Source organism: Engystomops pustulosus, chromosome 5 (assembly GCF_040894005.1).
Source record: "Engystomops pustulosus chromosome 5, aEngPut4.maternal, whole genome shotgun sequence".
Lineage (NCBI taxonomy): Eukaryota > Metazoa > Chordata > Amphibia > Anura > Leptodactylidae > Engystomops > Engystomops pustulosus.
The window spans coordinates 89,372,675-89,444,763 of NC_092415.1; the positions used below are offsets into that span (position 1 = coordinate 89,372,675).

At 41.2% G+C, this 72,089-nt stretch overlaps 1 protein-coding gene across 2 annotated transcripts; it reads right to left on the reverse strand.

Annotated features, from left to right (window-relative positions):
* Nucleotides 1-4,029: 4,029 nt before the first annotated feature.
* On the reverse strand, nucleotides 4,030-51,263 carry RNF182 (ring finger protein 182). Of its 2 annotated transcripts, none has more exons than XM_072152630.1 (2): nucleotides 51,082-51,263; nucleotides 4,030-8,746 (listed from the first exon to the last, which is right to left on the reverse strand). In XM_072152630.1, the coding sequence occupies exon 2, from the start codon at nucleotides 8,590-8,592 to the stop codon at nucleotides 7,852-7,854; it is 741 nt and encodes a 246-aa protein (XP_072008731.1). In that variant the 5' UTR covers nucleotides 8,593-8,746; nucleotides 51,082-51,263; the 3' UTR covers nucleotides 4,030-7,851. The 2 variants fall into 2 exon arrangements, with proteins under 2 accessions (XP_072008731.1, XP_072008732.1); XM_072152631.1 differs by lacking the exon at nucleotides 51,082-51,263 and adding an exon at nucleotides 34,495-34,631.
* Nucleotides 51,264-72,089: the final 20,826 nt, after the last annotated feature.

Sequence of the window (72,089 nt, forward strand, 5' to 3'; positions counted from 1 at the left end):
ATTTGTATTGTGAGAAGCCTGTGGTAACACTGAAAGAAGAGGGAAGTGACACCATGTTTGTGTGTACCTCTCTGCATCTCTCTTTCTCATTCACGTTGTCTTCATATTTTCATAAACTTCAGCACATGTAATTTTGATTTGTTTAGTGAGTTGTTATAGAAAACAGGTTCAAAAGATATTTCAGATTAAAAATTGTGAATATCAGATAAGGGGGATCAGTATTTTGATGCAAAAATCATGGTTAAATGGTTAAAAAGAATACAATAATTTTAAATCTTTCCTCTGCATTTAGGTTCCTCTTCTTGTTTTGGTTTACAGTATTGATGCAGTTGACTCTTTCCAGATGCAGAGTATATGAAAAATCAATGAGTTGAAACACTGATCTACTAAAAGTTGAGAATATGTTAGTAAAATTACATCCTCCGATACTGTATGAATCTTTCAAAATTAACCTCTGTATGTCATTTTGTTCCTATTTTTCTTTATTACTTCTGATACCAGACATTCAGGGTTCAGGGACAGTCATGCACAGCGGAATGGAAGACAATTCAGTGATAAAGAGGTTAAAGTTAAACTACCACCCACACAGGTAGGGTATTCTTTTTTGGCATGCCCTCTTTTAATTTAAAACTCACCCATTTACCAACAAAAAAACTCTACTTTATATTAATTTGCAGCTTCACTTCAGATGCATCTCTGTTGTTCTCTACAAATAGCGTCAAATAGTGTCAAGAGCATTTGCTTTTACATTGTGATTGCATTGGATTTACATGCGGTTTGCGTTGCATTTGTATTTACATTGTGTTTTCAGGATGTGGTGACAGAACAGACATTATAATGGTCAGATACTGGCACTTATATCCCTGTACCTGTGTAGAGTTCAAAGTGCAGCCCCTACAGAATGGTGTGCTGCACATGTGAGGTGGTAAAAGGTCCTCTTTAAGTGATGGCCCCCTTAAGCCTTTTAAAATTGATTGTTCTCAGCTGAGGTTCATATGGCTTTTTAAAGATAAATAGCAGGATTGAAAAAAGATGAAATACAGTGGAACCTCGGATTACTGCAAGCGTTGCGAGACGCCTAAGTGTAGAAAAAAATGTAGCTTGGTCAATGAGCATTGTTTCGCAATACGAGCACTCCCCTCCACTATGTTTCAATGCCAGGATTTTCTGTGAATAGTCACTAGTCCATCAATCCGTGTCAACACGCTTCACTTGATCTCCTTCACCCACTGTCTCCCTGCCACAACATGAGAAATACTGCATGACCTTGAATGATGTCAGAAGGGACTGGGTTTTAAGTGATTCTGTGTTTAATGCAGCAGAGCTGTGTCTCTAAGGGCACATTCACATGGCCGTCTGCGGGGACGTACATGCGGCCGCAAATTTGCGGCCGCATGTACGTCCCCATAGACGGCAATAGCGGCGCAGATACGGTGCCACACATGTGTGGCACTGATCTGGGCCGCACATCGCAAAAAGATAGAGCATGCTCTATCTTTCGGCGTGTGTGCGGCCGTGCGCCGCTATTGTCTATGGTGGGAGGAGGGACCGCCTCCTCCTCCTCTCCAGCACACCGCCGTGTGAATGTACCCGAATGCTGTGTGGTTGTGTATGTGTTGTAGCAGAACTGTGTGGCTGTGTGTGTGTTGTTGCATGGCTGTGTGGGGGCAGATGAGTATGTTGTATTGGTTAGTTATAATATTGCAATGCAGTGGCTTGAACAAGCGATCATGGGAACGTTTGTTCAAGTCCAAGTCTAAGGAAGTGAAAGAAAAGTTAAAAAAGTGTTTTAATAAAAATAAAGTAAAAGTCCCTAAAGCTCTTCATTCTAATGAAAATTTTTCTTTCATATATGAGTACTGCTGATTATGAGTACAAATTTTTCTTGTAATTCAAGATATTAATTTGCTGTGGAATACTAAGTCTGCGTTTCGATAATTTCTTATGAGAAATGATTGATATAGGAGCACTTTGACTGAATGAATTATGCTCGTAATCCAAGATTCCACTGTATTTGAAAATATATTTCATATTTAGTATTGTAAAAGGTGGGTAGTCATTTTAACTTGAATGCAGTTTCCTAACAAATTATATTTATACAATATCCACAGTATAGGGAACCTCATTGTACCTCAAGTATCCCATATAAATAAAGCAGTGGTGTGCAAGCAAGGTCATCGATATATTTACTTGCTGACAAAACCGCAAATTGTATTGACGGGATCAGGTTTCAGGCTTCTTGCTGGAAAACCACACCCAGAGCTGCCTGTGATTGACAGCTCCATTTCCGATCCTGGGAAAGCTGGGTGTGTCTTTGTAATCGTTTTGTCTGCAGCTGCGCTTTTAGGGATGGACGCAGGGTGAGTTCGCCAACACTTACCTAGTCTGACAGCTAGCACCAACCTGGTTGTGGTTGCGCGGTTTGCTGGACAGGTACCGACACTTGCCTTATGATTTCCTTATCATAGAAGTGAATGGAGTGACGGTGCATATGTGGGACCATCAGTCTATTTACCTCTTAAAGGACACCTGTCATCAGGTCTCTGCCACTAGTCCTGTCACCTCTACCTGTTGGAGCAGCTCACAAGGATCCCATCCCAGCCTTTATCTAGTTATTTCATACATTAATCATTGTAAAATCATCTATTCTTTATCATGTAAATGAGGCTGGTCACATGGTCAGAGGCAGTGATGTCATCCCTGTTACCCCTCCCCTCTCCTCCCCCTGCTCATGTCTGTGTGTAATGTATAGTAAAGCATGGCTAGTGTGTGTGCTGTATCTGCTGACATGCTGCATCCTCCTAATACACAGAGACACAGACACAGATCAGCTACACATGAATCTGACATGTTCTGCTGTAACATGGAGCTGCTGTATCTCTCCTATACACACACACACACACACACATGCACACACAGGCTGCAGGGGGTGTGGCCACCAGCACCAGGAAGCACATCATCATTATACAGCCTCACATCATTACACAGGCTGTCAGTCAAGCATTGGGGGTGTGGCTGTGCCTCCCACTCATGAATAGAGTGGACAGCTTGAATATGCTAATGCTTCATTGGACATTTCACAGGTCATTTGCATGCAGCTTTAGGACCTCATTGCTTAGGTTTACAGGCATGTAGAGGGACAATGAAGGGATAGAGGCAATGCTTTCTAATAGCAGAATATGAAAATATATTTAGTGTAGGGGGGTTATTTTGCATGACGGGTTCTCTTTAAAGAGGACCTGTCACTCGAAATAATCACTCTAGGAGCACTTACTAAAGTAAGCCCTACCTCTACCCCAGTAATACCGGTGTTAAATCACTAGCTTTATCAGAACATACCGATAAGCTAGCAAACACTGCAGTACATAGCCCTCCAAACGCCAGACCAAGCTTACATCGCTCTGCTGTATTCATGAGGGGGCGGTCTGCGGCGCTTCCCTCTCCTTAGCTTCTCTCCCGGACTGCCCCTCCCACACCATATGCCGTTGGTGACTACCAGGTTTCATGGGGCAGTCACCGCCTCCTCGGACCGACCTCTCATGACCCCTCAGGGCTACGTACTGCAGTGTTTGCTAGCTTATCGGTATGTTCCGATAAAGCTAGCGATTTAACACTGCTATTACTTGGGTAGGCTAGGGAGCTGCTTACTTTAGTAACTGCTCCTAGAGGGATTATTTCGGGTGACAGGTCCTCTTTAAGTGCTGCCTGCTACCCTCACTTATAATATATGTGAATCAACTTTTCTTTACCAAGCATGCCTGTGGTCATATCCCTAGAAATCATACACTTATCCCCTATTTATTTGGTAGTATCATTAGTAGGAATATACCTTTAACCTTTTATACGTCAAATGATGAATTTCTTTAATTTTGTACTTGCCATTTAAGGATAAACCTAGTACAATGTCTAGGGTAAACAACCATAAAGACATTCACCAGCTTCAACATATACAGCCATAAATCAAGCAAGCAAACCCGCAATAATCACAAAATAGTTAATCAATGAATAAATAAATATTTTATACACATATTCACAGTCTAATTTGAGCAATTGTTTTTTTTACATTTTTGTTTTTTTACAAATCACAAAGCAGATAAAAGCAGATAGAACCTACTACAATTGTGACAACTTGCAGACTATTAGACATCACATACAAAACTTTTATAACCACTGGACCATTCACATACTGCATATCACAGTTTCAATATTAGTCCCAAACACTTCGGCACAAGTCACACTAGTGTATACTAGCACAGTAAACTCTGCAATGCAATGTAGTAGTGATTGAAACTACACTGATGCCTAGAAAAAGCTTAATAGTGCTACTTTTAGGTGGAGGGAGATGAAGGTGCTACAGTCTGGCACATATTTCATCAGCTATTCTATCTTTTGCATCATATAAAATATATTTGCTTTTATGGTGTTGCTACATTTACTAGTAACAGCTTACTCTTTGCCCCATGCCTACACCCATTTGAAAGCAGTAAAGCTGACATTTACAATCCAGGTGTAAGGCTGTCAGAACAAGCTAAAATGTTCATTAGAGATTGATTGACTAAATTAGGTTTTCCACTGAAATAAAAAATATTTAAAATGACCCAGATGTGTAAAATTCAAAAAACCCATATCACATACTGGATCCCCTGTGGCTCCATTCCCAGTGCCAAACTACCCCACCCCCTCCATGCCCGCCTCCAAAAAACTATAAAATATTTATATTTCATTATTGCACAGATAGCTGATCAATTCAAATATGTATTTATTTCAGTGGATACAATCCTTAAATTCAACAAAACAGGACAAATTACAGTGTATAATAGAATTATGTGATTTTGCCACTAAATTGACAATAAAACTTGTTTTTTTCAATGAACCCAGTATTGTTCCAGAAATTTACAGTAACAGCTATGAATTATTGATATCTGATTATATTCCCAAGAGTGAAACACTGTACCATTATACTATGTGCAACTGGCTGGTAGTTCATCTTTATACTGGAAAGTGGGAGACAAAATAACTGTATATCTGGAGATCTTCACACTGACACAATGCCACCACTAGAATAAGTCCTCACAATGCAACTGACATATAAGGATGATTTTTAGATGATTTCTTGAAGTCTTTAAATAAAATCTACCATCTGGAAACTACTTAACACAGTATCTGCAGTGGCAGATATGCATTCGGTGTATATTTTGGACGTGCAAAGTGGTGTCACAGCAGTGCAGTGGGGGTAAAGAAGGTGTTGTAGCCTTAGCCCGGGAGCTCAGATGGGTTATGGTATGCCCAGTAGCACTTGCACTTAATTTGTAGATTTTTGAGACAGTTTTTTTGAGGACAAGAGAGGCCCTAAATTCATTAAGGAAGTACATTAATGGTATCCTGCTGCCCTGGGGAGTCCGCCACTGGAGCTACTTTGGTAAGAATTTTCTAGATGGTAAATTTTCTTTACAGGAAATTTAGTGATTTTTTATAGTTGTAGATTAATCTATAACGATGTTGGGTATATTCCAACAGCAGGTGTTTTACTTAAAAAAAGCATCTTTATTTTTATGTTAATGAGTTGTAAGGGCTCTGGCTATTGCACATGCTTGAAGCTCTCCTCCCTGCCTTCCTGCTCCCTCTGCTACCCCCCTCCCTATCTATCTGCCAGAAATATTGCGGCAGCAGTGGGTATCTTCAATGTGCTGCCACAATATTTCCAGGACAGAGCAGGTTAGGGGAGCGAGTGAAGCAGCAAAAGTGTTCTGAGGTGTGTAATAGCCAGAGCCCTTGTACCTCATTAATATTCCCTTGTTCTTCATTACCATAAAACAATGGAGCACAGCTCCTAATAAACATATCTTTAGAATCATGCTGCTGGGATCTACCCAGCAACGTTAAAGGTTAATTCACCACTAGTTAAGTGCTAGATTTCCTTAAATGTAAACTCTAGCCTCTTTTGCCCTTGTTTTTAAGAATAGATGGCTTTAAAATGATACAAATGAGCCTGTGGAGTCTGGAGCCCCTCATGTTCATTTGCATAATTTTACAATTCCTTTCTATTCATTTGAAAATTAAAAAAAAAACCCCAAAAAGAACAGGGAATAAGTAGCTAAAAGAAATGCAGATTCTGTCATAGGGGACACATCAGTATGTTAGTGTGCTTGGTTTACAATTCTTCATCCTGGTGGTAGATGTTCTTTTAGAAGGAAGGATAACAAATGGATAATAAATATAAGAAGATTACCACAGTTACTGTGCCTGGATCTATTAATAAGTTTCTCTGGTCAATCATGATTGATTTTGATTGTAGATTTTCTTTAAATATAGATATATATGAGCTGAGTGGACTGACTACACACCCTCACTTAAAACATTGTTTGAATGCTGTAACTTTATTTCTTTTAATTCCAATCCTATACTGTAAAATACTATAGGATACAGAAAATGATGGTGCAAATAGACAAAAAGTCTTAATATTTTTTTTATTATACAGTATAGATTCATTTATGAGAAATGTGTCCTAAGCTATATATTATATATACTGTTCCTGATAATTTCTGCTGATCAAATCCCTATATAACGCTAAACATGTAACATCTTATCTGTAACATTAATTTTACATACTTGTGTAGGACACAACCTATTTTGTACGATTGGAATTTTCCACTATATTATGGAACTGTATTCACTGTGACACTACAGAACAAAATTTGAAATACATCTATGGAATTAAGAATTGTCCCCTCCAGCAGCAGAAAATATTGAACTTTGAATGGAGTTTTACATTACATAATTATCGTCAAGTCAACAGGAAATGACAGTCACACAGCGTTCAATGAGAACATAATTCATTTGCATTCAGAATGCAGAGTGGCAAATATCACAGTGCAGAGATCTGCAGCCTGCATCTTCAGTGATCATTGCATTGGATTTCATCATGTCTGGCAATGGATTACTACCTTCACACTACTAAAGTCATAAATATTCTTTTCTATTGTGCATGTGTATTAAGGAAGTGGAAGGAATAACAGTTGGCTAAACAAGCACTTGGCCATCAGCTGTCTAAGGTGAAAGTTATGACCAACTTGAATCTATTTGTCGGGTAGTAGATAACGTTGCGTTTCATTTAAACAGGGACAGCAGATCCTTGTTGTGGAGCTTTTATAAGGATTACATTCTTAACACCACTGCACACTCTGCAAAAGTACAATCATCACTGTTCATAACATCTTGTTCACAAGGTATCTAAGATATCTAAGGTCCACTCAGCTCTATTAAACTAGAGCAAATAATATCCAATTTCCTAGGTTAGGAATAGACATTATTTTCCCTGAGTTATCATTGAGTAAAAACCATGTGTCAAAGGTATTGCTGTATTATGGACAAGTACCCTGACTACAAACTCAATATGACAATGCATAAATGAAATAAGGAATAAAAACTGAAAAATCCTTTCTTCTTTTGAAATGGCAGCAATCACTGAGAACATCTTATATTAAGTAAAAAGTAGCAAAACAACTGATCATGGTGGGGGGGGGATAAAAACGAATTTACATTAGAAATACAAAATGCAGTTCAAGTATTAAATAGCAAAGAACAAATAAGCAACAATGAAAGAAGCTTTTTTGACTAACAAACATATTTTAGCATAAGACAGTGTTTTTTTTAAGGTGTCAAATTTTATAAGTGCCAATTTCCTTCTACGTTACAGAAATAACTCATTCTTGTAAAGTCACTTGAGAAATAGAGGAACACAAATGCTCTTGCCATTTGGAAGTTATTGTGCTTCCTTACGAGGTGAACGTATAGTAATAGTATTTTTCCTCATAATGCACATAATGTATTAGTTTTCTGTTGTTACATTAATTACGAAGTGGACATACAATCCAGAAATTCATGGCAGACACACTGACAAAAGCCATATACCATTAGTATAACAAGACTGGAAGGGACAAGGCTGACAAAGACTACTCCAAGAGTTACCTTTTTTGAAACCAGCAGATAAATCCCTAGTGGCAAAGAACTAAAGTAGAGTAGACCTAGCAACCAAACAAAGACACGCACAGAGGTTTGGCAGATTAAAGATGTACAGTTCCACACTGTCCAGTTATGAGGCATTGAAACTGGGTCATATGTGGAAGGCCTGTAGAACTCTACCACAGGAGTAGCATTGAGAGCTGGAGAACTTTCTCTCTGGACTTCCATGATAGTGATCACCAGGCAGTTGGTAGAGCTGTGAGATGGTGTTACCAGAGTTGAAAGACGTTTTGGGGTTAGAAGTAACTCTGTTGGATTATCTCCAGTGCATTTTCCCCTCCCACCACATGCCAGGTTAAGTAAAATATTGTTGTCATCCGGAAGGCTACTGACTTCATCCTCAGGCAAACGTGTCTCAAACCTACAAAATGGACATACTATGACACACTGTGGTGACTCCACACAGTCCACGAGTTTATAAAGGCATTTGGCACATACTCTGTGACAACAGCCTAAAACTTTTGGTTTCCTTTGTCTTAAATTGTAACGGTTATAACATATTTTGCACTCCAGTTCATCTGAATTAAGGTTTGGAGACTCTGATGTATCTTCACTTAGTTGTCCAGTCATAGTGCTTTAGTTCGAGGTCCTTTCGACAAGTTGCAAAACACTATCAAAGCTAAAAATTTAGAGCCAGATGGAATCTTCATCACATTGCAGCACCTTTCTTGTTAGCATTTTCTTCATTCTGACCCATCTTTAGCTGTAGTCACATAGCTGGAATCTGCAACACAGGATTTCACATTGTTAGGTCTAGGTATAAAGTCAGGAAATTGAACTGCATGGAAATTCTGGACCTTTCTAGGCAACACAATGACAGTATGACAATTGCATTTGCTATTCAAAAGGACTGAATGACATTTGTGCCTCTGCCAGACACTTCAGTAATATATTAAAAGCAAACAGAATAAACCATTTTAACAGTTTAACTGACCAAGGATTTTAGATTTTATTTGCAAAAGTGAAATTCAAATGATTTCCTTGACAGTATGCAAGGTCAACAGCAAGTGTTAAGTTACTTGGTTATGAGAATATCATTTTTATATCCTCTGTGCAGATGCTCACGATCGTAGTACCGCATTCTGCAAACCCACTTGATCATAGCAGTGCCTCAAGTTCTATTACTTTCTAAAGGAACATTAACTATAAGGAGTATTTTCATTATTTTGTTCTTATACTTTTAAAGTGTAGGGTCTCCACAACCCACCATTTTTCTTCTTCATTTCCTGGCAGCTAGTGAATGATGTGCTGACATTTTATACAAGACATCAACAATAACTTTGTAGAAACTTTCAAGATTTGTGATGAACATGTTAGTATTTTAACATTATGATGACACTCTTTGGCATGACTACCCCAACAATAATTTTTGTGAAGATTACTGTAATAAGAGGATTTACAGATTTAACAGAAATGTAATGTGAGACTTAAATACATTAAGTACTTACTCTATATTCATTCTTCTTACATTTATTAATAATAATATTCGGAATAATATAATATTCATATAATGCAAACTTATATTATACAATTTTTAATATACTTTCTATATCAATTCTTCATGATTTTCTTGATCTGTGAATCTGTGGACTCCAGAACGTAGCGATAAAGGAGATGCTTTCTAATGGCAGTTTATTAAAATATACTTAGTTTTGGGTGGTTAATTCGCCTGACCGTTTTTTTTTTAACCAAAGTCACCATAGTGAAAATAAATGACTGTTCAGATACAACTTTATATGACCATGGAAAACATAAAAGGCCCAAAGATTCTATAATGGAAGGTCAAGTATGTTTGGAAAAACTAATGGGTTTTTCATAACATTACAAATGATCTGCACAGGAAAATAAATCAAATATAAGAATAAACCGACATAGCACAGCAAAGTAGTACTTTATTTTCCACTACTTTCCTCCCTCTGCAATATAGTCTAGCCACTGCCATCTCTGACTGTCAGCAGGTGTCAGACACATCTATGAAATAGAAAATCTGAAATATTTTATTGTCAGGCTAATTACACAAACGCTGAGAACAGTTAAAGCATCAAAATGTAGACACTGAGCTGTCAGTTTCAGTAGCAGACAGTGACTTTTCATTTATTTCCCTAATGTCCATTATGTGCAATTCACATAATAACATAACTGATGAAGTTTTTCATTTCACTAACATTTTTGAAGTCTATGATTATAGTCTGAAATGAATCATAGGAGTTACTGTTTTTAGAATATTCCCAGGTGTAAGTCAGATTCACTATTTGAGACATGACATTACTGTAATGTTTTTTCTGCTCAATGAAATTACATTTGGGAGCACCCCATTAGCAAAGCTTAGTGGTGGAGACCAGGGGAAAATACAAACAGTTGCTATAGGATTTAGTTTTCTTCTGATAATAATGCATTAAATGAGGTATCCAATACTTTAAGGATAACTTCTTACATCATGGGTCTCCTAAAGCTCTTTTGACCTTGCAACAATTTATCTACTGTGATAAATGTCACAAGTGGGACGGTAGTAGATGGCTAGGATGCAGAGATGCCAATCACAACAGAGAGGGCATAGTGTGGCAGAGAGCCTGACTTCAGCACTGATGTCAGTCACCTCTGTGACTTTATACAGCTCATTTGCTTAGTTCCTTAAAAGTTGGTTTTCTGGAAGATCCATGGGCCATAAAAGATACATTATCTAAAAAGTGTTAAACCGAGACTTAAAAATCTGTGCGATTATTAGGTTAATTTCTACTGAGATATTTCCATTAAGATGCCAGTACTATTGATTTTGATAGCAGCACAACATTTGATATTCTTTCCAGGTGCAAGCACATGATATCAAGGACCCTGGAGTGCTAGAAGGTAAGCAATTTTATAATTTAATATTAACCGCCATTTATTAAAATATATGTATGTTTTGCAGAGATATGCAATCCATATAATTAATTCAGAATAGAGCTCTGTATATAATATACCGTATATACTCGTGTATAGGCCGAGATTTTCAGCACAAAAAATGTGCTGAAAAACCTCACCTCGGCTTATACACGAGTCAACTAAGAAAAAAAAAAATAATACTCACCCTCCGGTGTCCGGATCCTCGGCGGCAGCTCCCGATTCTTGGCAGCGGCTCCGCTCCCCTCTTCTTTCTTCACTGGCGGCTCCCGGTCTCTTTTCTTTCTTCACTAGCCGGCAGTCGCGTCCATGCGCACACTATGATGCCGCGCTGTCGCATGGACGCGACTGCCGGCTAGTGAAGAAAGAAAAGAGACCGGGAACCGCCAGTGAAGAAAGAAGAGAGGAGCTGTCACCGAGGTTCGGAAGCCGCCGCCAGGACCGGGAGCCGTGCCGAGCATCAAAGGTGAGTATCGTCGGAGGATGAGTATTAAGTTTGTTTTTTTTATTCACTTGGCATACTGGGGGCAGGCTGTATACTACATGGGGGCAGGCTGTATACTACTATTGGGGCAGGCTGTATACTACTATTGGGGCAGGCTGTATACTACTATTGGGGCAGGCTGTATACTACTATTGGGGCAGGCTGTATACTACATGGGGGCAGGCTGTATACTACATGGGGGCAGGCTGTATACTACATGGGGCAGGCTGTATACTACATGGGGGCAGGCTGTATACTACATGGGGGCAGGCTGTATACTACATGAGGGCAGGCTGTATACTACTTGGGGGCAGGCTGTATACTACTTGGGGCAGGCTGTATACTACTTGGGGCAGGCTGTATGCTACAGGGGGCAGGCTGGCTGTATACTACAGGGGGCTGGCTGGCTGTATACTACACCCTCGGCTTATACTCGAGTCAATAGGTTTTTCCAGTTTTTGGTGGTAAAATTAGGGGTCTCGGCTTATACTCGAGTATATATATGGTAACTATTTCAGGGGGTCACTGTATATGAACTTATATAGTAAATGTCTTTCTGTTTATTCTAATGAAGTCAGGGAAACTGTAAATATTATAATTAATTAAAATGTATCTATTATTTATATAGTTAATTAGGTAGTAATAGTAACAATTAACCTTTATATAGCATCAACAACATCTGCAGATCAATTTATTTTTTATTTTGAAAGTTCTATATATTTTATACAAGGGATCCCTGTGACCACTCCATAGAATATATTTATTATTCATGAAGGGGGTCAATGTATTTTTATATATTTAAAAGCACAGGATGTTCAGTTGTGTTTTGTGGAGTTTATATTATTATTATTATTATTATTGTTATTATTATTATTTAGGAGCATAGTGTGGCATGTAATTGTAATCCCGGAGATACCACTTTTTTTACCACCACTTGTGTGAAAATATGTAGCCCTAGCAAGTGGTATCACTGCATTTTCATAGTAATGTAGTGATACATAGTAGCGATACAAGCGGATCAATAACATTTTGCATCAGTTGTTTACTGGTCGCAAATCCAGGGTTTTGCTTATTGATATATTAGAAACACCTTTAAAAGGGTCACCACACTTTTCACAAATAAAGGTAGTGACAGGTTCCCATAGAACCCTAGTAGCTAACTGACAGCTTTCTTTTACCTAAAAATTGTTCCCCTGTGTTTCCCACATTTTCAACTTTCTAGTTTTACCTGGTATCTAAGCATGGCTACAGCGAGTCTAGGTGGGTGTGGCCTCCTCGGGCTGAATCCTGCAGCTCCTCTCCATCCTATGTCTGGATGCAGCTGTAATGTCATGTGACCAGGGTGACATCATTGCAGGTCCTATAGCTTTTGTAGCATTAGAAAACTATACATCAAGCATATATCTCATGCAATAACAGCATATTATATCACATGGAATCACATCAGCCTGCATAGAGAGGAATAGGAGTCCATGCAGGCTGTTGTGATTGTTTTATGTGGTCAGATATGTACATGGGGTACAGTTTGCTTATGTTAAGTAGCTTAAGGAACTGTGATGATGTCACCCTGGTCCGATGACATTAGGCCACGTCCCCTTGACTCACTCCAAAGATGCATAGATACCAGACAAGATTAAAACTCAGATTTTATGGGGATCTGAGGGAAAGTATTTTAGCTAAAAGCAGATTAAAACTGCTATAGCTTTAACAAAGTGGCTTGAGAGTGATGATCAATCTTACCTAGTTTAAGACTGTGTAGTATTTAGGCTTCCTGAAAGTCATTGATGGTAAGGGAGCTTACTTACAAGGTAGCAAAGAAGGAGTGGTTTTCCTTGTTTCCATCCTGGAAAATGTATTTGCATATTTCCCAGAATCTCCTAGAGGAGCATCAATGGCTATGGCTAACTGCCAATGTTTCCCTGAACCTAGCTAAAGCCTCTCAATTGGTTAAGGCAGTTCACTACCCTCAGTGATGTCTACAGTTGGGAATCTGTTCCTTCTGGAGTAGATATACTGATTTGGCTTTAACCCACATCATGTCATTAGGCTTGCTGAAAGTCATGTGTGATGGTAAAGGGGGCTGCCTTACAAAGTAGCAAAAGCTGTGTGGTTTTCCTTGTCTTCTAGTCTACTCTTTACTTCCCATTTATTGGATTAGTTAATACAAGAAAAATTTTAAAAATTTGTGGTGCAACTTAGACCACATACCTTCCCTCTTTAAGCCACACCCACTTTTAATGGGGAGGACATGACTCTTTTTTCATACAAGTTGTAAAATTGTCTTAAAACTGTCTAAAACCCTTGATGAATGTGGGCTTTACATAGAAAGTTCTGTAGAATCACAGACTGGGATGGAGGGACTGGTACTGCATAAGGCAGCCTCATCTGTACCTCAATATTCTGTGTAGAAGACTTCTGCATCCACAAAGCAACACACACTCAGCTCTACTATTTTTCTTAGCTATACACAGAGAGTATTGTTCCATGACCTCCCTCTTCCTGTGTGAGCATGAAGCAACAGCCCCTCCTCTTTGCTTGGGCAGAGCTAGGTTTAACTGAGGAGAATAGCAAAGAAACTGCTGCACATAGGTAATCAAGATAATAGGCAAAGTTCTTCTTCTATTGATGTGTAGGAAAAGGCAGATTTGTGTTTTAAAATGCAGCCTATTTGTCTCACCTACACACAGAGTGCACTGTCACATGACCTCCTCCTCATTCCTCCTGTTTGAGCATGGTGCAGCAGTACCTTCTCTGTAAGAGAAATCGGCAGAGCCAGGAGACAAAGAGAGGAGAGAACCAGGCTAAACTGAGGAGGAAAAGAAAGAAACTGCTACAAATAGGTAATCAAGATAATGGGCACAGTTGTTCTGCACCCCAAGAGCTATTGATTTGTGGAACAAAAAGGTGGAGTTGCGCTTTAAAAATGCAACCTAAATGCAACCTAAAAATGCCACTTCTCCCCTTTCTCTCCCTGTTTCCTTATAATAAAAAAATGCAACCTAAACATTTGGTGTTTAGCTCTAAATTGTAAAAAGATTTTTTTAAGTAGTAAAAGTCCTATTGTGAACAAGACTCAAGCACAGGTTGCAGTCATGAATAATTATATTACCTTTCACAGTGACCTCTTTTTTAACTATTTGAAACCAAGGTGGATTTTATTATGTTTTACAAGTAGTCTATATATACTGTAGTTCAGTTTCTATGCTTCAACATTAAAAAAAAAAAAAGTATATTTAAACATAGAATAAAGAATGTGTTAAATGTATTTGATATATCTATGTGGGTTGGTTTTTGCAGCATGTGTTCCTGTGAATCCACATAAATTCCTGCAACATATTGATGATCTTTTATTATACTATTGGAAAACTTTTTTTTATTATATATGACCACCACTGTAAATCATCAAAAGCCATTTTATTTTGTGGTTCTTTGATAATTTACCATAATGCCTTGTGCTGCCTAGTGCCTAATAATAATACTGATTTAATTATTCATTCACTCTTTACACTCTTTTTATTTTCTATTATTATTATTAATCTAAATATGGGGGCACATGTTCTTGAAACCTATTACAGTACAGTAAAACTGTGAAGAGTGGATATAGACACAGACTTTTGCCCCTATAGGGCCTTGTTTTCATGTTCAACTAGGGTTTAAATAGATGGTCTAATTACAGTGGAAAACTTTATAGAACTAAATTAAAATAATTTGAAAAACATGAAAATGCCCTCCAGGGGGGTCTTATAGGTCTTCATGTGGAAAATATTACATAAAAGAAACACTATATGTATAATATGACTGTTTTAGTGTCATTTTGTGCTATTTTGGTTGGTGGTGTGCCCCAAGATTTTCTAAGTATAAAAAGTGTGCCGCGGCTCAAAAAAGGTTGAAAATCACTGCCTTACACAATGGTAACCCAAATAAATAACTATATATCCATAAACTAAGCTAATGAGATAATAAAAGTCACGTTTAGATGTGCGCCAATGTATTAGCTGCACAATAAAAGAATCCTTCATGCTTCATAAGAATGAGAGTGAGAACGTCATAACATAGGTGTAAATAATGGAAGATGGTGTGAAATAAAAACTTTATTCCAGAACATGTGTGTGTTTTTGGTGTTATATATAGCCTTATGGACGTGTTCTGGTTGCGGTGTTAATATGTAGCCACATTAGGCGAAGAGGATCGAATGTTCATCGTATCAGTACATTTTCGCAAAAATAAAAGGCAATATAGTTCTGGATAGGAGAGGGTTAAAACATGAATATTAATTGATATTATTCCTTATCAAAATGTAGTAACATATAAAGTGAATATTTCCATTATCTGTGAGGTGCAGCAGCTCCTGTGTGCAGCAAGTTCTCCCTGTAGCCTGATGGCTAAAGATCTGGAGGGGGGTACATTTCAGGGGGCTGTATCTCTGGCTCTGTAACACATAGAACTTCACTTCTTTTTTCCAAGTGTAAGGAAAATGGAGATATTAACTGTTAAAATGCCATCGGGAGTGATTTTTATATATAAAAATGTCACCTGATATTCTCACTTTAAACCTGAATATCTCCGGATCCATGGCACCTTGAAACACAATTTTGCCCACTTTGCCTACCTATAGCGCCGGCCCTGAGGGTGGGGGAGGTGAGTATTGAGCATCTACCACCATTTAATCTGGTATTAGATGCTCTTTTAGTACATACAGCACCCACAGTAAACACATAGATGAAATAATGAACTGTCAGAAAAAAAGCAGTGTTTTCATATTTTAAACTGGTTGTGTAATGCTGAATACATGAAATTTCACTGAGTACTAGTGCAACAATATGACCTGGGATACTAACTAAAGTCTCACAATTGATGGCCATTACTTTTTTTTCATGACATATAGGACTAGTTAGTTAAAAAAAAATATTTTTTATTGATTCTTACAAATTTTCACTGTATATGGGCTCATTCACACTGCCGCCTGCGGGGTCGTATATGCGGCCGCATGTACGTCCCCATAGACGGCAATAGCAGCACGGCGGGGATCCGGTGCCACACATGTGGCATGTGGCATGATCCAGGCCGCACACCGCAAAAAGATAGAGCAAGCTCTATCTTTCGGCGGATGTGCCGCCGTGTGCCGCTATTTCCAATGGAGGGAGGAGGGGTCACCTTGTACCCTAATGTACCGTAAGGGGTATCTTTTAGAGCCCAAGTTACAGGAGATAATTACCACTGTGTCTGGGGCAGAGCTGGATTGGGTCTGATCAGACACAGTAGCTCTGCTTAAACCCTTGCAGACCTTACATCATCAGCGCTATGCAGAAAAAGGCAGAAACTGTTATAAATGACCAGGTCCTGCTTACCATGGGAGCAGGAGAAACTGCAGTGACTCTAAAAGACTGTCACTGCCACCATCCTGCACCGCCCACCATCAAAAGTATTAGTATCTACTACCAGTTGTATGAAAAGACATACTATACTACATCTTGAAATTTTCACACTGGCCTCTAAGCCTGATCAGTCACCTACTGTAATACTCTTTAGGGATCTGCACTATTGAAGGTAGCACTAGAGATGGGGAAAATGTATCAGAAGTGTCTGAGAGCAGAACTGTTCTAGTCGATCATGGCAACCTATCAGAGCTTAGCTTTCATTTTCCCATGGCTGTTAATAAAATAAAAGCAGAGCTCTGCTTGGTTGCCATTAGAAAATAGAACAGACTCTTCTAATAAATCTCCCTCTGAGTTTTTCTTTTCCCATCCAGAAAACTTATTTGCATATTCCTGCTTCATCATTGAACCATTTCAGTGGTAACTTCTTTGAAGCAATGAGATATAAACCTTCTTGTGGTAGACCCTGATGAAGAACGAAAGGTCCCCTCAGACTCTACGCTATCATTTTAGTTAGTGTAAGGTTTCACTTTTCAGGAGCTACTTCATCATTTAGGTTGGCACAGCAGTGCACATATAATAGTGCCAGGTAGCTAGGTAGTCTTTAGTATTTAACCTAATGGTCAGATTCAAAGGATTCAAAGAATCACCATCAGTGTTTCTCAAAAAAATCTACTTGAGTCTCTTCCACATTGCTGTATTAGGACAACCTATTTGTGTTATTGTTATTGTTTGGATGACGCCATGATTCCAGGTGATTTAATGCTTAGTGAACAGTAATATGGAAACTGATCATGACTAGAGATGAGCGAGCACTAAAATGCTCGGGTACTCGTTATTCGAGACGAACTTTTCCCAATGGGAAAAAGTCAATGGGAGACTCGAGCATTTTTCAAGGGGACCAAGGCTCTGCACAGGGAAGCTTGGCCAAACACCTGGGAACCTCAGAAAAGGATGGAAACACCACGGAAATGGACAGGAAACAGCAGGGGCAGCATGCATGGATGCCTCTGAGGCTGCTTAATCGCACCATTATGCCAAAATTATGGGCAACAGCATGGCCATGACAGAGTGACAGAATGAAGCTAGATAGCATCTAAAACATCCAATAATTGACCCTGACACTATAGGGGACTTCATGCAGAGGCAGCGGCAGCAGCGGCAGGCTAGAGAGTGGCATGGCGACATACCCTAAATGGACTCAGGCTTCAAACCAATGGGTGGCAGAGAGGAACCAAAGGAGGTGAGCAAGAAGCGCTCAAATAATATCGGTACATGATAAAAGTTTGCCAGTATATTTTGTGGATTACACAGCAGGGTGGCGACAAAGTTAACATGGAAGCCATGAAAACAACCCAAAATTCTGCCTGACACAGCTCGTTTGATAAGGGGACCATGTATGGAGGCAGTGAACTAGTAGTAGATTAAAGGAGCTGCAGTTAAAACTATGTTAGTTGGATCTTGGCATGGAGCTGGCGCTCCGCTGCCAGGCGAGCTTTCGCCAATCCAAGCCCCTGTCTCTAGGCTACTCCCCAAACAGCACTTCTAAGAACCTTTTGTATAAGATCAAGTGTAATAGCGTTCTTATAAGTTTAGGATATGGCGGGTGAGGGGAATGGAAACAGATGCGCAAGAAGCGCTGAAATAATATTGGTAAATGATAAAAGTTTGCCAGTATATTTTGTGGATTACACAGCAGGGTGGCGACAAAGTTAACAAGTTTGTTGTGGAAGCCATGAAAACAACCCAAAATTCTGCCTGACACAGCTCGTTTGATAAGGGGACCATGTATGCCTACAGTTCATGCCAGTCGCTGCTCTGGCTGCCAGTCTCCTTTCGAATACAGTTTAAAATAATAACCCTCATCCATAAAGCTCTGTATCATGCTGCACCCCCCTACCTCTCCTCTCTTATCTCAGTCTATCGCCCAACCCGTGCTCTTAGATCCGCCAGTGATCTTAGATCAACCTCTACCCTAGTGCGGACCTCCCACTCGCGTCTCCAAGACTTCTCTAGAGCTGCACCAATTCTATGGAATTCTCTGCCCCGGACTATCAGACTAATACCTAACCTCCAAAGTTTCAAACGTGCTCTTAAAACCCATTTCTTTAGGCAAGCCTATAACACTCATTAACTGCATGAAGTTTTAACTCTTCTACTAACCCGTCCTGTGTCGTCCTCCCATCTGTTATCCAGCAACCAACAGGCACCAGACTTCTATGCAGTCCCATTCACCCTGGACCTGGTGACGGCTGAGTGGTTCAAGCGACAGCAATTCCATTTATTATATTTTGTTCTATTCCCTAAGAAGAATGGCTTGACCATTAAAAATTCTTTTACCTCGTGTTACCCCATCATCTTCATAAACCGTAAGCTCTGGCGAGCAGGGACCTCACTCCTGTTGTTCCATACAAATGTTGTGCTCTGTTACATTACATTTGTATTTGTTTCCTATGATTTGTAAAGCGCTACGGAATATGATGGCGCTATATAAATAAAGATTATTATTATTATTATTATTATGGAGGCAGTGAACTAGTAGTAGATTAAAGGTGCTGCACTTAAAACTATGTTAGTTGTATCTTGGGATGGAGCTGGCGCTCCGCTTCCAGGCGAGCTTTCGCCAATCCAAGCCCCTGTCTCTAGGCTACTCCCCAAACAGCACTTCTAAGAACCTTTTGTATAAGATCAAGTGTAGTAGCGTTCTTATAAGTTTGGGATATGGCGAGAGAGGGGAATGTAAACAGATGCGCAAGAAGCGCTGAAATAATATCGGTAAATGATAAAAGTTTGCCAGTATCTTTTGTGGATTACACAGCAGGGTGGCGAGAAAGTTAACAAGTTTGATGTGGAATGCCCTGTAATAGCTCTTGGGCGTTGTGCCTTTTATCGGCTAGGCTCAGCAGTTTGAGCACCACCTGCTGTCGCTTAGCGACGGCACTGCTGCTGTGCCTAGAGCTACCGACTGATGGCGCCATGGCCACGGATGGTAATTCGGAGGAGGAGGAGGTGGAGGAGGGGTGGGAGGAGGAGGAGGTATAGTAGGCCTTTGAGACCTGGACCGAGGTAGGCCCCGCAATCCTCTGCGTCGGCAGTATATCACCAGCCCCAGGGTCAGACTCGGTCCCAGCGTGCACCAAGTTAAGTGTAGTAGCGTTCTTATAAGTTTGGGATATGGCGGGTGAGGGGAATGTAAACAGATGCGCAAGAAGCGCTGAAATAATATTGGTAAATGATAAAAGTTTGCCAGTATATTTTGTGGATAACACAGCAGGGTGGCGACAAAGTTAACAAGTTTGTTGTGGAAGCCATGAAAACAACCCAAAATTCTGCCTGACAAAGCTCGTTTGATAAGGGGACCATGTATGGAGGCAGTGAACTAGTAGTAGATTAAAGGTGCTGCAGTTAAAACTATGTTAGTTGGATCTTGGCATGGAGCTGGCGCTCCGCTGCCAGGCGAGCTTTCGCCAATCCAAGCCCGTGTCTCTAGGCTACTCCCCAAACAGCACTTCTAAGAACCTTTTGTATAAGATCAAGTGTAGTAGCGTTCTTATAATTTTAGGATATGGCGGGTGAGGGGAATGTAAACAGAAGCGCAAGAAGCGCTGAAATAATATTGGTAAATGATAAAAGTTTGCCAGTATATTTTGTGGATAACACAGCTGGGTGGCGACAAAGTTAACAACTTTGATGTGGAATCCATAAAAACAACCCAAATTTCTGCCTGACACACCTCGTTTGATAAAGGGACGATGTATGGAGGCAGCTATATGGACGACTTTTGGAGGTAGCAATGGAGACAACGTGTGGAGGCTGCTATGGAGACAATTTAATTTGGATAGTGCCTGTATGTGGCAGTCCAAAAAAGTTTTCAAACCAGAGGAGCAGGTAGGTGGCCCTCCAGAAAAATGGAATAGATTGAGTGCCTGTATGTGGCAGTCCAAAAAAGTTTTCAAACCAGAGGAGCAGGTAGGTGGCCCTCCAGAAAAATGGAATAGATTGAGTGCCTGTATGTGGCAGTCCAAAAAAGTTTTCAAACCAGAGGAGCAGGTAGGTGGCCCTCCAGAAAAATGGAATAGATTGAGTGCCTGTATGTGGCAGTCCAAAAACGTTTTCAAACCAGAGGAGCAGGTAGGTGGCCCTCCAGAAAAATGGAATAGATTGAGTGCCTGTATGTGGCAGTCCAAAAAAGTTTTCAAACCAGAGGAGCAGGTAGGTGGCCCTCCAGAAAAATGAAATAGATTGAGTGCCTGTATGTGGCAGTCCAAAAAAGTTTTCAAACCAGAGGAGCAGGTAGGTGGCCCTCCAGAAAAATTGAATAGATTGAGTGCCTGTATGTGGCACTCCCAAAAATTGTTTAAAACAGAGGACCGGGTCGGTGGCCCTCCAGAAAAATTAAATGCATAAAGTACTATAGCTAGAGCCAGTGGGCCCTGTCAAAAAATAGCCAGTTTCCTCTGCTTTACTGTACAAAGAGGAGGAGAAGGAGGAAAATGAGGAGGAGGAGGAGTGGATAAATTATTCAGGTTGAGCTTCCTTCACCTGGTGGAGATTGGAAATTATGAGAAATCCAGGCTTTATTCATCTTAATAAGCGTCAGCCTGTCAGCGCTGTCAGTCGACAGGCGTGTACGCTTATCGGTGATGATGCCACCAGCTGCACTGAAAACCCGCTCGGACAAGACGCTAGCGGCAGGGCAGGCAAGAACCTCCAAGGCGTACAGCGCCAGTTCGTGCCACATGTCCAGCTTTGAAACCTAGTAGTTGTAGGGAGCTGTGTGATCATTTAGGACGATGGTATGGTCAGCTACGTACTCCCTCACCATCTTTCTGTAAAGATCAGCCCTACTCTGCCGAGACTGGGGACAGGTGACAGTGTCTTGCTGGGGTGACATAAAGCTGGCAAAATCCTTGTAAAGTGTACCCTTGCCAGTGCTGGACAAGCTGCCTGCTCGCCTACTCTCCCTCGCTACTTGTCCCGCAGAACTACGCACTCTGCCGCTAGCGCTGTCAGAAGGGAAATACTGTTTCAGCTTGTGCACCAGGGCCTGCTGGTATTCATGCATTCTCACACTCCTTTCCTCTCCAGGGATGAGAGTGGAAAGATTTTGCTTGTACCGTGGGTCCAGGAGAGTGAACACCCAGTAATCGGTGCTGGAATAAATTCTTTGAACGCGAGGGTCACGGGATAGGCAGCCTAGCATGAAATCTGCCATATGCGCCAGAGTACCAACGCGTAAGAATTCACTCCCCTCACTGGCCTGACTGTCCATTTCCTCCTCCTCCAACTCCTCCAACTCCTCTTCTTCTGCCCATACACGCTGAACAGTGAAGGACTCAACAATGGTCCCCTCTTGTGTCTCGCCAACATTCTCCTCCTCTTCCTCCTCATCCTCCTCCACCTCCATCTCCTCCGATATGCGCTGAGAAACAGACCTAAGGGTGCTTTGGCTATCAACAAGGGAATCTTCTTCCCCCGTCTCTTGTGACGAGCGCAAAGCTTCCGACTTCATGCTGATCAGAGATTTTTTCAACAGGCCAAGCAGCGGGATGGTGAGGCTGATGATGGCGGCATCGCCACTGACCATCTGTGTTGACTCCTCAAAGTTACTCAGCACCTGACAGATATCAGACATCCACGTCCACTCCTCATTGTAGACTTGAGGAAGCTGACTGACCTGACTACCAGTTCTGGTGGAAGTTGACATCTGGCAGTCTACAATCGCTCGGCGCTGCTAGTAAACTCTGGATAACATGGTCAGTGTTGAATTCCACCTCGTGGGCACGTCGCACAACAGTCGGTGAGCGGGCAGTTGGAGGCGGCGCTGCGCTGCCCTGAGAGTGGCAGCATCTGTGCTGGACTTCCTGAAATGCGCACAGATGCGGCGCACCTTCGTGAGCAAATCAGACAGATTGGGGTATGTCTTGAGGAAACGCTGAACTATCAGATTTAACACATGGGCCAGGCATGGCACATGTGTCAGTCTGCCGAGTTGCAGAGCCGCCACCAGGTTACGGCCGTTGTCACACACAACCATGCCTGGCTTCAGGTTCAGCGGTGCCAGCCACAGATCAGTCTGCGCCGTGATGCCCTGTAATAGTTCTTGGGCGGTGTGCCTTTTATCGCCTAGGCTCAGCAGTTTGAGCACCGCCTGCTGTCGCTTAGCGACGGCACTGCTGCTGTGCCTAGAGCTACCGACTGATGGCGCCATGCCCACGGATGGTAGTTCGGAGGAGGAGGAGGCATAGTAGGCCTGAAACACCTGGACCGAGGTAGGCCCCGCAATCCTTGGCGTCGGCAGTATATGACCAGCCGCAGGGTCAGACTCGGTCCCAGCCTCCACCAAGTTAACCCAATGTGCCGTCAGCGATATATAGTGGCCCTGCCCGGCAGCACTCGTCCACGTGTCCGTGGTCAGGTGGACCTTGTCAGAAACGGCGTTGGTCAGGGCACGGATGATGTTGTCTGACACGTGCTGGTGCAGGGCTGGGACGGCACATCGGGAAAAGTAGTGGCGGCTGGGGACCGAATACCGAGGGGCGGCCGCCGCCATGAGGTTGCGAAAGGCCTCGGTCTCTACTAGCCTATAGGGCAGCATCTCCAGGCTGAGCAATCTGGAGATGTGGACATTAAGGGCTTGGGCGTGCGGGTGGGTTGCACTATATTTGCGTTTCCGCTCCAGCGTCTGGGGTATGGAGAGCTGAACGCTGGTGGATGCTGTGGAGAATCGTGGAGGCGACGATGGGGTTTTTGTGCCTGGGCAGGGGGCTGACTATCAGCTGACACAGGGGAAGGAGCAGTGGTGTGCACGGCCGGAGGTGAACGGGCTTGTTGCCACTGAGTGGGGTGTTTAGCATTCATATGCCTGCGCATACTGGTGGTAGTTAAGCTATTAGTGGTGGAACCCCTGCTGATCCTGGTTTGGCAAATGTTGCACACCACAGTCCGTCGGTCATCCGGTGTTTCCTTAAAGAACCTCCAGACTTCTGAAAATCTAGCCCTCGCCGCAGGAGCCCTCGCCACGGGAGCTTCACTAGTTGACACATTTGGCGCTGATGCACCAGCTCTGGCCCTGCCTCTCCGTCTGGCCCCACCACTGCCTCTTCCAACCTGTTCTGGTCGAGGACTCTCCTCCGTCTCAGAAGCACTGTGTTCACCCGGCCTATCAACCCAGCTTGGGTCTGTCACCTCATCATCCTCCGATCCCTCAGTCTGCTCCCCCCTCGGACTTCCTGCCCTTACAACAACTTCCCCACTGTCTGACAACCGTGTCTCCTCATCGTCGGACACCTCTTTACACACTTCTTCCACTACGTCAAGAAGGTCATCATCACCCACAGACTGCGACTGGTGGAAAACCTGGGCATCGGAAAATTGCTCAGCAGCAACCGGACAAGTGGTTTGTGACTGTGGGAAGGGTCCAGAAAACAGTTCCTCAGAGTATGCCGGTTCAAATGCCAAATTTTCCTGGGAGGGGGCAGACTGGGGGGGAGGAGGCTGAGGTGCAGGAGCTGGAGGAGTGCCGATTTCGGTGACATGGGTGGACTGCGTGGAAGACTGACTGGTGGACAAATTGCTCGAAGCATTGTTGGCAATCCACGACATCACCTGTTCGCACTGTTCTGGCCTCAACAGTGCTCTACCACGAGTCCCAGTAACTTCAGACATGAACCTAGGGAGTGTAGCTCTGCGGCGTTCCCCTGCTCCCTCATAAGCAGGTGGTGTCTCACCCCGCCCAGGACCACGGCCTCTGACCCCTGCAGTAGTTGGACGCCCACGTCCCCGCCCTCGTCCTCTACCCCTAGCCCTCGGGTTAAACATTTTGAAAATGAGAGTTATAACTTTAATTTTTTTTTAACTTTTTTTTGTGTTTTTTGTTTTTTTTGTGTTTTTTAGTGCCTAATTGAAATCAAACCCCTAATAAATTTTCCCACTTTGGTGTTTGAGGTGGATATGTGTGTCACTAAGAGCTAAACACAACGGTAGCAAGTCCCCCTGCAAATTCCTCACAATATGGTACTAGCTGCACTACTAGTGCCAGCAAGCCCAGCCACAAGCAAACAAAAAAAAAAAAGTATAACGTTATTGTAGCCCTAAGAAGGGCTGTTGGGTTCTTGTTGAATCACTCCTGCCTAACACTATTCTAATAGAACACCCTAACGCTTTCCCTGACCAGCAGCAGCTCTCTCCCTAGCGGCATCCAGACACAGAATGATCCGAGCAGCGCGGGCAGCGGCTAGTCTATCCCAGGGTCACCTGATCTGGCCAGCCAACCACTGCTATCGACGTGTAAGGGTACCACGTCATGCTGGGTGGAGTGCAGAGTCTCCTGGCTTGTGATTGGCTCTGTTTCTGGCCGCCAAAAAGCAAAACGGCGGGAGCTGCCATTTTCTCGAGCGGGCGAAGTATTCGTCCGAGCAACGAGCAGTTTCGAGTACGCTAATGCTCGAACGAGCATCAAGCTCGGACGAGTATGTTCGCTCATCTCTAATCATGACTAAGACGCACAACGCGTCGAAACGCGTCGATCTTTTAAGCTGTAACTGCATGTTGTTCCGGAGATGTGAATAAAGAGGAAGAAATTTATTTAAACCAAACCTGGTGGCTTCATGTGAGTGCCGAGATTCCTTGTATCTTTTGCTATTTGTGTTATTGTTACAGCTGGACCCTTCTAGTTTCTACTAAACCAAAAATGTTCATTAAAAAATCTTGGCATATTAGAACCCTGGACAGTTAAAATGTAGCAGGAGTAATATGGACTCTCATATAATTACCACCTGAAATGAATCTAGAGCAGACTATACCTTAAAGGGACACTGTCAGCATCTTTTACCCCCACTAAAATAGCCCCTTAGGTAGAGTATGAAATGTCTTTTCTACAATTTGTTTTACAATGTTTTATGTTAAATATTTCTTATTTACCTAAAAAAAATTACCTTTAAGGTAGAATGCAAATAGGCTGAAAAGTGTTTGAGATTGGTCACTGTAGAGGCTTTAGGAGGACAATCACTTAAGATACCTATATATTGGGCTCTATAATACTTGGTACTAACAACTTGTGGGTCTCTGAAATTGTAGTTTTATCTGCATCTCATATTCCCAATTATTTCTTTAACTACTAGTATCTCAGGTACATAACCTCACAGAACCACAATAAGGCAATCTGAAAAATGAGATTCCGGGAATATGAACGTCTGACACAAAAACCCTTGATGATATAAATAAATGAATACAACAATACTCAATGTCATTAGTCACAAAACGGAGCTAAAATAATATGATTTTATGATTTACAAAATTTATGGCCTCTCTAAAGTAGGTGGAGTTATCACTAAGATGGCTGCCACTGGAAACTACAAGTTCCATGATCCTTTAGTTCTCAGTAACTCCTCCTCCTCCCTCTTATGCTCTGCTAACAGTGATGATGTAACAGGTTTTCTTGCTCTGTTACCATAGTAATGATGTGTAACTGCCATCACAACAACACTGACCATACTGGATGCACTGCAACCAACCGACTACAGACAAACATAGTGGTGATCACATGACCTGCCCAGGCAGGTGGAGGACATGTGATGTGGACATGTGACCAGCGGCCATCTTCTTTTCTGCGACGGACCGCACGGAGGAAATTAACGGACTGATTAAAGGGCCAGTAGCATTTTAATTCTTCATTACAGGGTATGTCATCAGCATTTTCTGCTAAGGGGAGCAAAACTTTAAATAACAACTAATTACACATTAGCTTATATTTTGAGTTCCCACTTGTATATGAATTATGCTGATTCCTGGAATACCCCTTTAAACTGCACAATGTTAGCCGGTTATGACCGGTTATGGCCGGTTATGACAAGTATGGCAACCATGGGTTAATATAGATCAGGCCTAGCTCTGTATATACTGTTAACACCAAAACCTGTAAAATCAAAGGAGCTGCAACCAATGACATCTTTCTGTTCATGTTAAGGAAATATGACATTTACACTTATTTGAAAATTAATTTCCTGATCACTTTTACTGCTGTGAATTATGTGCCTTGTCCTAGATATTGGCAATAGTTAATGAAGCGTAGCACCAAGGACAAATTAGAGAAATCACTGACAATGACGTTGAGTTGTCCTAAGGACATACATCGCATCTGTTTTCTATAAATAGTCCCCACTTTCTAGTCACAATCTAAATATAAAGTCAATCCTGGAGAACCCATAAAACATGTATGATACCGGTGATATTTCTGGTTATAAAATAACGGTCGCATATGAATTATGCAGATATACATTTTAATATACATACGCAGATATATGCACATAAATATTTTAATAACACCACAAGCTTCTCCTTAACTTGCTTTTTGGTCTGGCAATACATCCTGTGCTCTGGCAAAGTTATTTTTGTTCCATCTCTTATTATAAATGTCCTCTGATCTAAGATGACCTTTAGATCTAAATATAGAATTTGGCTGGTTATGTGAATAAAAACTGCACATCCTATGTTACAGACGCTAGAATGACGTGATGAAGGATGTTCACACCTGATCAGTCATTGGATGTGATTTAAGTGCTCAATTCTTGTTGCTCAGGATTCCTTTTGAGCCAACCCCTTGCAAAAAGACAGGAACACACTATAGCAAAGGGTATATCACCTTTTAACAAAAGGTAAAAGCAATGCAATAAGCGGTTTTGCTCTAAAAATTTACTGCTTTCTGTATATTATACTGGTCAAGAAAGATGCCATATAGTTTTGCCCATTTTCAACTACAGATACAGTCATGGGGAAAGTAAAATGTATTATACTTGAATTCTGTTGTTCACATATCAGGAGGTACAGAAACCCACTTTGTTCTCAAAAAGTCTTAAAATGATGAAAACACAACATCACAACATTAAAAAATAATTTGTATACAAATGTATAGTGACAATAATTAGCAAAAACTAGGCCAAAATGCTGCAACATGATGTACATCTTTACTGCATCCAAAGGCATTAAGAGGGTACATAGTAGCCAGGTCCTTCTAATCAAATGCCCTATATTCAGTATTCATCAACATCATCACCAATTAAAATGCACAAGTTATGGTGTTTACTGGTGTGGGATATTAAACATGTAATAATATAATACCAAAGAGGGAAGAGGTCTGCAATTATCTCAGAGAAGCAAATGTTTAGTGGCACATTAGTTTGGGAAAGGTTATGTTAAATATTAAGGATTTACAATATTCTAAATTGGGTGTGAATATGTACTCAAGAGTTGATCAAGCACAACACGGTCAATGAGATACGAATGTGATACCATTAAGATACAAATGGAGAGTAAGTGTGTAATACTAATTAGTGTAATCAGGAGCAATATGGTAAGCACTTGTATGTCAATTTTTGACATATCTCAAAGATAAAGGAAGGAAATACCCCTTTCCACATCCATATAGTGAGAGCCTTTATAAGGGTCTCTTTGTGTTAGCAGGCCATAAAGGAATTTTCTTTTTTTTTTTTTTTTTCAACTTACATTTTATTGAATAGTTTTAAAGTTTCACAGAGGTTACAAATAATACAACAAAATCAATGTGGTCATAGAAAGTGGTAAGTAATAAGACCTTCACAGCGAGAGTTTGAGCATATACAGCAGGTAGACAACATATTGTTCCAACAAGCAAACAGTTGTTTCTGTCTAATTTCTATTTCCATGTTATTACCCTGCATAGAAACTTCACTTCTAAATAGCAACCAGCATTTGGAAATTTAAGAAAAAGAAACATAAACATTCCCGAAGGGAAAACAGTGTATTTATAAAAAACAAAAAGAAACAAGAAACAAGAAACTACCCATGTATCTCATACGTGTCTCCGCAATAAAGTGTGCAAATCACTGTAGAAAGCTATGGTCTATAGCATCCCAGGAGGCCCAGGTCGCACAGAACTGGTCTGTCTTTTCATGTAGAGAGGCCGTCATATATTCCATTGTCCGCATATGCCGTATACGTACACATAGATCTAATAAAGTGGGGGGGGTCAATTTCTTCCAAAATAATGGAACCAGAGTTTTTGCCGCGCTCAAAATGTGCAAAAAGAGTCTGGCCTGAGATTTCCCCAGTCCTACCGGAGGCAGTCCTAAGAGAAATGACACTGGGTCCTTATTCAGTGTAGTATCCAGGGTCTTCTGCAGTAGTGTGTGCACCTCGGCCCAGAAAGACTGAATAGACGGGCAATCCCAAAATATATGAAATAAAGATGCCCCAGGGTTATCACATCTCCAGCACACGTCAGGGATGGATGGATTAAGTCTATGGAGCAGCATCGGTGTATGGTACCATTGCATCAAAATTTTATACTGATTCTCTTTATAGAGTGCTGACAGAGCTCCTCTGGGTGCATTCTCCCAAATTATCTTCCATATTGACTCCGGTAACTCCCTACCCAACCACTCCTCCCATTTGAGCATATATGAATGTCTGCTAGGTTCTGGGTTTATTTGTGCTATAAGCAAGGCGTATAAGTCTGAAATCAGACCTTTCGAAGTGGAATTATTCAGACATATCCGCTCAAATGGTGTAAGGGATGGAATGGAGACAGATCCTAATATTTTAAGACAGAATTGGTAAATCTGGGGGTAAGTGTCAGATGCTGTTGCAAATTGATCTGATGCCGAGCAGAGATCAGTGAAAGTGAGCAGTTGTTTAGTTGTAGGGTGCGTCAGGTCTTTAATTCGGAAAGCGTTCATTGGCTTCCAGAAAGTAACGAAGTCTGCTCCAAGGCTTTGGGGTAAGTGTGGGGTATACAAAAAAGGAGTAAGTGGCGATCTGTGTGTCGCTAGAGAGTAGCGGATCCGACACCTATGCCATATGTCTCTAGTGAAGGCCATAGGGGCTAACAACGATGAATTAGGGATCTCCGTCGGGGGACCCCAGATTAATGAACTGGGGTGCACCGGGGCTAGCCATAATTTTTCAATTTCTGTCCACCTATTAAAGGCAGGCAAAGATGTCCAAGAGACTATATGTCGCAGGTGTGTTGCGTAGTAGTATAGAGTAATGTCTGGAAGGCCAAGACCCCCTTTTGATTTTGGTGCCACCAAGACTGTTTTCGGAATTCTGTGTCTCTTAGAGTTCCACAGAAAGTCTAAGAAAAGCGATTGTATCAGTCGTAAGGATGTTATTGGGACTCTAACCGGGAGTGTCTCGAATAGGTACAAAAATCTTGGAAGAATTGACATTTTGATCGCTGCGATTTTGCCCAATAGGGATAAGTATATAGGACGCCAAGTTTGCAGCTGTCTCCTCACATCTTGTATTAGGGGGGGGAAATTTTCTTTATATAGAGATGAAATAGTGGGGGTAAGCTTGACTCCCAGATACTTGAGGGAGGTTGAGTGCCAGGAGTACTGGAAACTACTCTTTAAAGAATTCAGTGTATGAGGGGATAGATTTAGTGGTAGGGCCTCCGTCTTAGTGTGATTAATTTTATATCCTGATACTAAGCTGTATTTCTCAATAGTGGCGTGGAGATTTGGTAGGGAAATAAGCGGCTCTTCAAGGGTAAGTAGAACGTCATCGGCGAACAGGGCTACTTTAAATTGTTTGTCTCTAACTTTAATACCCTTAATGCTTGGGTTATTTCGGATACTTACTGCCAATGGTTCGATACTTAGGACGTAAAGTAAAGGGGATAAGGGACACCCCTGACGGGTCCCATTATTTATAGTTAAAGGGGCAGAGTGAGCATGAGGGAGTCGTATTTGTGCCGTAGGGGTTGCATATAGACTCTTCAGGGCTTCCACAAAAGGTCCACGCAGTCCAAAGCGAGCAAGTGTTTTAAACATAAATTGCCAATTTAGGCGATCAAAAGCCTTCTCGGCGTCTAGACTCAGGAGCAAGGCTTCCGATTTAGCCTTTTGCGTTAAGCTTATTAAATCAATGGTACGTCGTGTATTATCTCCTGCTTGTCGGTACCTAACGAATCCCACCTGGTCCTTGTGTATCAATTGTGGAAGCCATTCACTTAGCCTGTTAGCTAAAAGCTTAGTAAATATTTTTAGGTCAGAATTTAGTAGGCTAATAGGTCTATAACTAGGACATTCTGAGGGGTCTTTGCCTGGCTTAGGGATAACTGTAATATAAGAGGAGAGCATTGTCTGAGGAATCGGCTCTCCCTGGAGGAATCTATTAAATAGTGTGACCATGTGGGGGCCTAGAAGGGCGAGAAAGATTTTATAGTAGAGATAAGTATAGCCGTCGGGCCCTGGAGCTTTACCCCCCGGTAGGCTTTTCACTATATCCTCAATCTCTTCAATCGTGACTTCTTGATTTAGGTGAGCTAGTGCCTCTGAGGGGAGTTGAGGCAAGGAGCATTGAGACAAGTATTGGTCTATTTTAATATTCCGTTCCTGGGAGGAATGTATAGGAGGAGCGAGGGAATAGAGGGACGAGTAGTAGGTATGAAAAAGTTCTGCTACCTTCGTAGGGTGATAGTGTAGAGTGCCCTGATTGTCTTTAATGGAGTATGGGTTTTGGCTGGAAGTCTTCTGTCTGAGTTGGTGCGCCAATAAGGAGTGTGCCTTGTTCCCAAACTCATAATATCTGCGTTTCGAGTATTTGATCATGCGTTCCAAATCTAGGTGATCTAACTCCCTGATTTTAGAACGGAGCATCTGTACCCGTCTAAGTAAGGAGGGGGTCGGGCGTGCAGCCAAGTCCCTTTCCGCTAGTCTGAGGTTTTGTTTATATCTAGAGTAGTTAAGTATTCTGTCCCTCTTTAACTTGGTGGCCAGAGAAATAGCTTCCCCCCTAAAGACTGTTTTATGGGCTTCCCATAGAATTGGGACAGAGGGTGCTGAGGGTGTATTTTCCTTGAAATAGTTAGTGAGGACCGTCCGTAGGGATTCCCTTGAAAGCGGGGAGGTGAGGAGTGTTTCATTTAAACGCCAATGGGGGGATCTAATCGGGTTATCTTCGATTTGCAGGTCTAAATGGACCGGTGCATGGTCCGACCATGTGATATGACCTATCGTTGCTTCCCCTAAGGCCCGCAAAGCTGGGTAATTCCCGAAAAAATAGTCAATTCGTGTATGTGTTTTGTGGAGGGAAGAGTAATATGTAAACTCTCTAGCTGTTGGATTATTTACCCGCCATAGGTCATATAATGAGTGTTTACGAATCAGGCGGCGGAGGCCCAGAGCTAGGGCTTTCGCTGTCTGGGGAGCAGGGCGAGACGGTAAGGGGAGGCGATCTACATGTTCTGAGAATGTGGCGTTAAAGTCTCCTCCCAATATCAGAAGTTCATTTTGGGATGAGGACAATTTTGAAAGGACCTTGTTGAGAAACGGGAGTTGGCGTGAATTGGGGGCATATATATTACATAGTATTATGTTAATACCCAGAATGGAGCCTTTGAGTATAATGTAACGGCCCTCTGGGTCAGCTTCCACCCCAGCTAGCTGGAATGGGCAGTGGCGAGATATGAGAATAGCTACTCCCGCTTTCTTAGTCGGGGCGTTAGCTAGAAAGGCTGTTGGGTACCAGTGTTTAGCAAAATGAAAAGACCCTGTAGTTGTGTAGTGTGTCTCCTGAAAAAATGCTATATCTGCCTTAGCTTGACGTATTGTCTTCAGTGCAAGTCTTCTTTTAACATCAGTGTTTAAACCTTTAGCGTTCAGTGAGAGCAGTCTAACCATAGTCAATGTGTATTAACCATTCGTGCATTGAGGAAATTTGTATGGCTGACAGAAACTCGGCCTGTGGGCCTCCCGGGGGAGCCCGGCCGTATACTGTTCCCGCCATAGATATTACACCTGCGGAGGACAACCTAAATAGAGATCCATGGGTTAATTTGTTAAACAATATAAAACATATAAACCAAAAAAACTGTAAGAAAAAGAAGACAATTTGAAATAGCGAGGATAGCCTATAGCTGGTCTCGCCGTAAATCTCCCAAGATATAGTCCATTTCTTCACAGAAGGTAACAGCTCCGTCAACAAGGAGCGAGAGCAATTAGGGAGATCTACTATGGGGGAAAGTAGATACATATCTACCATCATGACTTGAAAGTAAGACACAGGAGTCACTGCGTGTCCCAGAGCTGCGATGTAAGGTCCATGTAAATTAGTCATATGAGCTCGGTATTATACAGTGTGATGTCGACTAGGGCCAATATACTAGCTTATAACCAATCCAGAGCTCAACGGAGGCGAAAGGGGGAACAGGAGTAGAAAGTAGACAAGAAATGGGGAGGGTCACATGAGCAGCCCAATGGGGGTAAGGAGGAGCAGAAGGGGGCAATAGCAATACTCATCTTCTAGACGAAGGTCTGCGGTCGGGATCTGGGGCCCTTTGGCGCTTCTTCGGTGGGCGAACTGGCTGCCAGGTGGAGGGTAGGTCCACCGGGGCAGGTTGTTGGGGCCAATCAGGTAAGTCCGGAGGATTAAGCTGAAAAGTGTCACAGAAAACAGAAAGTTCCTCTGGAAAGCGTAGAGTAGCTGAGCGACCGTCCTTTCTTGCTGTTAAACTGAAGGGAAAACCCCAGCGGTAAGGAATGCCTTGGTCTCTCAGCAGATCAAGCAGGGGTCTTAGGGCTCGACGCTGTTGAAGGGTAATCCACGATAAATCTTGGTAAAGCTGGAGACGTGCACCCAAAAAGGTCACTGATTTCTGTAGTCGGGACCTCTTCATGATTTCCTCTTTGAGGCCGAAGTCGGTGATGTGGCATATAACATCGCGAGGAGGTCCAGAAGTTTTCGGGCGGAGGGCTCTATGAGCTCGATCCATCTTGATTATGGTATCCGCCGGTCTATCCAGGATTGTGTTAAATAGGTGTTGTAGGTATCCTTGTACGTCTTCTTCACCTTGTTGTTCTGGGATTCCTCGAACCCTAATGTTATGCCTCCGCCCTCTATTATCGAGGTCTTCAATGTGACGCCTCAAGTCTCTGATAGTAGAGGCCTGTGTTGACATCTGTTCTTGCAGAGTTGTCACTACTGTTCTGGCCATATTATGGTCATCTTCTAGCACATCTATTCTGTGTGCCACTTGTTGTACATCTCTATGTACTGCAGCAATTTCCTGCCGGCAGGTCTCTTTAATTTCGTCGATCAATTCTCTGAAATCTTGCTTGGTAGGTAGTTGTTGAATGTAAAGCCACAGTGGATCGTGAAGTGGTGGAGAGAGCTGTGGAGGAATTGAGGAGTAGGGATGTGGGGATATCGAAGGAGTGGCCAGTAGACGAGGGTCCCTCTGTTCTTCTTGAGTTAATGATGGTGAATTCAGCATCCCCCCATAGGCAGATATGAGGTTCTCTTTTAGTGCTGCTGCATATGACATATCTCCCTTGGGGAGTCCTTGGTCAGCTACAGGGTAGTCTAGCAGCTGTGCAATAGGGGATGGGGGGAGAGAAGGTGGGATGACTGAGGTTTCTATGTCCAAAGCAGGCATTAGCTCACTCAGGTCCTTTACATTCACCTCTTTCCCTGGCGTTGGAGGGGTTAATGAGGGAGCTGGAGACCCCTGCTGGCTCTGATATGTACTACAGGCAGCACCTCCACGTGTTCCCTGCTGCCTGCTTGCTTCCAGCAGCGTGGGACTCTGCAATTCAGGTGAGTCCCGGCATCCAGACTGGGAAATTTCCCCTTCCTTTAGATCTCCCAGCGTGTGGGAGTTAGGCAGGGGCTGCTGTTCATCTGACAGCTGTGGTGTGTGAGTCGGGTGCGGGTCACGCTGTGGCTGGGGGGAGAGAGGGGGAGGGATCTCACCTCCCTGTGCTGTGTGTGCCGGTGCCATCTTGGTTCTTTCAGCCGGAGGATCCACAGCCCGTTTTTTAAAGAAATCGGCTGCGGGTGGCAGTGGTGGTGGTCTCTCCTGACTCCTGGAGAGCCTGGCAGACGGTCCCCTCCGATTGCCCATCTGGTGGTAAGCTGGACCTGCAATTTTAAGGCTGAATGTGCTCTGGGTGAGCAGCGCTGTCTCCTTATGCGACTGTTCGCATCAGCTTCCGGTCACGCCCCCACCATAAAGGAATTTTCCTAAGGATGTTACCATATATGCATGTGAACAAGCCTAATGGATGAATTTGGCTTACAATGCATGTGGATGACTGGATGGAAGAAGAAAGGCCAACAGATGATGAAACCAGAACATAATTTCAAGGACTGACTGATTTTAACACATGACTAATAATCTGTACAAGTATTCTGTATTCTGCAACCTGGACAACAGCAATAAACTTAACTTTTTACAATAATTACCCTGAGTCCGTCTGATGTCAACCAAGTACGGTATTTTTGGAAGAACATATTAAAGGACACGGAAATGAATTAATATTCAATAAAAGATATTTAACAGGTTATGAGACCATTTGCAAACAATTTTAAGTTCATCAGTAAACATAAGAAAGTTTCTATAAAAGTAAAAATCAATACAGTGACAATCTTTCTATTAATAGAGCTTCCTGCATATTTACCCAAAATTTAGAGTGTAATGTTTATAAAAAGCAAGAAACTCAATAGCTACATTTAAGACTTTACAGGCCCTAGTAAATATGGCTTAAAGAGGCTTTCCAGTATCTGCAAATAAATGTTATTGCTAGTGTAAAGAAAAGGTATATAATTTTCCAATATACTTTCTATTCAGTTCCTGGTGGATTTCTCTGGTTGCTGATATTCTAAAAGTGGTCCCCAACCTTTTTGTCTTTATAAGAAGGGAGCTGCAGTAAAGGGAACACTATAATACACCTCTTTCTATAGCATCTCACATACATCTATAATGTCCCCTTGTCTTTGGCCTTTTCACTATGAGGGAAAAAAAATATACCTTCCATACATATTCAAGTATAATCCAAAGCACCTACCATATATACTCAAGTATAAGCCAAGTTTTTCAGCACAAAAAAAGTCATTTCTTACCTTTCCAATGCCCCCCTCAGGTCTTTTCTTTGTTCTGACAGTGACACGTGAGTATTAACTTTCTTTTTTGTGAATTGGACAAACTGGGGCTGGCTGGCTATCTATAGGAGCAAACTGGGGCTGGCTTGCTATCTATAGGAACAAATTGGGGCTGGCTATCTATAGGAACAAACTGGGGATGGCTGGCTATAAACTGGGGGAATACTGGCTTTATACTGGGGCAGGGGACTTGTTGGCTATATACCGGGGCAGGGAGCTGGCAGGCTATGTTCTTGGTCAGGGGGTTGGCTATATACTGGGGTAATGCTGGCTGGCTATGTACTGGGGCAGGGGGACAGCTATATACTGGCGAAGGGGACTGGCTCTATACTGGGGAACTGCTGGCTGGTTATATACTGGGGGCAGGGGCTGCTGGCTATATACTGAGGACATAGGCTGGATGGCTGTATACTAGGGAGGAAGGGGACTGACTAGCTATATACTGGCTGTTACCAATGCATTTTCCACCCTAGGATTATACTTTTCCCAGTTTTTTGTGGGTAAAATCAGCTTATATTTGGGTCGGCTTATACATGTATACATACTGTAATTTTTCAACAAGAAAACCCCTTGGAAAACTTATTGACCCACTTATAAGCCTACGCTGGGAAATGCAGTCGCAACTCTTTAATAAAATATTCACCAGCCCAGGGGCGTAACTAGGAGAGCTTGTGTCCCATAACAGATATCTGCATGGGGCACCCCTTCCCTATAAAAAAATGTATGTAGATTGGTACAGAAACGTTTATATTGATATAGACACATTTATATTATATACACACATAAAGTTTTAAACTCATACACTTATTTTTATATACTTGTATACACTTATACACACATTTTTGCACTCATATATACATTTATAAACAATACATACTGTCTATACAAACTCATACAGAATAAACACACATAGATTATTTACACATCCAAACATTTATACACACATACCATATATACACATCAAATTTGCACACCTACTGAATAGCACATACACATTGGGGCTTATTTACTAAGGGTCCGAAGCCGCACTTTCGTCGGATTTTCCTATGTTTTTGGGATTTGTGACACTGTGACAGGTATTTAACTGGGGATTGTGTTGCACGCAATCAGATTGTGGTTCAGCTGCGCTGCTTTCATGCGTCAGAAATCGGGGGGACGTGCCGTCGGATGATCTGACTGATTCGGATTCAAATTGTGTCGCAAGATCAAGCACTTACATGCACCACGAACAAGAAGGTGAACTCCTGCGAACCTGAGTGGGAAACGACGCATGCAGGATATCGGGCGCACGATCTTAGTGCGATCTTGTCCGGTCGGACAATGCACTTTTGTGGAACATTTCAAGATGGGTAAGTAAATGTGCCCCATTATATACATACATATAGTGTATATATACATCATATACTAATACATACAGTATGCACTCCTTATTTATACACATACATGCAGTATAAAACACACCATATACACATAGAGGGTCATTTATCTTATACCTGTGCTCGTGCTCCAGGGTATGACAGTCCCGCCGCTGCTCTGTCTCAGCCAGATACATCAGTTCATCCCGGGCCCATGTGTAGTACGTGCCCCGTAGCAGCCGCTACGGCTGTTGTTACGCCACTGCACCTGCCTCCACTAATCAATAAAATGACCAGCAGCAGATTCCCCTCATCAAAGAAATTTATAGCCGCCTTCCCTCACTCATAAAATGTACAGAAGCCTCCCCTCACTAATAAATTGCCCAGTAGCAGCTTCTCCACAATAGTAAAACGTCCACAGCAGCACCACCCTTGAATAATGAAATATCCACAGCAGAGCCCTACTTTAATAAAATGTCCACATCAGAGCCCTCCCTTTAATGAATTGCCCATAGCAGAGCCCTCCCTTTAATGAAATGTCCACATCAGAGCCCTCCTTTTAATGAAATGTCCACAACATAGCCCTCCCTTTTCATTTTTCAATCCCCACATTCAAAAAACTGTAACTTTTTTATTTTTCCATGTAGAGAGCTGTATGAGTGCTTTTTTTTTCTGCGTAATAAATTGCATTTCATTGTGACAGTATTTAATATTCCATGCCTGGAACTGGGAAGTGGGAAAAAATTCAAAATGCAGTGAAATTGGTAAAAAAAATGCATTTGCACAATTTTCTTGTGGTCTTGAAGTTTTCAGCTTTCACTGTGCGCCCCAAATTGCATGTCTACTTTATTCGGTTTGATCACAGTATTTAAGTTTTATAATGTTTTCATACATTTACAAAAATGAAAACCTCCTGTACAAAAATTCTTTTTTTTTTCATTTTGCCATCTCTGGCGCTAATAACTTTTTCATACTTAGGTATACAGAGCTGTGTGAGGCGTCATTTTTTGCGACTTCTGATGACATTTTTAATGCTACCATTTTAAGGACCGTTTGGCCTTTTGATCACTTTTTAAAAAAATTTTTAAATATTTTTCAAAATGGAAAAGGTGGCATTTTAAAATTTGGGCGCTATTTTTGGTTACAGGGTTACCACCTTTAAAAACATTATACGTCTATGCGCCCTGCCTGTGTACACACACTTTGACGTCTATTTCCCTTGAGGCCATGCCCCTTTTTGGAAGACTACATTTCAGCGTCAAATTGCTCCAGAATTCTGGCATAGACAGATTAATAAATCTCCCCCAATTAGTTACTTCCATCAGAGATGTAACATGCAGAGTTTTCAGTGTCTTCTGTATTTTTTCTTTAAGTGACAGGCATACTTAATAGTTATAGCAGTTTTAAAAGGTAGTGCCAACAAAATCACATTTCTAAGCTGACTACTTGAATTATAGACTTATAAGCAGGGGAGAAGTTTGATAACGGAATATTCATGTTTTGGCTTCAATGAATTTGAAATCTTTCTTACTAATTGCCAATGCCAATAATGTGTAAATAAATAAACTTTTCTCGTGAAGTGAGAAGCTTATGAAAATGAATGCAGTGCTAGGCTATGCATTTATAATGAATGTACCGCATTAAAGGATTAGGCAGATTATCCCGCTAGCAATCTTGTTTCTTGGCATATTGTAGTAAACATCCCAAGTTTTCACTTGAGCCACAATTTTATAATAGCTGCATTGGGAAGTTTTTATGGATAATTAATGTACAAACTGCAACTAAAAGCGTAACCGTCATTTCAGATGATTTTTGATATTGTGTAGGGGGGAATGTTGTAAACATTTTTCAAATATTCTTCATTTAGTTACAGCGTTACTTCTAAATTGCTGAGGAAAATCCAGCTGCAGGAATGAAGACAGGTCTCTATCTCCTCTCTTTTCCTGTGGTTTACACATCTGTCAATAAGTGTTAACCCTTCCTAATTCTTTCTTCCTCTCCTTCCTGGCTGTAGTATGTTGTTTTAAACACACACATTGGGAAATTAGATGTAGGCTCATCCAGCCTCCATAGACACATATTATACTTAGCAGAATTTGTAAAAAGAAGTATATTAGAAAAATGTTCATCAAATTTCCCCACACACAATGTTAAAAATAATCTCAAATGATGGTTATGGTTTAAAGCGAACCTGTCATTAGGATCACACCCAATGCCACCTAATGGTAGGTTCCCATAACCTCATTTGTTCTGAAGTTTATGTTTGCTGGGGAGAAGAGAAGTACTCTCATAGGATCATGCACCTGGAGTTTTGAGCAGGTTCATTTGGTGTGTATCCACACACAACAGTGACTTTACTTACAAGATAGGCCGACATGGGGAGAGAAAAAGAACTGGACCGCACATCCACACATCAATCAATGATCTAATGCCGCTAGTCTACATTATATAATGAACTTGAGATTCTTAGTTACATTTTGATCAAATTGTATAAGCCCACTAACCACTTAACAGTGACTTCATTGTAGTGGGTCCCTACGCTATTGTGTGCGACATCACATGGCATCCACCGCTGCAGCACATCATCGGCAGGGACCAAGACCCAGATTGCCCCCAGCACCCATACTGGCAGGCATAGCCCCCATGGCTACAGGCCCCCACCAGCAACGCACCATAGAAGCAGCTGACACCATGCAATACCACACCATGTGAACAGGAATAAGGCTCACCATGTCAGACGCTAGCTGAGAGGAAGTAGGCGGCCACTATATACAGTCTCCTGCTAATTTAAAAGTATCTGGGTGGAATGGGGCGGAGTGCTGGTACCAGGTAAAAAAACAAATTAAATAAATAAATAGGTAGGTTCCATATGTTACAAGATGGGTTCCATAAGTTTGTTCTTAAGTTGAATTTGTATGTAAGTTGAAACTGTATATGTTATAATTGTAGTTCCAGACAACATTTTTTTTTGCCCCAGTGACAATTGGAGTTTCAAAATTTTTTACTGTAATGGGACCACGGATTATCAATATAGACACTTTACAACTGATCATTGCAGTCTAGGACTATAGTAAAGCATCCAGAGAGCTTCACCAGAGGTCACAATAGGCAGAGGGGTCTGTCTTTAACTAGGGGTCGTCGGTAAGTCAGGTGTAAGTCAGGTGTCCTTAAGTAGGGGATAACCTGTATAGTACTTTTTAAGAAACCTAGATTTCACTTTTTCAAAAAAACTAAAAAAATATTCTTAAAACATATATTTCAGATAACAAGAAATAAGTTAAATATAATAAACAAATAAGTTACAGTATTTTCTGGTGAAGTTTTTCATTTATCGCCCTTTACTACACATTTAGAGGACATATGAGAAAGGGAAAATTAGAAAGCATTGAAGGGACTTTGATAAGTGTCAAACTGTAATGGGCACATCAGTATTTCTCTGTTTTTACAAAACAACGGATCTCAGGGGATGGTCAATTTGATTCCAGAACACAGTGCTAAACATCCAGGGTGATATTAGACTGCCTTTCCACCAACAACTTCCCATGATTAATTCTACAATGTGTACTTGAGAATAAGGAAAAGATCATGAAAGGAGACTACGGCCTACATATATCAAAAGTAGTGCAAACTGTACTTATGTGCAGGGTGCTCCAGATTATTGAATATTGGCGCACGATCTTCAATAATTTGGCGCACGCTGCACTGCTCAGTAAGTGTGCACCAACTTTTTTGGTGCACCTTAACAATGAGCATGTGACACAATTATTTTGAAATGCGGTACGGTGGAAACAGTTCAGCCACAACACAATACTATTGCATACACTTTATAAGTACATGTTCAAGCAGTTTGCACATTCAGTGAAAAGTCAAATGTAGGCCAATGTATGTTGGGCTTAAATGGATAAGAGATGGCACCATTATTCACTATGAAAAGAAGGCAAACCAGAAAGGTACCGTGGTTTTGCTGGAAAAAATGGCAGTCTTGGCATTCATGGTTGGTCATATTATGGAAAAAATCATTCATTATCTATGTGTATGGTAAAGGTGTTCAGAAAAGGGTCTTTCCAGTATAGTGATACTTTATCTGATTAGTCGGCTCTGTCACTTGGGACTTCCACCAATCAGCTTATTCTAATGCCGAAATATCAACAGAGAATGGAGCCAGAAGACCTAATCTTTTCTATGTAGTTGCGAATAACCACCATTTTGATATTGAGGACCTCTGGATAGGTCATCAATATGACTATCCTGGAAATATGACTATTAATGGCAATGTCCTCTTCCAGCAAGATGATGCATCCTCCCACTGATCATACTATACCATTGGCATAAACTTCAGTAGCATTTATGTTACTACATGTTATTACATTTTCATTACAAATGTGAATGTGACAGGCATACATGAACACATTTATTTGTATTCATTTTTGCTTATTAAACTCTTCAATTAAAGTCTGGAAATCAGGGATGAACATGGAGTCAATGATTAGGAAGACCATAATGTTTTCTTAATACTACATAGTGATAATTTAGGGATTCAAGCTGTTGTGAAATTGAAAGTAATAATGTTGAAGATAATTTAGTTTATTTTAAATGTTGGAGCTAGACCTTTTTTTTTAATATTGGAAATTGGAGTCGTCTCCTTTCTGTGCGGCCTATATAGAAGGTGCAGTGGTGTGCTGTATGGCAAAATTATTATTTTGGGTTAGAAAACCCAAACAGGTTGTGTATCGCTACCCAATCCCATTCACTTCAATTCTGCTGTTTTTTAGAAATTTAAAAAATCTAAAAATCTACAGTTCTCATTAACCCTGATTAGATGACAGCTGATGCTGTTACAGTAGTGGCACAACTTGAAGCTGGTGGGCCCCAGTGCAAAGTCTGTTTTAGACCCCTGACTATAATGTATGGTTTGTAGTACTAGTCTTCTCATATGGTAATGTGACAAATGATGGGCCCCCTAAGCCTCTTGGGCCCAAGTTCGAACGCACCCTCTGCAGCCCCTCAAGTTATGCCCCTAAGTTAGTCTATACAGTGAAGTATTTACAAACACATAGTCTATTTGTGTGCTTTAGTGCCCACTGTAAAAAGTATGTCGCATATTAATTTTACATATATGTCACATAGTTAAAAAAAATACACTTTTGATTAAATTATTGTTTCACAGTAGTGCTGTATTTGCTACATCTATCATATTATCTCATGCTAACTAACAGATGACTGAGGAATACTAGATTGAAAGCTTAAGTTCATGATATAAGCCCCTGAATATGACTATTGGGGCATTGTATTACATGGAATATAGGGCAACATTTATCAAAACTAGTGCAAACTGTGTGCAGAGTGTGCCAGATTCATGCATTGTGGCGAACGTTCTTTATGACTCTGGCGCACTCTGCACTGCTCCAACAGACTTTGGCGCCCCTATAACAACACAATTCTGTCAGACTTTGTAAGATAAATGTGGCGCACGGTTTGACTTTGCAGCGGAACGCCCCTTTCAGTGCAGAATTTTGCGTCATGTCGGGTATGTGCAGCCAGTTTGCACTGATAAGAACATGCAAAGTCAGACAGTTAAACTGGCGCAGGGCTTTAATAAATGAGGGCCATAATGTATAGTTATAGTTAAACATGTCTGTAGAGGTAAACTTGGCAGATCCATGGCCATATTTAGTCTATGATCAAGGTTAGCATTCTGTAGTTTTTATATTAACCTGATATGATTCAGAATTATATGATTACATCATGCACACTTGTGTAACCTTGTCACATGCCCCTAGAGGCTTACAAGCTCATTATGAGCAGTACACTAATAGGTGTTTGTGTCCCAATGGATCTAGTGAGTGAAGCAAAAAGATAGGGTGATGTGGAGACTAAGGCAGATGGGGAAATTAGAGTACAATTGCATGCAATCCGCTTTTATTACAAGGAGTTTCATACTCCCATCTGCTTTCGGTTTCCCATCTTTGTTGTGTGATTTCTTTGTGCGTACTTATTGAGATGAAATGTTTGCTCTGTTGGCACAACAAACCATGTGGAAATCCACATTGTATAAAAACATTAGTGTCAGGCTAGACAAAATACCCATAAACCTTGAATATATATCTCAAGGGCTTAGCCATCTCTAGAGATGGGAGACTGTTATAGGAGGTGACCATTCAAGCATTTTTAAAAATGTATTTTTAGAAATGAATAGTGTCAGCTATAATAGTAAACTTTGTAATAAAGCAGATTTTCTGTGCCTTTTTTCTGAACTGAGTAGTTTATCTGAAAGACTTCTGATGTCAGTCCACTTCAGACAGAGCAGGTGGCTAACCATTAACTATTTTCATACCTAGATAATATTTCCCTTCACGATTCAGCTAGATTATCCATGTACTGTCTGTAAAGAGTTAAGGCATTACATGTTATCTGGTTCCTTTATTTCTTAGCTGTTAGTAAAGTATGAAGCAGAAAGCTGATTCACACACACAGCTTAACCCCTTAGTGACCAAGCTCATTTGCAACTTGATGACCAAGGCCTATTTTTCAAAACCAGGATGCGTCACTTTATCCGGTTATAACTTTAGAAGGCTTGAACTTACCGAAATGTTTTTGTGTTTGTTTTTCCATTACATTTTGTACTTTTGTAATGTGAATTTGGTAAACATTTTGAAAAAAATGTGCTATTTTCTAACTTCAAAATGTTCTGTTTTTCAAACTGATAGTCTCGCTACCCAAATTAGTTACGCTATACATTTACCATATCTCAGCTTTGTGTTGGTGTAATTTTTTACTTGTCCATTTGTTTTATTACGACGCTAGTAAGGTCACAAATTGAACAGCATTCTTTTCAAGAAAATTTTAGAATCAATTATTTTAGGTACCATTTCATTTCTATAGGGGTTTTGGAAGTACTGTTAATAGAAAACACCCACATGTCACCCCGTTCTATTAACTTCCCCCCTCAAACTATTCAAAACAGCAGGTAGGAAGATTGTTAACCCTTTATGTATTTTACAGAAATTTAAACAAAATGAAGGTTTGATTTGGAATTCACCAATATGTATCATTAATACGTTCATTTAGCCACAAAATTTACCCACATAAACTGAATAAAAGCATCTATGAATATATTGTACAGTTGAGTAAGAGGGGAAGCCATACGTGGATGTAACCCAATGTCAGGGCACAGCGCAGGCGTGGAAGGGAAGGAGCGCCATTGAGCTTTTGTATGGCAAAATAGTTTTCAGGTGCCATGACGTGTTTGTAGAGCCCCTGAGGCCACAATAACATGTGGGATTTTGATTGCATTATGAAACCCAATCCCAAGGTTCCACCCGCGATCGCATGTTGAGGTAAAATTGCATTTACTTCACGTCTAGATAATGTGTTGGAAACACAATGGGGCATATTTATCAAGCTGTCTGAAAGTCAGAATATTTCTAGTTGCCCATGGCAACCAATCACAGCTGAGCTTTCATTTTACCAGTGCTCATGAATATTTTAAAGGGGAGCTGTGATTGGTTGCCATGGGCAACTAGAAAAATTCTGACTTTCAGACAGCTTGATAAATCTGCCCCAATGTTACTAATCCTTTGAGTGGCCTCAGCTACCACAAACCTTTATCCCAGAGAATTTGTAAACTTTTTATAATGTGGGGGCATATTAACCCCTTGCCACTGATGGGCTTTTTACATTTTACTTTATGTTTATTGCTCCCTACTTTCAAAAGTCAATAACTTTATTTTTCCATATACAAAAAGCTGTTTGAGGGCTTTTTTTCTGCGTAACAAATCGCATTTCCTAGTGATGGTATTTTATATTCCAAGCCGTGTACTGTGAAGTGGAAATATAATTCAAAATGCAGTAAAATTGACAAGAAACCGCATTTGCGTCATTTTCTTATGGGCTTTGTTTTTACGTCCTTCACTGTACAATTCCAAATGGCATTTCTAATGTATTCTTTCGTTCGGTAGATCACAGGGATACCAAATTAATATAGGCTTTATTAGGTCTTAATAGATTTTACCAAAAATTCTAACTTATGTACCCCCCAAAAATTATTACCTTTTCCATATTCTGACCCCTATAACTTTTTCGTACTTAAGAGTACAGAGTTGGTTAAGGTGTCATTTTTTCCAGGACAAGCTGATGTATTTATTGCTACCATTTTGGGGATAGTGTGATCTATAGATCACTTTTTATTATGTTTTATGTGTTGCAAAACAACAAAAAAGGGTCCATTTTTTGGGGTTCACCACTGGGAATAACCAGGGGCTGGACCGAACAGGGAGATGCCTATGGCAGACCTGGGGACCTTCATTAGGTCCCCGGCTGCATGACTAAGAAGACGTCACCCCGGGATCGCATTGGAGCTGTCGGGAGGAGAGAGGGGGGAGCCCCCTCCTTCTACAGGTACTGTACATCGATCCTGTGGCCTCAGCATTGACTGCGGGATTGAAGGGGTCCGTTCTGATCCGGACTGTTAGAGCAGGGTCCCGTTTGTTATAAGACAGCTGGGGCACTGCTCCTCTCTGCAGGGGGACCCATGCAGAACTAAGGTTAGGCCGACGGAAAAACCTGTTGGCTTAGCCTAAGGACCCTTAGAGACCGATGTGTATGGGTTAAAGGACTTCACCAGGATCCAGGATTGTAAACAGTTACATGCTGGTGTGTTTCCCCTCTGGCAGGATCTGCTCTTCTTTTAGCTTCTTATTCCTAGGTTTTTACAAAAAAAGGCTTTAACAATTATGCAAATGAGCCTGAGGGGCTCTGTGTTCCATAGGTGTTAATGGTGCCTGGAGCTCACATGCACAATTTTTAGAGTTTTGCTCTGAAAAACAAAGGAAGCTTGAAGAAGCTTGATTTCATGCATTAAGAACCTAAAATACCTTGAGAATGCCGTAGCTTCACTGATGCAGAAACATATATTGTTTAATCCCTGAGCTGAGTGGTTTTGCTGAAAAAAAAAACATTATAAAATTATGATAATGAAGCTCTGTCACCCCTGTGCTTGGCTCGGCGCTTTTACTCTTACATTAGTTATGCACTGCTCCAGAAAATGATGTAATCACTGTGTTGTGCCTGAAAGGCAGAAGTAATCAATCGTTGCACAATCCGCCAGCTGCTGTGTATGAGTGATCCAGCTCAGGTTGATTAGTCCTTTCTGGACAGTGCAGGCAGCTCTGTGTAATGTGTTTATGAACTGCAAGCAGCTTGCTATCCAGCTTTCCCAATGTCCTGAATGTTACAATTGTTTTTTCAGCAAAACCATGCAACTCAGGGATTAAAAAAATATGCTTCTGCATCAGTGTAGCTACAGCTAAAGAGGAGCAGATCCTGAGAATAGGGGCACACACCAGTATATCAGTGTGCTTGGTGTACAAACCTTGATCCTGGTGGTAGATGTCCTTTACTTAAGGGAAATCTACTATTTGGTTTTATACATTATGATTAGGATTAATCAACCTGAACTGGATGACTCATACACAGCTGTTGGGGGATGGCACTAATTACTTCTGCTTGTCAGAGACAACACAGTGATAACCTATTCTTGGCAGTACAAGGCTGAAGCAGTGCATAATTTGGTTGAGGAAAGCTTCTAGACAGCCACAGGATTGACAGAGCCTCATTATCATAATTTTATAATTGTTTTTTCAGCAAAACCACTGAGTTCAGGGATTAAACAAGATATGTTTATGTATCAGTGTAACTACAACAGGTATGTATGGTTCCTAATGCATAGAAACAAATGGTAGATTTCCTTTAGAAATACTCACCTCTCCTCCTTGTAATCTTGATCCCAGTGTTGACCGCTGCTAGTCTTGACATGCCAGGATCACCTAGAAAAGAAATAGAGCAAGGGGACAAGATGTCCAGCACTTTCGTGTCAATATCCCGGAGAGCGCCAGGATCAACATCAAGAGGAGCGGAGGTGAGTATTTCTAGTTTTTTGTGTTTTTTGAGTGGTTGATTTCCCTTGAATAAGGAACAAAGACTGATAGATAAAGAAAACCACAGCAAAAGATTTTGCATGAAAGTAAATGCTTCCATCTTTTGATAATTTTTTTCTGTCTTGATCATACCATGTGCAATGATAATAGTAACAATAGATACATTTAAAATCTCTAACCGTTTGCTACAGATGTAGCATACATTATAGTTGCAGACCATTTTGGATATACTTTGTACCTGATCTGACAGGTCATTTTCCCACTTCAAGATGCAGGATAATTCAGACAAAGACACCCAGGATTACAAGCAATGAAAGCCTTGGTTTTGTAGCTACACAGGCTCTTACACTGTGCAGGAGAACTTCTCCCTCCTGCCTGCTCCTTCAGCACTTTCCACCTCCCTCTGCCTACTGTAATTTCAGGGCAGAAAGGAGTTTTAGCACAGGGGGGAAGTACTCCTGCACAGTGTAAGGACATGTGAAGCTACTGCATGGAGGCCTCTGCGCAGTACCCCACTAGAATAATTTTGAGAGTTGATTTTAGAAGGAACCTGTATCCTGTGTCTTACTAAAATATATCATAATATATCCTTCATTGCAGAAAAGTGTATTCAGATGTTTCCACCATAAAATGGGCCCTTAAGTTCTTCCAATACTTGATTTTAATGATAGAATTTCTTTAAATTTTATTCTTATAGAGTTCATATCAGAGATTGTAGTGGAAACTTTGGACTTCACTACATTTGTAAGTGCTGCATACTTTATATTTTACATGTTCGTAATTCTGTAGTATTAAAACTTACACTTCAAGCTGTAAATGGCAAAAATGGAGAATTGATTTTACACTGCAGGATTAACACCTCACACTTTGAAGTGTTACGGTGCTGTGTATGTGCGTCTGTATCCAAGCAAAATTACAAGTGATCTATGGAGACTTTGCTGATATGGCAGGGGTTATGGGACCTGCAGTATATAGGGACTAACACAGATGTGATTGTTTTTTCACCTGCCAATTCCCACTACTCTACACCTGACTAACAGCAGAAAATATAATTATTATATATTATTATTACTGAAATGATAGATACATACATACAGTAGACAATAAAGATATGTATGTTTGCAAAATGATATTCAGATGTTTGTCATTCAGAAACAATTTGGCAGATATAGCAGAAAATAGTGGTTTCCATCATGAAGAGAAGCTGTAGAGCAGATATAGACTTAGATAGTTAAAAATTGCTAGGAGAGATGCCCCTTCCCAAATTTACATTTTTGATTCATCGAGCAATTCTGAATTAAAACTAAGTTTGGGATTGAGTTCACATTATTGGAGTAAATTGACTAAAATCATTCTAAAAATCCCTGCTGGCAATTCACTACACAGTTGACAGAGTTAGAAGTAGACAAAACCAAAAAGTGTTAAACAAGGGGTGTGGGCATAGATTATTGTTAAAACCCCCCGTTGTAATAAGCCATATCACCAAAATTTTTGAAAAACACTAAAGAATTATAAGTTCATAGCGTACTAGACAAAAAGTTCTTTTATTGAAGAATATAGACGGCAATGCAACAACAACAATACAAGTTAAAACCAGAGAGTGCCAATAAATTGTAGAGTCATAAATCAGTTGAAAAAGTAAAAACTGGTGTATGCCACATGGTATCAGACAAGAACCTGAATAAAAGTCACATAAACAGAGAGACTTTATACCTCATATGGAGCTAGTATAGTTACCTAAACCAGTAAAAAGGCACACGCTGTACACCCCGACACGTGTTTCGCAGTTAGCTTTCTCAAGCTTGAGCTAGTATAGTTACCTAAACTATATAGTTACCACGTGTTTCGCAGTTAGCTTTCTCAAGCTTGAGAAAGCTAACCGCGAAACACGTGTCGGGGTGTACAGCGTGTGCCTTTTTACTGGTTTAGGTAACTATACTTGCTCCATATGAGGTATAAAGTCTCTCTGTTTATGTGACTTTTATTCAGGTTCTTGTCTGATACCATGTGGCATACACCAGTTTTTACTTTTTCAACTGATTTATGACTCTACAATTTCTTGGCACTCTCTGGTTTTAACTTGTATTGTTGCATTGCCGTCTATTTTCTTCAATAAAAGAATTTTTTGTCTACAACGCTATGAACTTATAATTCTTTAGTGTTTTTCAAGAGTTATAAGTAGATCTCTCCAGCCACTAAATAGCAGTACAAGACAAAAGCTTCTGTTTACTCCGCTGTGTAATGAACATGTGCCATTGGGCTTTACAACGGGTTGAAAATCACTTTAAAAACTGTTGAATGTTGAATGATTCCATGAAAATAGAATCTGCACTGTCATTTGTACACTGCTTTGGACCCTAGTGATGTAATCTATGATAATGGTAATAATACTACAGAGCCTTAAAGGGGTTGTCCAGTCATAAACATTGCCCCTCATAATCTTTTTCTCCTCATTCAATACACTTCCATAATTTAATGAAATTTATAATAATGGTTTTATAGTTATCAAACTAGAAAATTTGTTTGCCCCCATCACCTCAGTAACAACCTGTAGTCCATCTGTTGTCTTCTATCACGCATGCGTGCAAATTTCTATGTGCTGCGGAGAGGCTTGTTCCCCTTCATCTCCTGGGAGCGCATGAAGGACAGAGCCATCAGGAGAATATAGATATGTATGATTATAGTCGTGCACGTACGTGGTTCGTGGCACGCAGCCTACCGCTTGGACACACACAAGCCACTTTGAAAAAGAGGATGATGAGACTTGAAGTTCCTTGGAAGCACAGGGCGGCCATCTTATTAAATCTGAGCAGTGCAACTTGTGCAAAAAGTAAGAACTGGGAAAGTTTGGAAAGGATGAAACGTGTTCATAACATGTAAAATTGTGCCATAGTGGTCTAAAAAAAAACACATAGTGGTTGGACAAAACCCCTTTAATGAGATTTATTACCATAATGTGAATAATAGTAGTTGTAACGATAATAATAACAATCTTCTTGGAGTTTTAATGCACTCTTAACAATTTGTGGCAAACACATAGTTTTTTTATGGTTGCATTTGGTTGAATTTATTTCACTAAATTTGTGTGTTATGTAATGATGTATATCGAGGAAGTTAAGGATATTTAGTGCTTAGTTTTACATTTTAGTAGTTCTTATACCAAAATATCAGAACAAATATCCTTAAAATATAGCCTTTATATTAAAATGTAAACAGTCCACAACAAATATATATTAGAATCACTAACAATAGGAGTACTGTGTGTTGTGGTAAGGTATTCATTCACAACCAGGCATATACCCAACAAAAAGTGAGCTATTATCTTGCAAATACTGTTAAAATTCCTGTAAAAATAATAGATATACCCAAACCAGTTCTTATACACAAGTCTTAGTATGCATACTGCAACAGGTGATAGTAATAAAAAAATACAAGCACTCGTCATACTACTATAAAAACTTGAAATCAATTCTCTTTATACATGATGTATAATCATTGTATTGATAGATGTTATCTATCCTTATCATAGCAGCCAGGAAAATCCTTGTGAATGGCAGACTACTGCATGACATACAGCCATAGCACTGGCTAATGGGAAAGAGCTATTGCACAGACATAGTAAAACATCATAAATCAGATAAAGCTCCCTCTGTGAGGAGCAACATGCACACAGTGAGTGTGGCAGCACAGAGCACACAGCTCCTTTGTTCATGGTAAGCGAGTATTCAGTGCGAATCTTGTGTGATAGACATTAGTCAAGGTGTACTACAAGTAATGACAGCACTCATTCCATCAGTGCACTGCAACATACAGTCTATTCCTTCAATGGGGACTTTATACAACTATATACATGGACAGTAATAGACAATCTCGAGAAACATTTACATAATCATTAATCTTAATAATAATTATAATCCCAATCCCTTCCTTAATAACCTTCCTGCCTGGGTGCATACACCTCTTGCTGCAGTATTGGCTGCCGGCACTGACAAAGCCTGGTTACACAAGGAGCCACTTAGTGCACAGTAGGCAGGGGTAATGAGGCACCAGCATCCATCGCCTTGTAATACAGCCTCAGGTAGGAAAATAAAAGAAGGTATTTGAATTACCTGGGGCTATGGCTGGATACATGTACACAGCTGCCTCTGCTCCTCCTCCTCTCTCTGTGTTGTCCCCATCAGCATCTGAGAAGTGAAGCTTTGTTACTACTACACAGTAGACTGGGCAGCTCTTGGAAGAAGTCACTATAGCAACAGACCGCCTAAAGACTCAGGCACTGTGCAGCAGCTCTACCCCCTCCTGAGTTCATTCAAGAATTCCCATTGAGTAAGAGAAGGAGGCTGCAGGAGGAGCCATCAGCCTGGCTACATTGCTGATTGGTTTTAAGCCACAGAGCTGCTGTGCGACGATGATGCTAGAAATAGGACTCAGGGGCACGTAACTGCGGCCAATAAATGGCAATTGGCAACGTACAGGCTAGGTGACATGTCACCTCATGGGATAGCGCATTGTCATTCCAAACATCACATCGATCATATCAGTAACAAGACAATAACAGGCATCCGACATCCAGAAAAAGATAACAAGACATCACATTTTGAGTGTGTGCCACCAATTGTAGTTATTTGCTTCATGTCTTTGTGTCAAAAATTATATAGAGGTTTATAGCATGTGCCCATATTATTAAAGCGATTGCCAAGTAATCCTGGAAAACACTAATAAGGCTAAGGCTCGGTAAGCAAAAAAATGCACTTACCCTGCTCCAGGACTTCCCTGGGACTGCTGCCTGGGACGATGGTGACAAGACCTGCCGCAGTCAATCAGTGCCCTCAGTGGGCTAAAGTCACATAGAATGATGTGCCAGGACAAGTGCCATTAGCACTGCCAAAACTTCTTTAAACTATAGTCCATGTCAGGTGCCAGGGGTAGTGGACCCACTGGACCACCGCGGACGATGACGTAAGCCGACAACTGGGAGTCTAAGTGGCACCCAGTTTTCATCAGAGTCCGCTGCAAAGTGGGTTTGTATCACCAGGTCGCTCCACAGGGGCCACTTTGTCCGGGGTGGTGGCCAAGGCGTAGTGCAAAGTAGTGCAGCACAGGTTCGGAGTCGGGGACGTAGTTGTAGGTCAGAACAGGCGGCACAGGAGTAAAGTCAGGAATGAAATCGAGGTCACAGTGGACAATCGCAAAGGGCTTGGAACACAGCTTTCTCTGAGGCATAGAAGCACAAAGCACAAAGATCAAGCAGGGAACACAGGAAGGGGTAGGGAATTCATCAGAATTGGCAGCTGGCCAGCGGCAATCATGAGAGCGCTGGCCCTTTAAATCTCAGAAGTCGGTGCTCGTGCACCCTAGGAGGCTGGGAAGTGCGCACCGTACCTTAAGAGTCAGTGCTAGACAGAGGTGCAAAGAAACAAATGACAAGCTATTAAACTATATTGGCTACAATGGGGAAACTTTTATTTTTCTGGCTACTGTGTGTTTACTGTTAGTATATTGGTACTATTGGGGACACCATTACTATATTGAATATAATGGGGGTTACCCCTATACGGCACATTATCCTGCAGAATACACATATACCATATGTACACTACACACATATATGCACACATACACTGTACATGCATAACATGCATAACAAACATATATAAACACAGCACCATATATACATTTCTGACTTACATACAATTCACCTTAAGTACAAACTGCCTGTATGTCACATTGCATTCCATACATGTGTAGTCATAAGTTTCAGGAGCCCCTCTTGTAACATACTGTCCAGGAGCCTTTTCCTCCCCCATGATATACTGTCCTGAAGCCTATACTCCCCTATAATATGCTGTTCATGAGCCCATATCCTCCTTATAATATAGGAGTGCCTTTCCAACCCCCTTAAAAATATTCTGTCCAGCAGCCATTACCAACCCCCCCCCCCCTCCCCAAATAAAATACAGTCATGGCCATACGTTTTGAGAATGACACAAATATTATATTATAACATGATCTGTTGCCCTCTGATCTTTATGTGTGTTTGTCAAATGTATATCAGCCCTTGATTCATGTGTGGTAACAGCACTCTAGACATGCTATGTGGATGGTTTGTATTACTTTATTGTTGGAAAATTTAATAAAAATACAATTAAAAAAAAAAAAGAATGAGTTAATACAAGTCAATATTTGCAGTGTTGACCCTTTTTCTTCAGGATCTCTGCAATTCTCCCTGGCATTCTCTCAATCAACTTCTGGACCAAATCCTGACTGATAGTAGTCCTTTCTTGCACAATCAATGCTTGCATTTTGTTACAATTTTGTTGGTTTTTGTTTGTCCACCCGTCTCTTGATGATTGACCACAAGTTCTCAGTGAGATTAAAATCTGGAGAGTTTTCAGGCCATGGACCCAAAATCTCCATGTTTTGTTCCATGAGCCATTTAGTATCACCTTTGCTTTATGGCAAGGTGCTCCATTATGAAAAGGCATTGTTGATCACCAAACTGCTCTTGGATGGTTGGGAGAAGTTGCTCTTGGAGGACATTCTGGTACCATTCTTTATTCATCGATGTGTTTTTAGGCAAGACTGTGAGAGAGCCGATTCACTTGGCTGAGAACCAACCTCACACATGAATGGTTGCAGGAGGCTTTACAGTTGGCATGAGACAAGACTGGTGGTATCGCTCACCTTGTCTTCTCCGAACAAGCTGTTTTCCAGATGTTCCAAACAATCGGAAAGGGGACTTTACCCCAGTCCTCAGCAGTCCACTCCCTGTACCTTTTGCAGAACATCAGTCTGTCCCTGATGTTTTTCTGGAGAGAAGTGGCTTTTTTGCTGCCCTCCTTGACACCAGGCCTTGCTCCAATAGTCTCCGCCTCACAGTGCATGCAGATGCACTCACACCTGCCTGCTGCCATTCCTGAGCAGGCTCTGCACTGCTGGTAGTCCGATCCTAAAGCTGAAACACTTTTAAGAGGCGGTCCTGGTGCTTGCTGGTCCTTCTTGGGCGCCCTGGAGCCTTTTTGGCAACAATGGAACCTCTCTCCTGGAATTCCTTGATGATGCAAAGGATTGTTGACTGAGGTGCAATCTTTCTAGCTGCGATATTCTTCCCTGTTAGGCCAGTTTTGTGCAGTGCAATGATGACTGCACATGTTTCTTTAGAGATAACCATGGTTAACAGAAGAGAAACAATGATGCCAAGCACCAGCCTCCTTTTAAAGTGTCCAGTGGTGTGATTCTTACTTAATCATGACAGATTGATCTCCAGCCCTGTTCTCATCAACATCCACACCTGTGTTAATGGAGCAATCACTGAAACGATGTTGGTTGCTCCTTTTAAGGCAGGCCTGCAATGAAGTTGAAATGTGTTTTGGGGGAAAAAGTTCATTTTCTAGGCAAATATTGACTTTGCAATTAATTGCTGTTCATGCTTTATAACATTCTGGAGTATATGCTAATTGCCATTATAAAACCTGATGCAGTAAACTTTGTAAAAATTTACATTTGTATCATTCTCAAAACTTATGGCCATGACTTTACTGTGCAGGAGTGCCTTTCCCAGGCCCCAATAATATACTGTCCAAGAGTGCCTATCCCACCCCGCCACCAAATAATATACTGCCTCGGAGTGCCTTTCCCACCCTCCCTAATAATATATTGTGCAGTGGTGCCTCAATGACACACATAGAATTGATTCTGTATCAGTTCTCTTTCCAGGGCCAGTCGTGAACATGGTTGCACACCCTGTGATTGCGGTCGTTACAACCCTAGGGCTACCCTTAATGTTTTGGCTACTGTGGGCGCACTGTTACTATAAATGCTACTGTTGGGGCACCATTAAGATAATGGCTACAGTGGGGGCATTGTTGCAGAGTTGGCTCCTGGGATGAAGTAAGGAACCATTTTTGTTTTGTTGAATCTGCAGAGATGAGATCTAGCTGGAAGAAGGTGACATGGTGGTCAGAAGTGATGTCACATCTCTATTCCTTTTCTGTGACTACATCTGATGAATGCATCTTCCTGTATAGTCTATGCACAGAAGGCATTTTATTCAGGCCCTTCTAGATTTTGTTCTTGGCTCGGCCTCTCAATTTAACTGGTTGGTGGATAAACCAACCCTATGTTTGCTGCCCGGGGCTTGCAACATTTATGTCACTTGTGTTGTCCTGACTTAGCTTGTTTCTGGCAATAGACAAATGAAAAAAACCCTCCATCTTTGAAACTGGATCGTAAATATACTAATCTTCTAGCTGTATTTTTCTTTTAAAACATACACATAATTGATTGCAAAGGATTAGGAGTAACAAGAGAGTGAGACTAAAGCTAGCCTACGCGCTTCAATATTATTCATGGCTTGATATACTCTGTGAGTCTTTAACCCCTTAAGGACGCAGGTTTTTTTCCCTCATTTTTCGCTCTCCACCTTCAAAAATCCATAATTTTTTCATTTTTACGTGTACAGACCTGTGTGAGGGCTTATTTTGTGCGTAACAAATTTTACTTTCCCGTAATGTTATTTATTTTAACATGCCGTGTACTGCAAAGCTGAAAAAAAATTCCAAATGTGGAAAAATTGAAAAAAAGTTCTTGTGGGCTCAGTTTTTACAACTTTGACTATGCGCTCCAAATAACACCTCAGTTTTATTCTTTGGTTCGGTGCCATCGCGGTGATACCAAATTTATATAGGTTTTATTGTGTTTTAATACATTTTCAAAAATGAAACGAATGTGTACAAAAAAGAAAAACATTTTTTTGCCATTTCTGAAGCTAATAACATTTTCATACTTTGGCGCACGAAGCTGTGTGAGGTGTCATTTTTTGCAAAATGAGCCGACGTTTGCATTGCTACTATTTTGAGGTCTGTGCGACATTTTGATAATTTTTATTCAATTTTTTATGTGATGTAAAAAGGTCTAAAAGTCACATTTCGGACATTTGGGCGCCATTTCCCGTCTCGGAGGTCACCGCCGGCTGTAACCATTTTTATATTTTGATCTTTCGATAGATCGGGCATTTTGGGACGCGGCGATACCTAATGTTTCTGTGATTTTTACTGTTTATTATGTTTTATATCAGTTCTAGCGAAAGGGGGGTCATTTGAATTACATTAACCCTAGATAGTCAGATCGTTTCTACCATATACTGCAATACTTCTGTATTGCAATATATGGCATTTTTGCACATGATTCATTACAATGAGCCACTGGCTCATTGTAACGAATCTGCAGAAGCCATTAAGCCTTGGGTCAAACGAAGACCCAAGGCTACCATGGCAACCAATCACCGCCCCCCGATGATGTTCGGGGGCGCGGCGATCGGAATAAAGATGGTGGTGCCCGCGCGTCTTTTAAATGCCGCCGGCGACTTTGCCGGCAGCAATCAAAAGGTTAATAGCCGCGATCGGTGCAAGCACCGACCGCGGTTATTAGCGGTGGGGGTTTGCTGCAATATGCAACAACACCCACCTTTGTATGAAGAAGACTCAGCCCGTGAGCCCTCTTCACACCGCATTAAGGGGTTAAATTACCCGTCCCTTAGGTCAAGTGACATACTCCATCACTCATGGAGCATCTGCTACAATCGCTATTTGGGAACGGTTCCTACAGGTCTCTATTCATACGTTTGCATTTCAGGTTTGTCTAACAGTACCATATATAAAAATAGTTCTAAGACATATTAATACTTGTGTATGACCCTAATAGGAAAAACACACATGGAAAGTTACTTCTATAATTAGTAGAAACAAATTAGGTCCTGTTTTTATTTAATCCTTGCAGGGTTCTTAATGTAAAAATCCAAAATGTTTTGGAACTGAGAAGTTTTCTTTTATGATCTCTTCCATGTTTAGGCTTAATTACTTTTTCTCTAGCAGAGTGATAATGAATTTGTGTCTCCTCAATGTATTTCTTTGAAATGTTTAGACACTACAGAAATGTTAACTGCATTTTTACTTGTAATGTCAGATAAGTGTTGTCTAAACCTTGTTTTTAAAGAAGTGATAGTACAGCCTACACATTGGGGCTTATTTACTTAAGGTCCGCAGAACGGACTATTGTCGGATTTTGGAAATTATCAGGATTTGCGCAACTGTGACAGCAATTTAGAAGGGGATTTGTCGCACGCAATCAGATTTTGGTGCATTTTGGCTTTCATGCGACAGAAATTGGGGACGGGCTGTTGGACGATCCGACTGATTCGGACTGAGTGCGGGATTTAATATTCAAATTGTGTCGCAACCAATGCACTTACATACACCGGGAAGAACAGACCTAAAAAAAAAAAAACACTTCATGCTAAAAAAGGTAGAGAAAATGATATATGTAACTGTATATATAAACTGTAATGCTACACATGTAGCCTATTTACTTTCCCGCATTACCAGTAAAACACAATATTTAGGTAGTACTATCACTTCTTTAAAAACAAGGATTAGACAACACTTATCTGACAATACAAATAAAAATGCAGTTAACCTTTCTGCAGTGGCTAAACATTTCAAAGAAATACATTGAGGAGACACAAATTCATTATCACTCTGCTAGAGAAAAAGTAATTAAACGTGGAGGAGATCATAAAAGAAAACTTCTCAGTAGGGAAAGATTTTGGATTTTTCCATTAAAAACTTGAACTCCGCAAGAATTACCGTATATACTTGAGTATAAGCCGACCCGAGTATAAGCCGAGGCCCCTAATTTTACCACCAAAAACTGGGAAAACTTATTGACTCGAGTATAAGCTGAGGGTGGGAAATGCATTGGTCACAGCCTCCCAGTATATAGCCAGCAAGTCTGATGTAGTATATAGCTTGCCAGCCCCCTGTAGTATACAGCCTTCCAGCCCCTGTAGTATATAGCCTGCCAGCGCCCTGTAGTATATAGCCTGCCAGCCCCCTGTAGTATATATCCAGCTGGCCCCCAGTAGTATATAGCCAGCCCTCAGCACTATATAGCCAGCCAGCCCTCAGTAGTATATAGCCAGCCCCCAGTAGTATATAGCCTGCAAGCCACCAGTAGTATATAGCCAGCCTGTCCTCTTAAGTTTACAGCCAGCCACCCAGCCCCCTTAAGTATACAGCCAGCCTGCCCCCTTAAGTATACAGCAAGCCCGCATAAAAAAATTATCTTACATACTCACCTTCCGGCGTCCCCGATGCTCGTCATGGGTTTTCTCCTGTCTTCTCCACTGTAACAGCAAGCAGAGACGCGTCCATGCGCAGCAGGCAGATCTCATGGACGCATCTCTGCCGGCTGTTACAGCGGAGAAGACAGAAGAGGACCCACGTCGAGCAACGGGAAGCCGCGACGAGCATCGGGGACGCCGGAAGGTGAGTATGTAAGTATTTTTTAATTGACTTGTATATAAGCTGAGGTGAGATTTTTCAACATTTTTTTTTGTGCTGAAAAACACGGCTTATACCCACGTATATACGGTAAATAAAAACAGGACATAATTTGTCTCTACTTATTTTAGAAGTAACTTTCCATGTGTGTTTTTCGTCTTAGGGTCATACACAAGTTTTAATATGTACCGTGTTAGAACTATTTTTATTTAATGTTAGACAAATGCAAATGTGTGAATGGAGACCTGTAGGAACCGTTCCCAAATAGTGAGTGTAGCAGAGGCTCTATGATTGGTAGAGTCACATGACCTAAGGGGCAGGTAATTTAAAGACTGGCGGGCAACAGAGTATACCAAGCCATGAATAAGATGTTTTATCAAAACGCAGTGTTAGTCTCAAGCTCTTGTTACTCCTAATCCTTCGGAATCAGGTATGTGTATGTTTTGCAAGAAAAATAAAGTTGGAAGACTAGTATTTTACAATCCCATTTCAAAGCTGGAGTCCTTTTTAGTTTGTCTATAGTGATTACCTGCAGCCCAGGTCCTCTTGTGCTAGTGAAATAGTATGGTAACAAATGGTAACAAAAACATGTTAGCTGACCTTCAGTGTGTATTGTGTGTTGTTTCTGGCAATGGTTCTATATAGATTTAGTGAGAAAGTTTCTGGCACTGTATTTACATAGTGAGCTTGGTTGTGCCATTTTTAGACACTTAAGCGCAATGACAAAAGGGGCTTTGCCTAAGTTGCGTCAAAAGTGCCCAAAATACTTGTTCCATAAATCCAGTCTGGCACTGGATTTATCACAGTGTCTGATACTGGATGATAAACCTGACAAAGTATAAGGCTGTCTTTCTCAGTCTGCACAGTCTGATGTTAGATGCTTCTGACAAATCTGCCTTAGGGTGATAAATACTGTACAAATGTAACACCCCTGCCAATGCAGTGGGTTACAAAACTCCTAATAGATATAATGCGGTAGATTTATCAAGCTGTCTGAAAGCCCGAATATTTCTAGTTGCCCATGGCAACCAATCACAGCTCCCCTTTAAAATATTCATGAGCACTGGTAAAATGAAAGCTGAGCTGTGATTGGTGAAATATTTAGACTTTCAGAAAGCTCGATAAATCTTCCCCAATGTATATCATAGAGACTGATTACCTCTGTGAGGTATCTAGTATCCATAAACGTTAATGCAGATGGTTAATATCTGCCTGAGAAGGAATGCTATAATTGTATTTGTTACAAAGATGGTTGGTTGGATGAGAAGCTTGCCACCTCATAAGGGTGTTTATTAATCCTCTGCAGGTTTCTACCTCCAAGAGTCTGCCTCAAACCCTGCTGCTGAAGCAGCCACTCATCTCCAGCGTGAAGCTACCTATACCAGGATGTGAGCAAACTTTGCCAAACACCATCCAACCAGCCACCTTGAACCAGTTTAATCTTTTATATACTGTTGCTCCTGTTGCCATGTTCTAGAATGAAGTGATCTTTTTTATCTCAGAGATTTAAAAAAGTACTATAAATATATACAAAAAAATCTAATTTTAATATTTCACAAATCTTTAACATATCATAAATATTTATAGAAATGGTCTATAAATGCCCAATACCCTCTAGTCATTATACCAAGATGGTGCCTGTACATTTTGCTCCAGTATCTCTGTGTATCCCATGCCATCTGATCAAACTCGATACACGTCTCTCACTGCAGTTTCTCCACACCAGCTGATGAAAATCGAGGTCCTGGAGACCAAGTAATAGCTCCAGAGTAGCCAAAAACAGCCTGGTGCTACCACAGCCATAGGAAGATGAAGGCCTTAACCAGTGCCCAGCCCCAAACATTGCATCCACTGTACCACTACATAAGCAGCCCACCACCACCTGGTGGCAGCTCACAGTTTGAGTGATTAGGAAAAAGCCCCTGCAGGCTGATGGCCTAACAGGCTTAAATTCCACTCCTTCCACCTACCTACCTTGGCCACAGGCACCAAGTTAACAATACCCCTGGCCTCCATCATGGCCCTGATCTGAATTGAGCCACGCAACACCACCAGCCCAAGCGCCATGGCTCGGCACCCGCCAATTTCCCCTTCCTGAGCCATGGCGGTACCAGCTGAGTCACCTACACTAGGTAGCTCTGGGTCACCATACTGAGCAAAGCACACAGAGCACCAGTTCTTTCCCAGGCACCCAGTCAGGTGAACCCCAGTCAGTTAACCCCAGTTGCACTGAAAAGTATTGTAATGTATTTTTTCATATTTCTATGTATCAAGCAAGTAGTAACATGTAAGTTAACACACAAGAGTAACCAAATATATTAATGCTAAATGGGGCACATTTACTTACCTGGCCTGACGTCTTCCCCGAAAGTGCATTGTCCCTCTATAATGCACAGTGCCTCGATTCACTAAGATTGTGCACCTGATATCCTGCATGTGTTGCTTCATCGCTCAGGTCCGCCGGCGTTCACCATCTTATGCTTGATCTTGCCACACAATTTGAAAGTTAAATCCAATGCTCAGTCCAAATCAATTGCTACTTCCGACAGACCGCCCCCCTATTTCTGCCGCGCCACAATCCCATCACATGCAACACAATCCCCAGTTAAATACCTGTCACAGCGGCGCAAATCCCAAAAACGTTGGAAAATCAGACGAAAGTGAGGCTGCGGAGCCTTAGTAAATAAGCCTCAATTTCTTGTTAAATGTCTGCTAAATGTCTTTGTAGCATGTTTGTAATAGGTGTGTTTGTAACAGTATGCTGGAGACTATGTACACAAGAATTTAGGGGATCAATAAAGTATTATGTTATCTAATTTCTCTCAATATCTCAGATCATGTAGTTTTTGTGTACATTTGCACCCATTTAACAATCTTGTTTCAACTGTTTTTATTGTTAACTCTGTTCTTAAATCTTCTTCCCATTTTTTGTCTAGCCTATCTTCAAATGCATTGTCCTCCCTCTGTGTGATGATCCTCCTAATACTCGCTATGGATGGATTCCCATTTATAAAGGTGAGTATTTTTTCTTGTTTACCATTGCCTAACCACTCTATATATTTCTACATTTCACTTCACTAGTGATCTGTAGGTAATGTAAATAGTGCACCTCTTCCAAATGAAATACCTGTTAAAGGGAATTCATCTTTGTTTCTAGGATGCCTTTAAGTACAATTGTGTGAAATTATATATTAAGAACTGTAGAGTGCTGTATGTAGAAACAGACAATCAATTTTGACTGGAGGTTCTCATTTAATATGGCTAGTCCATATATAGTAACCATTAATTAAAGTAGAAGATCAATAAAATGCAAACATTAGAGAGCAGAAAGCAAATGCATTTTGTCTAGTGCAAGTAATTTGCAGCTTTGGTCATTGTTTGACTCTGTGCACAAAAGTTATGTTCATATTTTATTCTAAAAGAGCATCAATTTCTAGTTAACATGAAAGAGTGAACAAACACAACATATCAGGTATCATCACACCCCAATATATATAAAAATATAAAAACAGTTATTCCCGGCAATAAACCCCATAACAGAATAATGTGCCCAAATATCCGAATTGCCACTTTTTTGCCATTTTGCAACACATAAAAAATTCAATAAAAAGTGATAAAAAGGTCACACTGTCCCCAAAATGGTAGCAATGAAAACATCAGCTCATCCCTTAGCTAAATCTGTACTCCTAAGTATGAAAAAAGTTATCGGAGTCAGAATATGGCAAAATGAAGACTTTTCTTTTGTACAAAATGTTTTAATTTGTCACATTTTTTAATGTTGGCAATTTTATCGCATTTTGAATTTTATTTCCACTTCCCAGTACATGGCATGGAATATAAAATACTGTCACTAGGAAGTACAATTTGTTACACAGAAACCAAGCCCTCATCCAGCTCTGTAAACGTAACAATAAAAAGGTATTGATTTTTTAAATGGGGGGGGGGGGTGATAAACGGAAAGTAAAATTGAAAAAGCCTATCAGTGTCAAGTGCTTAAAATGCCCCCTGTACCACATGATAAAAAGTTTACAAATTCTATGGGATAAGGGCTTTGTGCTACCTGAGGCCACGTTCACACATGGCATTTTGGTTGCGTTTTGAAGCACAATTCAAAGTTTCCACTTGTCATCACACGTTTTGGTAACATTGGGACACATTTATTTACCCGATCCCGTCGCAATCTGGACTGTTTTACGAGGACGAAGTCTGACGCGATTAACCAAGATTGTGCGCCCGATATCCTGCATGTGTCACTTCCCCGCTGAGGTCCGCCGGAGTTCACCTTCTTCTTCCCGGTGTATGTGAGTGCATGTATTGCGACACAATTTGAATTTAAATCCGAATCAGTCGGGGTGTACGACGGCCATGGCCCCCAGTTTGTGTCGCATGAAAGTTGGCACGATTGTGCCAAAAACCAATGATTTGCAGCGCAAATCAGAAATAGTTGGGAAACCCGACGGAAATGTGGTCCGCGGACCCTTAGTAAATGTGACCCATTATGTTTCCAACACGTTAACGAAAAGCAAAGGAAATCCAATCAACATGCAATAGCAGGGGGAGCCTCTGGATTGTGTTGTGAACGTGGCCTCAGGGGCTTTGCAAACACATAATGGCACCTGAAAACTCTTCTATAAAAATCTGCCCTACAAAAGCTCAATGGTGCTCCTTTCCTTCTGCACCTGCCGTGTGCCAAGACAGTGGGTTACATCCACATGTGGGGTGTCCTCCTACTCGGAAGAAACTGAACAATATATTTGTAGACACATTTCCTACTTTTATTCAGTTTATGTAGGTAAATTGTAGGGCTAAATGAACATATGAATAATAAATATTAGTGAATTCCAAAAGAAACCTTCATTTTGTTTTAAGTTCTGCAAAATACTTAAAGGGTTAACCAAAGGTTAACAGGGGTGAAGGTAATAGAACGGGGTGATATGTGGGGCTTTCTATTAACAGGACTTCCAAACCCCTATAGAAATTAAATGGTCCATAAAATAATTGATTCTAAAATTTCTTGAAAATTTGAAAGAATGCTGTTCAATTTGTGATCTTTCTAGCGTCATAATAAAACAAAAGGACACTTATAAAATGATGCCAACACAAAGCTGAGATATGATAAATGTTAGTTAGTGACTAATTTTGCTTTTAGTTTGAAAACAAAACATTTTGAATTTTAAAAAATAGCTATTTTTTTCAAAATGTTTACCAAATTCACCTTATTCTCATAAATAAATGCTAAATATATCAACCAAATTTCCCACTAACTTGAAGTAAAAAAATGTAGCTAAAAATAAACTCAAAAACACTTGGGTAAGTTTAAGCCTTCTAGAGTTATTAAAGAATAAAGTGACACATGCTGGTTTTGAAAAATAGGCCTAGTCATCAAGGCACAAATGAGCTTGGTCACTAATGGGTTAACACAAAGATTGGCTGGAGTGGTAAGTCCTTGCCCTTTTCAGTTTGGCTAGAGCGTTATGTTGTAAAATACACTCTAAGGCTACATTCACACTACAGTATGGGGGACGTATATACGTCCGACGTATATACGGCCGATATACGTCCCCCATACACTTCTATGGGCTCACGGCCCTGTACGGGAGCGGTACGGTACAGCTCACGTGCGGCACCGTACCGCTCCGTAGCCCGGGGAAAGATAGGACATGTCCTATCTTTCCTGGTATTATGGGGCCGTGCGCCATTAATTCCTATGGAGAGGGGCGGGGTGAGCTGCGCTCACCTCCTCCTCCTCTCCCCGTGCTACGGTGCGGCGGGCTCACGGCAGTGTGAATTTAGCCTAAGGCTGCATGCACATTGCCGTGAGCCCGCCGCACCGTAGCACGGCGGGCACACGGCAGCGCGGGGAGAGGAGGAGGAGGTGAGCGCAGCTCACCCCCGCCCCTCTCCATAGCGATGCATGGCCGCGGCGCCGTAATACGGGAAAAGATAGGACATGTCCTATCTTTTCCCGGGCTACGGAGCGGTACGGTGCCGCACGTGTGCTGCACCGTACCGCTGCCGTAGGGCGCCGCGAGCCCATAGAAGTGTATGGGGGACGTATATCGGCCGTATATACGTCGGCCGTATATACGTCCCCCATACTGTAGTGTGAATGCAGCCTAAGTCTAGTTAGGCACTGCTTTCAGCAGGTTCCGTTAGTTCTTCTGTAATTAATAGCTGAAAACAAAAGCTATGAAAGCTTCCACTATACGGAAGTAGAATGGAGGTAACCTACTGTACATTAATGTCTATGGGGAACAGAATGTGAAAAAAAGATCCCTGACGCAGGTGTGAACTGGGTCTTACAGTGCAGCGGAACTGTACCCAAAATAGAGATACAGAGCTCCAGAGGTTAGAGAAGGTCACAGCTATATTGAACCAGTAGCCATTAGATATAACTGGAGGAAAAACACTTCTTAATGTGTACAACTGGTATACAACTATAAAGAGATGTTTACCACTTATAGAGCTTGAAGCTGTCTTGTTAGAGAAGAGGATACTGCTGTTTCCAGCATTTTAGGAGGCAAGGGGAAAAGACCTGGGACAAAAATTTTCTAAGACACTGGAAATGACGCTTACTGATACTGCTGCATTAAAGGGGTATTCCCAACTGGACATTTACATTTAATTGAGTTCATATTCCATATATATATTTATTCAATTGGATATTATATAAAAAATGCACCTGTGTGAATTTTATTTCCCACAGATAAATAATGGTAGTTGTCCTTGGATACACCCATATCTGCTGGAATGATCAAAGAAACAAATTGTATTTGAATATGAAATGGCCAGGAGTTGCTGCCTGTCCCAGAGCCGTCCTTTGGTAATAAATGCTAAATCCTGGTGGTTGGGCGCCTCAATGGCACATGTCTGGTCACCACTGCTAGAGTGCTGCAGTGGTCATATCCGAGGACATATATCTAAGGGACAACATGGTGACATTTATGGAAAATTATCTTCACACAAGAACATTTTTTAACAACATGCAATTTAAGAAATGTATATAAATAAAAGCATTAAATTAAATGTGTATTCCTAGATGGGATTACCCCTTTAATGTATCATGTTGGCTGCTGTATGGTATTGATGGGCAAGGTTCTATCGGGGCAAAATAAACTTGCCCTGGAGCCCATGAATCTTTAGGTAATACCTTGTAGAGAATTGTAGTTGGACTAAGGCAACAGAACCTTTTGGAGAACTAGAGTCATTGGGGCAGATTTATCAAGTGTCTGAAAGTCAGAATATTTCTAGTTGCCCATGGCTACCAATAGCAGCTCAGCTTTCATTTTACCAGTGCTCATGAATATTTTAAAGAGGAGCTGTGATTGGTTGCCATGGGCAACTGGAAATATTCTGACTTTCAGACACTTGATAAATCTGCCCCATTGGCTCCGCCAGAAAGCATTAGGTCTTAGGATAAAATCAAGAGTGAGTTGAAAGGATTAGCACACTAGTAAATAGAGTGAAAGTTGATTTAGGACCTGTGCCACTGGCAGGTTTTCCGATGAGTGGTGGTGCCAAGGAAATCTTTATTTTATATATTTAGAAAAGCGTCTACAGGTGTAGATATTATAAATATTTCAATTTGTGATAGAGGTAATATGTAAACTTTTCTACATTTAATGATTCTGCAAAACTCCATACTGAGAAAAAGGCACTTTGGAAATAGAAAAATTATGCCATTCATTTCTGTGTAGATGAATAGGCAGATTTTTCTTTACATAGCGGCACATGTGTGCCTGTAAATAAAATAAATACAGGGGGTCCCCAGGTTATGGACAAGATAGGTTCTGTAGGTTTGAGATGGGAGCGGCGCCAAAGCATCAGACGGTCCCGAGCGTGATGGAGGAGCAGGATCCGTGGTGCACGCTATGTGACGCATACAGAAGCTCCAAAGGGGGATTTTACTACCGCAAGAAAGAAGTTTTGTACGAATACAGCGGTTTCTGGTTTAATGGAAGATATGGTCCGGCATCAGCTCATCCTGAGCTAGCTTAAGGTATTTGTGGGTCAGAAGGGTGATTTTAAAGTGGTAGGTTTCCTTTAAGTTGAATTTGTATGCAAGTCTGAATAGTATATTTTATAATTGTAACCCCAATTGTCTCTATGACAATTGGATTTTAAAAATTTTGGATTGTCAGAAGAACCAGGATTAATAATAAAGCTTAATTGCAGACACCTCTGATGACTGTTACAGCTGTTTATTGTAGCCTGGGACTAAAGTACAGTAAATTACCAACATCCAGAGGTCTGTTTGTAACTAGGGGTCATCTGTAAGTCGGGTGTTCTTAAGTAGGGGACCGCCTGTAGAGTGGATTGCAAAAGTATTCTTACAACTTGAATTTTTACTAAATTGTAAGCTTTGCTGTCACAAACTTAAATGTATTTTATTATTTTGTATTATAGAGAAACAAAAAATATCAAGATCATGACAAAGCCGTTTGGGGCAAAATGTGTTGAAGGTGCGCTCTAATCCAACACCCTGCCTGCCATCATGTCTGAAAGTATACCTATTTAGGCTTTGATATGCCTGGGTCTTGAGATATATACTTAGGGGAATTGACATTATGGCTTTATAGATCTCTTACAGTGCACAAAGGTTTATTAGAGGCATTGGCTCTTAATTGTTACAATGTGATACTTGGGGTATGCAATATGATATTTTGCTCATATGACTCTTTTGTCCTAATTACAAGATTGATTTAGGTCCCTAGTTTTACTGAAATATATAAGACTGCTACCTTGATGTGTATTGCCATCTAGTGGCTGCTTGTATATTTGGACGTTTTTTTCTTTTAGTATCTGTAGCTAAATTTTTTTTAGAATTTTTATCTACTTCTGATATTGTTCTCTTGTATGTTTATAAAAAATATCAGGTATTTGTTGTCACCATATCCCTCTTTGTAGCCAATAGTCACAGGTTCCCACTTTGCAGCCAGTAGTCATAGGGTTTCTCTGTAGACAACAGTCATAGGACCCCTCTGTAGCTATGCGGTTACCATATAAAAAAGGGAAAAACCGGGAAAAGAACTGTATGTCCTGCTATTGTAGTCAATTGTACTGGTTTCTTAAAGAGACACTGGTAAAATGGGAAGCTGGGCCCCCTTTTTTGGCTGGCTCATGACTGGAGTTCCACTATCTCCCCGGATGGTGGTGCTGAGTAGGTGTGACCTCTTTCATTTCACAGGCAAAAGCTATGGGAATATGTGTAAGTCACACTAGAGCCCCCTGTTCGCTGGAATAAAATCCAGTGTTTCCTTTCGCCTTTAAAAGTCACCTAATTATTAAACAGAGTACATCTGTATGTAATTTGTTCTAAGCAACTACAGCTGTTTTGTGAAGGCCTGGACATTAGTGAACGAAAAAAGCATCACCGAAGGACCAAAGGACTGAACAGACAGTTGTTGAGTCAATGGGGGACATTTACTTTGGCGTTTTGGCCAGTTTTGTGGCACTCTCACCACATGTTCTGCTCTCCAACCTATTTATTAGCTGGCGCCGCCAGAAAAAATGACTTCCGTCTGCTCCGACTCTTCTCTGAAAAGGTGCGTGGCTTTGGCGGAGTGACAACTCAGACACAATTAATATGTGTCGCAGCCATTTTTGGTTGCTGTAAACTGGTGGAATGTAGACCAAAAATAAATTTGGTCTAGCAGGGACACAAAACAGTGCTATTGCACTGTTGCCTGTTCTCCGACTGTTAGACACATTTCTGGTGCTCGGGACAGATTTTGGTCCTAGGGACCGAAAATGGTCTTGGTGCCAGAAATGTATCTGCACAGCTCCACAATACTAAATGTGTTTCTTCTTTCCGAGAGCAGGTCGGTAACAAAGCCAATGCAGACACCGACACTTTATGTAAATGTCCTCCAATGTGTTGTGAAAAAGTGTATTGTCGAGTTAGTTCAATAGCTCAAACTCTGATCATCTCACAAAGTGTTGTTCAATAAATCATCCTTACATGAAAGGAGTATGGCACAACTGGTCAAATACCAAGTCATTAACCTATACTAATAGCCAAGACAAGAGGCAGCAACCAAGAGGCTTAAGGTCATTTTGGAGGAGCTGCGGAACCATAGCGTAGGTAGGAGAATCTATTCTGTGGACAACTATTAGTCATTTACTCCACAAATCTGGCCTATGCTGGAGCTTTTTTCAAAGAAGAATAATAAAAATTTCCCGCTACATGTGCAATAAAGGGCCTCCAAAGTAAGATCTGGGTAAGGTAGGGTTTTATGTGTTTTTTCTGTGTCTGTCACTTTGTGCTTCTGACTGCTTAAATAAGCTCTTAATTGGTATTTACAAAAATTATTTTAGAAGAAAAGAGGCCATGGATGACAAGTCTAAGAAGATTACCACAGTCACGGTGCCTGGATCTATAAGTAAGTGTCCCTGGTTTATCAAGCTTGATTTTGATGGTAGATTTCTTTCCTGTATTCCTGGAATACACAGAGCTTGACTACTGACTTGGTTTCTGCCTTATCTCCAAACTACAAATTGACATTCAACATAGAATCATTCAAATGAATGGTTTATAAAGCTAAAGTTAAAGTTTTCTGCATCATGATACATAGGGGCAGATTTACTTACCCGGCCCATTCGCGATCCAGCGGCGCGTTCTCTGTGGAGGATTCGGGTCCGGCCGGGATTCACTAAGGTAGTTCCTGAATTTCCTGCATTTCGGCGGGCGCTGAATTTCCCCGAGGCCCGCCGAAATGCACTTAAGTTCATTCCTAGTAAAGATAAGTGCAAGTCTCACAACACTTTTTTTTTTTTTAAATGCGGCGGTTTTCCGAATCTGTGAGGGTTTTCATTCGGCCACGCCTCCCGCCTGCATGCCAGCGCCTATGCGCCACAATCCGATCGCGTGCGCCAAAATCCTGGGGCAATTCAGGGGAAATTGGCGCAAATTGGAAATGTTCGGGTAACACGTCGGGAAAACGCGAATCGGGCCCTTAGTAAATGACCCCCATAATGTTGGTTTTAAGTTTAATACATATGTAATATTTCTGCATCACAAGCAAATGCACATGGCTAGAAAATAATTGTATATTTGTACCAGTTCCGTCTTATTAACAACGTGCAGCATACGTCATTGTTTTTATTCCCTACGTTATGGTACATTCCAGAAGTCAAGTGATTCACATTCATGTGTCTCCAACCACTATGCAAATTGATAGGATTATGTAATTTAAGACATTTGGTTTTGTACTGACCACTTCCTCTATCATCATCAGACCATGGTTCACTGAGCAACCACTGATAAGTTGACTCCTTAGAGGCGTGCAAGTTCTTTTAGTAAAAAGTAAATTGGTATGTACAAAGAAGTTAGAGGGACCACCCCTATTAACTTAGTGGGTAGTGAGCAGTGCAGTAACGTACCACAGGCATCTCCATACCATCAACACCTGGCTCACAGATCCACAAAAATAGAGATGGAATGTTATATCAACTGGGGATGTTATTGCCAGTTTAGAAGAATTAGTAGAAGGAACCAGACAAAGTGTTGATAAATCCCCTCAATAACTATTTCAGGACCAGAAGGGCCTGAAGACAGAAAGAGAATACTGTAAACAAACTGTATTATCATAGGGGAGTGGTGTACAAGCTGTAAATTAAGTTTTTTTTATCATACAACATGAGAATTGTTTATTTGGCATTAAGCTACCATTTGAAAAAAAGTTTGCAAGCACCACTATTATTTCATATCTACGTCACCCGTCTTGGTGTCCCCCCTTACTGGCCAGCATGATATATAATGCCTACCTTGGTGTCCTCCACTTACTCGCTACTTATGTCATCTCTTCTGTAGCCCACCATCTAAAATGGCCACCACCCACACCCCTTCTTTCCTCTTTTCTGTTCAAAGAAAAACATTAAAGCGTGTAAAACTGTAAAGGTTTTTTATTTTTCACAAATCAATACCTCTTGGGGTGTAAAAGAACTTTGCCTATTATATTTATTACCTATATGCAGTAGTTTCTTTGCTATAGCCCTCATATTACCTCATAGCTGCAGTGGCTGCCTCCTCTCCATGTGCTGATAAGTCCTATGAATCCATATGTTGTTTACAATTTTGTTTCTGGTCCATTTCCTGGGAGGAGGAGAGGCGATGCTGCTCCTTGCTCACAGGGGAAGAGGTCATGTTTCAGTGCTGCATGTGTGTTCAGATGTCTCCTGCACAGAATAGTGTGGTACAAGATCTCCCTGTTCCCTATCAGTCCCTCCATCCCAGTCTGATTCTACAGAACTTTCTCTGTCTGTGTTTCTCTGTCCCTGCTCTTCTCTCTGCTCCCCTCCCCCATCTTGTCATCAGCAGTCCCGTGCTCCTCCTTATGATAGAAGCTGCCAGGCTGGTCACCATAGACATCCTGTATGTGCACTGTGCAGTGTTCACTGGAATTACTTGTGGGATACTAAATGGATTTAAAGCTACATTACTTTGAGAGAGAACACAAGGCAAGCTATCAGGCCTCAGCCTAAGGCCAAAGACTGAAAGACATTAGTCTCCCCCACTTCACCTCTAGTGAAACACTTTCAGAACAGAAAATGCCATAACTTTGGAAGGAAAAGGACGAGCAGCACAAAGTAGGCATCATTCTGTTTGTTTTCAAAGAGGGAATCACATATAATAATTTGGTAAAATTACTATAACTTTAAAGTTCCGCTTTAATCATATAGTTACATTTCCCAGTTCCCCACATCAGTCCTTTTTACCTCTTTCCTCAGCCGTGCTGCACAATGCTCTGTAGTTAGCAGGCGCTAGTGGTGTCTTCTGCTCTGCACCCATACTCAGCTCATGAATCCCAAAGCTTGATGTTTATAAAAACAAGTTTTAAATAAATAATTTAAGAAATACACTATGATTTTAAAAATAGCTTTATTATAACAGATTATTTTGCTATTTCTGAGAAATTCCCATTTGAATCCATATGCTAATGAGGAAGTTGGTGCCCCATGGTTGCGTCCTCAAGCTATTCTTGGCAGGACCACTACTCACTCCATCAGGAATAGCAATTAATGCTAATAACAAAAAAACAAGTAAAATCATAAACCCCTCGGCAGTGGCGTAACTACCGTGGTAGCAGACGTAGCAGCTGCTATGGGGCCCGGCCTCTCAGGGGGCCCGGATCCGACCTGCCACACAAACTATATATAATGGAGAAAGTGCTGTGCAGTAACACCTGCAGGCACAGCACATCTCTCATAGTATAGCACTGTATAATGTGAGCTGCTGCTCTGAGGAGAAATGCCGGGAGGGGGGAGGGGCAGAGGAGAGCAGCGTTGGGAGACACTTCAGATAACATGGTGTCCTGTCACCCAGCTGCAGTTATATCCCCGTGGCCTTCTCACCCCCGTCCTGGGAGCAGCTCTCCTGGGAAGGAACCAGCTCCAGTGTCTGAGGAGATCGCTGGACGCTGCTTCCAAGCAATAGTAGTGTAAGTGTAAAGGGTATATAAATCAGTGTAGGTTGGGTATATATGAGTGTATAATGTAAATAAGTGTGTAATAAAGGGATAATGTGCGTGTAATGAGTTTTTAATGTATATATGAGTATATAATTTGTGTGTATGGTGCATATATGTGTGTATACTGTGTGTATGGTGCATATATGTGTGTATACTGTGTGTATGGTGCATATATGTGTGTATACTGTGTGTATGGTGCATATATGTGTGTATACTGTGTGTATGGTGCATATATGTGTGTTTACTGTGTGTATGGTGCATATATGTGTGTATACTGTGTATATGGTGCATATATGTGTGTATACTGTA

Excerpts from the sequence above, each read along its gene's own strand:
- RNF182 (XM_072152630.1), bottom strand. The coding sequence starts at position 8,592 with ATGACTGGACAACTAAGTGAAGATACATCAGAGTCTCCAAACCTTAAT.